General features: G+C 46.4%; 1 protein-coding gene across 1 annotated transcript; it reads right to left on the reverse strand.

Moving 5' to 3' along the window:
- Positions 1-17,173: 17,173 nt before the first annotated feature.
- DCSTAMP (dendrocyte expressed seven transmembrane protein) lies at positions 17,174-26,358 on the reverse strand. The gene is made up of 3 exons (XM_088442557.1): positions 25,309-26,358; positions 22,046-22,384; positions 17,174-17,233 (listed from the first exon to the last, which is right to left on the reverse strand). Exons 1-3 carry the CDS (start codon positions 26,356-26,358, stop codon positions 17,174-17,176), a joined length of 1,449 nt encoding a protein of 482 aa, XP_088298683.1.
- Between the last annotated feature and the right edge of the window lie 45,731 nt (positions 26,359-72,089).

Raw genomic sequence — 72,089 nt, forward strand, 5'->3', positions numbered from 1 at the left:
GGATGTATAGGCTTGAATGGCTTTTTGCTGCTCCTCCATCCTCTGAAGCATATAGAGGGTTGAGTTCCACCGCGTCACAACCTCTTGCTTCAGATGATGGCGGGGCAGGTTCAAGAGTGTTTGCTGGCGCTCCAGTCTTCGGCACACAGTCGCTGAATGGCGAAAGTGGGCAGAAATTTTTCGTGCCACCCAAAGCGTCTCCTGCACATCCCTGTCGCTTTTCAGAAAATTCTGCACCACCAAGTTTATTGTGTGAGCAAAACATGGGACGTGCTGGAATTTGCCCAGATGTAATGCCCGCACAATATTGGTGGCGTTGTCAGATATCACAAATCCCCAGGAGAGTCTAAGTGGGGTAAGCCACTGGGCGATGATTTCCCTCAGTTTCTCTAAGAGGTTGCCGGCGGTTTGCCTCTTACTGAAACCGGTGATACACAGCGTAGCCTGCCTTGTAACGAGCTGGCGTTTCTGAGATGCTGCTACTGGTGACGCTGCTGCTGTTGCTGCGTAAGGTGATACATCTACCCAGTGGGCTGTCACAGTCATATAGTCCTTAGTCTGCCCTGTTCCACTTGTCCACATGTCCGTGGTTAAGTGGACATTGGGTACAACGGCATTTTTGAGGACACTGAGGACACTTTTGTTGACGTTTCTGTACAGTTTCGGTATCGCCTGCCTAGTGAAGTGGAATCTAGATGGGATTTGGAACCGGGGACACACTACCTCCATCAATTGTCTAAATCCCACTGCACTAATGGCGGATACCGGATGCACATCTAACACCAACATAGCAGTCAAGGCCTCAGTTATACGTTTTGCTTCAGGATGACTGCTGTCGTACTTAAAGGACTGTTGGAGGGTCAATTGTTTAGTAAAAGTAGTGGTGTTCCTACTTCCTCTCTGGGATGATGAACGACTCCCAGCAGCAGCAGCAGCAGCAGCAGGAGGCGTAGCAATGCAGGATCCTCCGGAGGAATCCCGGATAGGAGAGTCAGTCATGCCAGTGACATGGCCTGCAGGACTACTTCCGATCCTGAGTAAGGAGGAAATTGATGAGGAGGGAGTTGACGGTGTGGTTTGCAGGTGCTTGGATACATCAGGACAACGGGATTTAGGTGCCCCTGGACTGCTTACGGTCTTAGCCAAAGTTTCTGAACTTGACAGTAACTTATTATGAATGCGCTGTAGGTGCCGTATAAGGGAGGATGTTCCTAGGTGGTTAACGTCCCTACCCCTACTTATTCCACGTTTACATATGGTACATATGGCAAGACAGTTGTTGTCCGGATTTGGATAGAAATATTGCCAGACCAAAGAGGTGGAATGTTTGGTCTTCTGCCCAGGCATGACCGCGATGGGTTTTTTCATTCCACGGACAACAACTGTCTCCCCCGGAGCCTGATTTAAACAAACCACATCACCATCAGAATCCTCCTCGCCAACTTCCTCCTCAGTGCCAGCTACACCAGTATCCTCATCCTGTTGTACTTCAACAGTGACATCTCCAATTTGCATGTCAGCAAGTGGACTGTGGGTGCTCCTTTCAGCACTTGCAGGGGGCGTGCAAATGGTGGAAAGAGCCACCTCTTCCCGTCCAGTGCTGGGAAGGTCAGGCATCGCAACCACCACCACACTTGGACTCTCCTTGGGGATTTGTGATATCTTCTTAGAACGCACAGTTCTTTGCTGTGCTTTTGCCAGCTTAACTCGTTTGATTTTTTTAGCGGGAGGAGGGCTTCCATCGTCATGTGAAGCTGAATCACTAGTCATGAACATACTAGTCATACTAGTATGACACACACTAGTCATAGGGAAAGACCTTAGCCGTTCCTTGCCACTACGTGTCATGAATGGCATATTGGCAAGTTTACGTTTCTCTTCAGATGATTTAAATGTTTTTTTTAAGGTCATTTTCCTGAACTTTGTCATTTGGGATTATATGTGCCCTCTATTATGACATTGGGCATCGGCCTTGGCAGACGACGTTGATGGCATGTTATCGTCTATGTCATGACTAGTGGCAGCAGCTTCAGCACTAGGAGGAAGTGGTTCTTGATCTTTCTCTATTTTATTTTTATCGGAGAAAGTTTGGTCCTCCATTTATGTTATATCGATTTGATATATACGTGCGGCTAAGGCGCACACAAACACAGAAAATATTTTTTTATTTTTGCTGGAGAGTAGTGCACTTTGTGGGTTACACCACCCTTTAAGAAATGAGCCAGCCGGCCCTTTACTTATGGGACACAGGCGCACGCTTGGCGCTGCTCCTTTGTTGATGCACGTGCGGCTACTGCGCACACAATTCACAAACACAGAAAATATTTTTTTATTTAGTTTGGAGAGTACTTTGGGGGTTACAGCACCCTTTAACGGTCAAGCCAGCCGGCCCTTTACTTATGACACAGGCGCACGCTTGGCACTACTTTGTTGATGCACGTGCGGCTGCTGCGCACACAATTCACAAACACAGAAAATATTTTTTTATTTGGTTTGGAGTGTACTTTGGGGGTTACAGCACCCTTTAACGGTCAAGCCAGCCGGCCCTTTACTTATGACACAGGCGCACGCTTGGCACTACTTTGTTGATGCACGTGCGGCTGCTGTGCACACAATTCACAAACACAGAAAATATTTTTTTATTTGGTTTGGAGTGTACTTTGGGGGTTACAGCACCCTTTAACGGTCAAGCCAGCCGGCCCTTTACTTATGACACAGGCGCACGCTTGGCACTACTTTGTTGATGCACGTGCGGCTACTGCGCACACAATTCACAAACAGAAAATATTTTTTTATTTGGTTTGGAGTGTACTTTGGGGGTTACAGCACCCTTTAACGGTCAAGCCAGCCGGCCCTTTACTTATGACACAGGCGCACGCTTGGCACTACTTTGTTGATGCACGTGCGGCTACTGCGCACACAATTCACAAACATAGAAAATATTTTTTTTTTGGACTGGAGTGTACTTTGGGGGTTACAGCACCCTTTAACGGTCAAGCCAGCCAGCCCTTTACTTATGACACAGGCGCACGCTTGGCACTACTTTGTTGATGCACGTGCGGCTACTGCGCACACAATTCACAAACACAGAAAATATTTTTTTATTTGGTTTGGAGTGTACTTTGGGGGTTACAGCACCCTTTAACGGTCAAGCCAGCCGGCCCTTTACTTATGACACAGGCGCACGCTTGGCACTACTTTGTTGATGCACGTGCGGCTACTGCGCACACAATTCACAAACACAGAAAATATAATTTTTTTGGTTTGGAGTGTACTTTGGGGGTTACAGCACCCTTTAACGGTCAAGCCAGCCGGCCCTTTACTTATGACACAGGCGCATGCTTGGCACTACTTTGTTGATGCACGTGCGGCTACTGCGCACACAATTCACAAACACAGAAAATAATTTTTTTTTTGGTTTGGAGTGTACTTTGGGGGTTACAGCACCCTTTAACGGTCAAGCCAGCCGGCCCTTTACTTATGACACAGGCGCACGCTTGGCACTACTTTGTTGATGCACGTGCGGCTACTGCGCACACAATTCACAAACACAGAAAATATATATTTTTTTGGTTTGGAGTGTACTTTGGGGGTTACAGCACCCTTTAACGGTCAAGCCAGCCGGCCCTTTACTTATGACACAGGCGCACGCTTGGCACTACTTTGTTGATGCACGTGCGGCTGCTGCGCACACAATTCACAAACACAGAAAATATTTTTTTATTTGGTTTGGAGTGTACTTTGGGGGTTACAGCACCCTTTAACGGTCAAGCCAGCCGGCCCTTTACTTATGACACAGGCGCACGCTTGGCACTACTTTGTTGATGCACGTGCTGCTGCTGCGCACACAATTCACAAACACAGAAAATATTTTTTTATTTGGTTTGGAGTGTACTTTGGGGGTTACAGCACCCTTTAACGGTCAAGCCAGCCGGCCCTTTACTTATGACACAGGCGCACGCTTGGCACTACTTTGTTGATGCACGTGCGGCTACTGCGCACACAATTCACAAACAGAAAATATTTTTTTATTTGGTTTGGAGTGTACTTTGGGGGTTACAGCACCCTTTAACGGTCAAGCCAGCCGGCCCTTTACTTATGACACAGGCGCACGCTTGGCACTACTTTGTTGATGCACGTGCGGCTACTGCGCACACAATTCACAAACACAGAAAATATTTTTTTTTTGGACTGGAGTGTACTTTGGGGGTTACAGCACCCTTTAACGGTCAAGCCAGCCGGCCCTTTACTTATGACACAGGCGCACGCTTGGCACTACTTTGTTGATGCACGTGCGGCTACTGCGCACACAATTCACAAACACAGAAAATATTTTTTTATTTGGTTTGGAGTGTACTTTGGGGGTTACAGCACCCTTTAACGGTCAAGCCAGCCGGCCCTTTACTTATGACACAGGCGCACGCTTGGCACTACTTTGTTGATGCACGTGCGGCTACTGCGCACACAATTCACAAACACAGAAAATATATATTTTTTTGCTTTGGAGTGTACTTTGGGGGTTACAGCACCCTTTAACGGTCAAGCCAGCCGGCCCTTTACTTATGACACAGGCGCACGCTTGGCACTACTTTGTTGATGCACGTGCGGCTACTGCGCACACAATTCACAAACACAGAAAATAATTTTTTTTTTGGTTTGGAGTGTACTTTGGGGGTTACAGCACCCTTTAACGGTCAAGCCAGCCGGCCCTTTACTTATGACACAGGCGCACGCTTGGCACTACTTTGTTGATGCACGTGCGGCTACTGCGCACACAATTCACAAACACAGAAAATATATATTTTTTTGGTTTGGAGTGTACTTTGGGGGTTACAGCCCTTTAACGGTCAAGCCAGCCGGCCCTTTACTTATGACACAGGCGCACGCTTGGCACTACTTTGTTGATGCACGTGCGGCTACTGCGCACACAATTCACAAACACAGAAAATATTTTTTTTTTTGGTTTGGACTGGAGTGTACTTTGGGGGTTACAGCACCCTTTAATGGTCAAGCCAGCTGGCCCTTTACTTATGACACAGGCGCACGCTTGGCACTACTTTGTTGATGCACGTGCGGCTACTGCGCACACAATTCACAAACACAGAAAATATATATTTTTTTGGTTTGGAGTGTACTTTGGGGGTTACAGCACCCTTTAACGGTCAAGCCAGCCGGCCCTTTACTTATGACACAGGCGCACGCTTGGCACTACTTTGTTGATGCACGTGCGGCTACTGCGCACACAATTCACAAACACAGAAAATATCTATTTTTTTGGTTTGGAGTGTACTTTGGGGTTACAGCACCCTTTAACGGTCAAGCCAGCCAGCCCTTTACTTATGACACAGGCGCACGCTTGGCACTACTTTGTTGATGCACGTGCGGCTACTGCGCACACAATTCACAAACACAGAAAATATTTTTTTTTTGGACTGGAGTGTACTTTGGGGGTTACAGCACCCTTTAACGGTCAAGCCAGCCGGCCCTTTACTTATGACACAGGCGCACGCTTGGCACTACTTTGTTGATGCACGTGCGGCTACTGCGCACACAATTCACAAACACAGAAAATATATATTTTTTTGGTTTGGAGTGTACTTTGGGGGTTACAGCACCCTTTAACGGTCAAGCCAGCCGGCCCTTTACTTATGACACAGGCGCACGCTTGGCACTACTTTGTTGATGCACGTGCGGCTACTGCGCACACAATTCACAAACACAGAAAATATTTTTTTTTTTGGTTTGGACTGGAGTGTACTTTGGGGGTTACAGCACCCTTTAATGGTCAAGCCAGCTGGCCCTTTACTTATGACACAGGCGCACGCTTGGCACTACTTTGTTGATGCACGTGCGGCTACTGCGCACACAATTCACAAACACAGAAAATATATATTTTTTTGGTTTGGAGTGTACTTTGGGGGTTACAGCACCCTTTAATGGTCAAGCCAGCCGGCCCTTTACTTATGACACAGGCGCACGCTTGGCACTACTTTGTTGATGCACGTGCGGCTACTGCGCACACAATTCACAAACACAGAAAATATCTATTTTTTTGGTTTGGAGTGTACTTTGGGGTTACAGCACCCTTTAACGGTCAAGCCAGCCAGCCCTTTACTTATGACACAGGCGCACGCTTGGCACTACTTTGTTGATGCACGTGCGGCTACTGCGCACACAATTCACAAACACAGAAAATATTTTTTTTTTGGACTGGAGTGTACTTTGGGGGTTACAGCACCCTTTAACGGTCAAGCCAGCCGGCCCGTTACTTATGACACAGGCGCATGCTTGGCACTACTTTGTTGATGCACGTGCGGATACTGCGCACACAATTCACAAACACAGAAAATATTTTTTTATTTGGTTTGGAGTGTAGTTCGGGGGTTACAGCACCCTTTAACGGTCAAGCCAGCCGGCCCTTTACTTATGACACAGGCGCACGCTTGGCACTACTTTGTTGATGCACGTGCGGCTGCTGCGCACACAATTCACAAACACAGAAAATATTTTTTTATTTGGTTTGGAGTGTACTTTGGGGGTTACAGCACCCTTTAACGGTCAAGCCAGCCGGCCCTTTACTTATGACACAGGCGCACGCTTGGCACTACTTTGTTGATGCACGTGCGGCTGCTGCGCACACAATTCACAAACACAGAAAATATTTTTTTATTTGGTTTGGAGTGTACTTTGGGGGTTACAGCACCCTTTAACGGTCAAGCCAGCCGGCCCTTTACTTATGACACAGGCGCACGCTTGGCACTACTTTGTTGATGCACGTGCGGCTACTGCGCACACAATTCACAAACAGAAAATATTTTTTTATTTGGTTTGGAGTGTACTTTGGGGGTTACAGCACCCTTTAACGGTCAAGCCAGCCGGCCCTTTACTTATGACACAGGCGCACGCTTGGCACTACTTTGTTGATGCACGTGCGGCTACTGCGCACACAATTCACAAACACAGAAAATATTTTTTTTTTGGACTGGAGTGTACTTTGGGGGTTACAGCACCCTTTAACGGTCAAGCCAGCCGGCCCTTTACTTATGACACAGGCGCACGCTTGGCACTACTTTGTTGATGCACGTGCGGCTACTGCGCACACAATTCACAAACACAGAAAATATTTTTTTATTTGGTTTGGAGTGTACTTTGGGGGTTACAGCACCCTTTAACGGTCAAGCCAGCCGGCCCTTTACTTATGACACAGGCGCACGCTTGGCACTACTTTGTTGATGCACGTGCGGCTACTGCGCACACAATTCACAAACACAGAAAATATATATTTTTTTGGTTTGGAGTGTACTTTGGGGGTTACAGCACCCTTAACGGTCAAGCCAGCCGGCCCTTTACTTATGACACAGGCGCACGCTTGGCACTACTTTGTTGATGCACGTGCGGCTACTGCGCACACAATTCACAAACACAGAAAATAATTTTTTTTTTGGTTTGGAGTGTACTTTGGGGGTTACAGCACCCTTTAACGGTCAAGCCAGCCGGCCCTTTACTTATGACACAGGCGCACGCTTGGCACTACTTTGTTGATGCACGTGCGGCTACTGCGCACACAATTCACAAACACAGAAAATATATATTTTTTTGGTTTGGAGTGTACTTTGGGGGTTACAGCCCTTTAACGGTCAAGCCAGCCGGCCCTTTACTTATGACACAGGCGCACGCTTGGCACTACTTTGTTGATGCACGTGCGGCTACTGCGCACACAATTCACAAACACAGAAAATATTTTTTTTTTTGGTTTGGACTGGAGTGTACTTTGGGGGTTACAGCACCCTTTAATGGTCAAGCCAGCTGGCCCTTTACTTATGACACAGGCGCACGCTTGGCACTACTTTGTTGATGCACGTGCGGCTACTGCGCACACAATTCACAAACACAGAAAATATATATTTTTTTGGTTTGGAGTGTACTTTGGGGGTTACAGCACCCTTTAACGGTCAAGCCAGCCGGCCCTTTACTTATGACACAGGCGCACGCTTGGCACTACTTTGTTGATGCACGTGCGGCTACTGCGCACACAATTCACAAACACAGAAAATATCTATTTTTTTGGTTTGGAGTGTACTTTGGGGTTACAGCACCCTTTAACGGTCAAGCCAGCCAGCCCTTTACTTATGACACAGGCGCACGCTTGGCACTACTTTGTTGATGCACGTGCGGCTACTGCGCACACAATTCACAAACACAGAAAATATTTTTTTTTTGGACTGGAGTGTACTTTGGGGGTTACAGCACCCTTTAACGGTCAAGCCAGCCGGCCCTTTACTTATGACACAGGCGCACGCTTGGCACTACTTTGTTGATGCACGTGCGGCTACTGCGCACACAATTCACAAACACAGAAAATATATATTTTTTTGGTTTGGAGTGTACTTTGGGGGTTACAGCACCCTTTAACGGTCAAGCCAGCCGGCCCTTTACTTATGACACAGGCGCACGCTTGGCACTACTTTGTTGATGCACGTGCGGCTACTGCACACACAATTCACAAACACAGAAAATAATTTTTTTTTTGGTTTGGACTGGAGTGTACTTTGGGGGTTACAGCACCCTTTAACGGTCAAGCCAGCCGGCCCTTTACTTATGACACAGGCGCACGCTTGGCACTACTTTGTTGATGCACGTGCGGCTACTGCGCACACAATTCACAAACACAGAAAATATATTTTTTTTTGGTTTGGACTGGAGTGTACTTTGGGGGTTACAGCACCCTTTAACGGTCAAGCCAGCCGGCCCTTTACTTATGACACAGGCGCACGCTTGGCACTACTTTGTTGATGCACGTGCGGCTACTGCGCACACAATTCACAAACACAGAAAATATATTTTTTTTGGTTTGGAGTGTACTTTGGGGGTTACAGCACCCTTTAATGGTCAAGCCAGCCGGCCCTTTACTTATGACACAGGCGCACGCTTGGCACTACTTTGTTGATGCACGTGCGGCTACTGCGCACACAATTCACAAACACAGAAAATATATATTTTTTTGGTTTGGACTGGAGTGTACTTTGGGGGTTACAGCACCCTTTAACGGTCAAGCCAGCCGGCCCTTTACTTATGAGACAGGCGCACGCTTGGCACTACTTTGTTGATGCACGTGCGGCTACTGCGCACACAATTCACAAACACAGAAAATATTTTTTTTTTGGTTTGGAGTGTACTTTGGGGGTTACAGCACCCTTTAATGGTCAAGCCAGCCGGCCCTTTACTTATGACACAGGCGCACGCTTGGCACTACTTTGTTGATGCACGTGCGGCTACTGCGCACACAATTCACAAACACAGAAAATAATTTTTTTTTTGGTTTGGACTGGAGTGTACTTTGGGGGTTACAGCACCCTTTAACGGTCAAGCCAGCTGGCCCTTTACTTATGACACAGGCGCACGCTTGGCACTACTTTGTTGATGCACGTGCGGCTACTGCGCACACAATTCACAAACACACAAAAAATATAATTTTTTAGCACTTGGGGGGAGCACCCCTGATGGACAGAGCACCCCCTGGACAACACTACAGCACCCCTTTAGGACTGGGACACTGCACAGGACTTTGGAGTGGACACAGCCCCTATGGAGAACTGACTGCACAACACAGTCCAGCCAGCCCCTATGGACTTTGAAGTAGTGGACACAGCCCCTATTAACAACAGCAGCACAGCACAACACAGCCAGCCCCTATGGACTTTGAAGTAGTGGACAACAGCAGCACAGCGCAGCACAGCACAGCACAACACTACTCTGCACTACACTACACTACACAGCCCAGCCAGCCCTAACTCCCACCCTCCCTCTTCACTGTCCACAGCCGAGTGAGAAAATGGCGCCGACGCGGGTACCTAATATAGGATCCAAAACCTGCGAGACTCGGAAGGCGGGATGATGACGTTTTGCCTCAATTTCAGATCGGAGTCATGCGGGAAAAGTCGAGTCTGACTCGGATCGGCCTCGGATCGGGGGGGCTCGGGGGGGTTCGGATTTCAGAAATCCGAACCCGCTCACCCCTAATATATATATATATATATATATGTATATATAATATATATATATATTATACAGTGTATGTATATATATTATACAGTGTATGTGTGTGTATATATATATTATATATATATTATACAGTGTATGTGTATATATATATTATACAGTGTATGTGTGTGTATATATATATATATATATTATACAGTGTATGTGTATATATATATTATACAGTGTATGTGTGTGTATATATATATATATATATATATATATATATGTGTGTGTATGTAGCAGAAGAAAATATGAACGGCACTCCGGGACTGGTTAAAAATCACAGTATACCTTGAAAGAATAACATATAGTATATACATATAATACAGTGTATGGATATATATAATATGCAGCGTAAGTTTATATATTATACAGTGTGTGTATATATATATATATATTAATCCAGTCCAACTTTATGCTAGCCAATGCTCTGGTGCCCAGTCATATGACTAAAATACACAAGCACACAAAGAAGGCAGCATTCAGACACTATTATAAAAAAAAATGCACCCCAAAACGTCGCCTCACTTTGACCTTAATACATTGGATATTTTGATAGTCTCTGAGTGTTGTCTTCTTTATGTGAATATATATATTTAGCAGTGCTTAGTATATGTGAGCCTGTTGGCTGGGTTACTTTTTATTAAGATGTATACTAGAGCGTGATGTGCATACTGTACATACACCAGCCTCTATATCCCCCTTTGCTGCTGCTGCAGCTAGTGGCAGGAACACTTACATTGCTATTCTGACAGGTACCCCATTGTGCCCTGTACTCTCTCCCACTGGTCACTTAACCCCTGCAGCCTCACCCCCTTCTCCCCTGCACTCTCTTCCACTGTCCCTTTCTCCCCTGCAGTCTCTCCCACTGTCCCCGTTTTCTCATCTGTACCTGTGCCCCCTCCTCATCTGTGCCTATGCCCCGTACCAGCATGATTGTCCCTGCCCCTTTACTGCATGGCTGCGATCAGATTTGGCATGTATGGGCGGTTCACATTCACATTCAACAACACAAAATTGAACCTAAGGATGACAGGCAACACAATTTTCTGTTACTAAGGGGCATATTTATCACAATACGCATTTTTAATGCGGATGCGATAAATATTTTACACCAAAGGCTCAATGTGTAAATTAATATTTTCATTCAAATTTACTAAACTCCTCTTGTCTGGAGACAGGCTCTGATAAGAGCCTGCCTGGTGAAGAGCTGGAAGCTTTCTGGTTTGGTCTGTGCATATATCACCAGGGGCCAACGGAGAGGGATCCAGAGCACCCCTCTCCAGAAGAATTTGCTAAATTGTAGCCCATAGGCTACTATAGGGTAACGCCATCTGGACATGACGTTAACCTAACGGGGCCAAGCTCGGGAGTGTTTCACAATGTACTAGTAGAAAAGCTGGGGCCACTTGCTTGTGTTTGCCCCCCAGGCTGAAAGTTGCCAGCCAGCCCCTGGCTGCATTATATATAAGTCCCCCCCCCTCCTCCAAATAAATCATAGGAGTTACTGACACTATTTTAAATAACACTGATCCCCCCCACCCCCACCTTCGCCCAGCATAAGAGCAGGCGGATCGTGTGAGTTACAAAATGAAAATAACAATTCAGGCACTGGCAGGAGCAGGCAGCCGCTGGGTCCACAGCAAGCACTCACCTCAACATCTACTTGAACTCCTCTCTCCGTGCGCGTCCCGGCTCCGTGCTCTGTGTGCGTCCCGGCTCCTCTCTCCTGCCCTGCAGTTTCTGTTGTGCGTGTGATGACATGACACACGCGCGTAAGCGCGTACACGCGTGCGTCATGATGTCACACGCACAATAGAAACTGCAGGGCAGGAGTCACAGGCACCCTGCAGCTGCGCTGACACCCTAAGCACAGCGTCGGGACTCGGGAGAGAGGCGGAGCTGAGAACAGCGTCAGGTAGGAGGCGGGGCAGAGGACACAGTAATCAGTATGTATCTGTAGGAGAGGAAGGCAGGGCTGCTCGATCGGTCCCGCGGACAGCGGCAACCAGACCGGCCCATCTGGTCATCGGCCCTTCTGGCATTTGCCAGAATTGCCCGATGGCCAGTCCGGCCCTGCTTCCTTCTGTCTGTACAGTAATTAGTCTATCTTCCTTATTTCAGAAGAGGAAGCTGACTTTTAATCATTTCCACATACTGTAACAATAAACAGTATGTATGCTAGGCATCATGCTCACTGCTGGACACAGAGCCAGGACACATGTTCCCCAAACTGGCAGAAGTTGTGGTGGCAGCTGCTATCACCAAGGAGGCCTCAAAGGTCATCTAAGGAAGAACAGAGATGTTAAAAGCAATGACAGCTGACCCCACAGGGTCCAATGGCAGCACTGTGATAGTCTTCCAGTACATCTCCGAAACAAGCCACAAAGATTTCAGGCACTAGATAAAGCATACACATCATACATGCCTACCCTCCCGGTTTTCGCGGGAGGCTCCCGATTTTTCGGGTAACCCCCCGCACCCCCGGAAGGGTAGGCATTTCTCCCGCATTCTGCCCACTTCCTAGTGAAGTGGGCAGAATTAGGAGAATACCCGCGGCAATCGCGGGTCTCCGTGAAGGGGGCGGGGCTTAAGCTGTGATTCTGCATGAATCACAGCATTTGGCCCCGCCCCCTATGTAAATTGCGCCCAATCGCGGCAATTTTACAGCGAGGGGGCGGGGCTTAATGACGCGAATCATCCAGCCCCGCCCCGTCGTCCCCCTGCTGCTTCTCTTACTCGGGCTTCTCCTGGGAAGAGAATATTAAAGGTAGGCAACCCTGATACACATACACATAACCAAATACAAGAACCCAAAGCAACTTTTCATAGGGATATTGCTAATTGTCCCTTAGCGGGATGTATTAATGGCAGAAAGTCCACATTCATATTGTCACCATCGCAATGTCAGTATTGTATAGGGCAGGGGTCTCCAACGTTAATTGAGGTGTGAGCTACTTTAGAAAAATGAAACCTCCTGAAGAGCTATTAAAACTGTAGAAAAAAAAATCTGGCTAATAACCGAACAATTGAAGGTAATTTAATGAAAATGAAAAAAAAAAAAAAATGTTTAATAGAAAATAAATGCATTTAATTATTACAGTGATATTGTTGTAGTTTGTAAATAAAATATAAGCACAGGCACATTTCACTGTTAATTACTGGCTCCAAGGAGGTACGAGCAGTATAGGAGCAAACGATATAAGCTGCCGTGTGATTTTCTGGCAGGGCAGGGCGGGAGTCACTCGCTCTGCCGTAGCGTAGACTCCGTGGGTGGAACCACGTGGAAGCACGTTAGGTGATTGCTGTGGAGGCTACATCAATCACCTGACATGCTTCCCTGTGGCTCCACCCATGCCGTCGATGCCACGGGGGAGCAAGCGTCAGAGGTGACTTCCTCCTAGTTGATTCGGCAGTACTACAGCTAGGTGAGCTACCAAAATGAAGACCGCGAGCTACAGGTTGGAGACCACTGGTATAGGGGGACAAAACCCCATCCAATTGTGAGAGATCAGCGCAATGCAGATATTTACGCAGTTGAGCGATTATCAGCCAATCAGCTCCTAACTGCCATTTTTCAAACACAGCCTATGACATGGCAGTTAGGAGCTAATTGGCTGGTACCTTACCTCTGTTCACTTTATCTCCTAACACAGCTTAGTAAATAAACCCTTTAGACTCACTGCGCACACATCAAGGTACACAAAGCTACTTTAGCCAGAGACCTGATACTCATAAAGTTAAATATATCTGTATATATAAAATTAATATATATATATATATATATATATATATATATATACATACAGTATGTGTGTGGAATGTTAGATGATCACTAAACAATGCATTTTATTTTACTTCAGTGTTTCCTATATGAAAATGCAAACATTTGGGATAATTGGTCCTCTAAAATGGCTGTGATCATCTTCTCTTTATCCATTGTGCGATATTAAAGAAGAAAGCATTTGTGTTTGCAAATCCTACAATTGGGTGTTTTATTTTATCGACAAGCATAAATAAAACATTTATATATAGACATTAAAATAAGTTTGCTCAAGAATACAAACAAAGCAAACAAAATCCAAACTCACATGGTTCAACTCTACTGTGAAACCTACAAACTTATATAATCAGGGGCACATGCAGGATTTCTAGATGGGGATTCCCAATGCTTGGTCTTAGAGCGAGGGTTGCCAGCCCATGAAGAGGGCATAATTAGCGCTGAGCAAGCCATAGCAGGGCCGTAACGAGGGGTGTGCGAGCCCAGAGTGTGGCACAATCGCTGCCCCAGGACACTTACATTTAACGCTGTGAAAGACCCCCTACAGCCAGCAGGTAGCTCTTGGTGTGCACCATGCAGCCTGTACAGCCTAAGAACGCTTCTGGGCAGTGCTCTACTTCCTAGTGTTGGTGGCCCCACCAACCATGGCATGATATCATGTGTCACAATGAGTTTTACATAGAGGGGGCTTATTTAATTATTATATTCTGTACAAATAGAGTAATGAGTGTAAGGCATTAATGATTAACACTGTCAGGCTGCATCTATACCTATTCTCTATTCTTTCTATAAGCTATCTCTACACTATCATAGGTTGGACAAGTGCACACACTTAGGGCAGTAGAAAGCCGGCCCGGGCCCCATTACTATCAGGGTCGTGGCCTATTAGTGGGAGGCATGGCCCCATTACTATCGGGGGGGTGGCCTATTAGTGGGAGGCATGGCCCCATTACTATCGGGGGCGTGGCCTATTAGTGGGAGGCATGGCCCCATTACTATCGGGGCGTGGCCTATTAGTGGGAGGCATGGCCGCGCAGCCTTAGAAAATTGCACTCCACACTGTGAGCCCCTCAGCCCGACACTGATTGCTTTCCCCACAGGCAGAGGAGAGGAGTCTGCTGCCGGATGCTGCTGCTTCGGGGCAGCTGTCTACCTGGTCTCCCACTGCATCCCAGCACACAGCAGCATGTGCTGGGCTGCTGCACTGGCATCACTAGGGAGGTGCGGGCCGCACTGGGTGACACCATCCGAGGGGGTGACACCAAAATAGCAGAGCTGCTCTGCTATTTTGGTGTCACCCCGTGGGATGGTGTCACTGTGACATGGAGAGAGGCAGGGAGAGATGTGGGCTGCCCCAGCAGTGCAGGAGCACTGGGGAAGCCCACTGTGTGCCGAGAATTGGAGGAGGTAACGCCCCCAAGATCAGCACACATAAGGGGGAGTGGCTTCGTAAGATGAGGCCACGCCCCTTTTCACAAAGCCATATCCCCTTTCGGAAGCACGCGCCTATGGCGCGCAATACAACTACTCCTGCTGGACCGGGTGCCATGGAGGTAAGTGACGCCTCTGGGCTGCTGACAGGTAAGATGGAGGGAGGGCAGCATCGGATCCGGGACCCTCCAGCAAGCCCGGGTCCTGATAATTAGTACCCGCATATTCCCCTCCCCCTCGGCTTCCCTCCACACACTTCTTACTCTTGACCAGATGCTATTGATGTATAGCTGGATGCATGTGACAGGACATGTGCACAAGTGCTTTTTCCTGCGTACGGTTGTGGCACAAATGCATCCAAACCTATATGAATCCCAGTGTTCCCAGTACGGTATACAATCGGGAAGCCGGCTGCCGGATTCCCGACTGCTTTATCCCGGCGTGGGATAAATGACCGGCGTCTATATCTAGACGCCGGGAGACCGGCGCCCGGCATCCCAATCGAAGGAGCGGATAGCCGCGGGAAGGGAGGGTTAGGTTTAGGGCACCCACGGGGGGGACTTAGGCTTAGGCACCTCCCCGGGGGACTTAGGTTTAGGCAGCGGGGAAGAGGGGGTTAGGGTTAGGCACTTAGAGGGGGGATTAGGGTTATGCACAGGGGGGGAGGTTAGGGTTAGGGGGGTTCGGTTAGATTAGTTGATACTTACCTTACCACGATCGGGATTTCCAGCGCTGTCGGGCTTCCGCTGCCGAGCTCTGCTGTTTTGTCAGGCTGCCGGGATTTGAACTCCCGGCCATGCGGCAGCCGGGATATCATACCGATTTCCCCAGTACTAACTCTCTGCTGCTTATGACTGAACACGAGCGGATTACAGTCTTCCAGGAAGGAATATGTAGTTTGCGGTATTGTTTCCTGTTATTGCTCTGCTAGGCTCCATGGCATCCCAGTTTAGAAAATGTCTGTGGGCCTGATTCAGAGCTGAACGCTCTGACCAGAGCGCTCGCTCTGAATCAGTGCCCTCCTCCATGAAAATGGAGCGGCCTCCTGGCCGCTCGTATAGCTGTGGGTGACCACCCACAGCATATGCCAGTGGCCAAAAAGATGGTCGCGATGGTCTTGACCATCACGACCATCGGACTTGCGACGGAGACCCTGCGGTAGGGTCTCCCTGCCACAAGCCCTGGAGTGATTTTGGCTCTATCAGAGCCAAAATCACTCCTACTGACATCACTAGTGATGTCAGTGGGGCCGGCTTCAGACGGTAGGCGTTCCCATGGGAACGCCTCCGTCTGGCAGGCACGCCCCCGGCACGCCCACCAAAGGGGGCGTGCTGTCAATCAACATCGACAGCACGCCCCCTTTGGTGCGAGACCCGGAGCGATGGAAAACCCGTCGCTCCCCGGGTCTCGCGCATGTGCGCGACGGAGCTCCCTCCGTCGTGCGCATACGCAGTGGGGAACATCGACCCGCTTGCGAGTGTCCTGACGCTCACGAGTGGGTCTGAATGACCCCCTGTGTCAGTTGATTGGTAGCAGTCGGCCATTGCGGCCTCTAGTGTAACTTCTATCGGAATGTAGTCGGCATCTTGTCGGTCGAGATGCCGGCAGTTAGAATATTGGCATCGGAATCTTGACAGCAGTCGTAATCCCGGTGCCAGAATCCCAAACGCTGACATCCTGATGGTAAGTATTAGGGTTAGGGGTTAGGGTTAGGTATTAGGGGAAGGGTTAAGGTTAGGCTGCAGGAGGATTAGGGTTAGGCCGACATCCCGACCCCAAGGTCCCGTACCCAATCCCATCTATCACTGTAGTTTGCTTTTCATTGTCATTGGTGAGTGAGAGGAAATTAGTTAGTCAGGCTATACTGACAATGCATACATCATCTGCAGAGTCGTCACTGAATGATTACCACATGTCCTGTTAAACATCCATTTTCTTGACATAATGCTTCCTTGTGATAATTGGAAACCAGAAGTCTGCCTGTAAAAGAGAATACAATGATTTTAGTATAGAAATATAGGTGACACTAATAACTGCATAGGAAGTTCTCCTTGTGATTGTACACCTGACAGTACTATACTGTGCTGACCAATGGCTTTTGCAGAGTACAGCCCCGGAAAGCATTGTATAGGGCGAGGTTTCTGTGCCATAGATGATGGTATCTGATTGCCAACAGCTCACAAGCAATTGGATAATGTCTTCTATAGCACTGACTGTTGCCCCGCTACAAAGCTTTTACAGACTGATGAAACCAGCACTGAGCACTTACCATCAGGTAGGTCTGCTACAACATAGAAACAGAATTTGACGGCAGATAAGAACCATTTGGCCCATCTATTCTGCTCCATTTTTAAACATATTGTTACCTCAACCCTTATTGATCCTTACTTCTTCTGAAGGATGTCCTTATGTCTATCCCATGCATGTTTTCATTGCTCTACTGTCTTAGCCTCTACCCCCCCTGATGGGAGGCTATTCCACTTGTCCACTACCCTTTCTGTGAAGTAATTTTTCCTCAAATTTCCACTGAACCTACCATCCTCCAGTTTCAGAGCATGTCCTCTTGTTCTAATACTTCTCTTTCTTTGATGAATGTCTCCTTCCTTTACCTTGTTAAAACCCTTTATATATTTGAATGTTTCTATCATGACCCCCCTTTCCCTTCTCTGCTGCAAACTATACATATTAAGATCTTTTAGTCTTTCCTGGTACGTTTTGTGGTGTAGACCTTGCACCATTTTAGTTGCCCTTCTTTGTACAGTCTCTAATGTATTTATATCTTCTGGAGATATGGGCTCCTGAACTGAACACAGTATTCTAGATGAGGACGTACCAATGACCTATACATTGGTATTATCACTTCTTTCTTTCTGCTACTGCTTCCTCTCCCTATGCAACCAAGCATCTGACTTGCCTTCCTCATTGCTTTGTTACAATGTTTGCTTGCCTTTAAGTCACCTGAAATAGTGACTCCTAGATCCCTTTGCTTTTCAGTACTTTCCAGTATAGTGCTATTAATACTATATTTAGCCTTTGGATTTTTGAGACCCAAGTGCATGATCTTGCATTTTTTGGCATTAAACTGTAGCTGCCACGTTCTTGACCATTCCACTAGTCTACCTAGATCATCAATCATTTGTTTTACCCCTCCTGGTGTGTCTACCCTGTTGCATAGCTTTGTGTCATCTGCAAAAAGGCATAGTTTCCCTTCAATACCATTTGCAATGTCACCAATAAAGATATTAAAAAGCACTGGTCCAAGTACAGATCCCTGAGGTTCTCCACTGGTAACATTTCCCTCTTGAGACTGCTCTCCGTTTACTACAACTCTCTGGGCACGATTCAATTCAGCGCGATGTAAATAGCGCCGGGAGATAGCTCCCGGAGCTATTCAATTCATTGCGCTGTTAGGTCGGGGAAGGCTCATTATCGCGCCTTAAACAGGGTGTTTAGGCATGATAACGGGCATTCCCCGACCTAACTTCCCGGCGCGAGGCTGTTTTCCCGGCGCTAAGGGCAGAAAACAGCCTCGCGCCGGGACTTTTGTCGGATTTCTTCTCTCATCCCCGGAGGGATGAGAGAAGAAATCATTAGCCGGACTTGTCAGCGCGGTGTATTGAATAGCTCCGGGAGCTAACTCCCGGAGCTATTTACATCGCGCTGAATAGAATCGAGCCCTCTGTTTCCTATCCTGCAGCCATGATCTTATCCATTCAACTATCTCTGTATCCAATCCCATGCTTTCCAGTTTATTTAACAGTCTGCGATGTGGAACAGTGTCAAAAGCCTTACTAAAGTCTAGATAAGCTATATCTATGGCCCCCCCTTTACCTATTTCCTTAGTCACCCAGTCAAAAAAGTCAATAAGATTTGTTTGACATGATCTCCCCCCAGTAAATCCATGCTGCTTGGGGGTTTAAAGATTGTCCTTTAAACTTTACAAAGGTTATGGGGCCTTGATTATGACTAAGACCCTGACTTCTCTAGGTCTGTTCTTCACTTCGAGAGTTAGGATAGTTCTATGACCTACATAGCATATCTGTACAATAGAAAGACTGTGTAATAGAGGATATAAGGGCCTGCTTCAGAGGTGGACACTAATGGCACAGCAGATGGGATTTGTACAGAGACAACCACTGACTGTGGTGCTAATTCACCGCTGTGTGTATGAAGACGCACCATGGGTCACACCATTGGACATTGAGCCAGCCCTATGGCGGCGCAGAATGTTCCTCTAAACATGGCCCCAAATACGGAACAAGACGCAGTTGCTGACCAAGACACGCGCCAACCCCCTATGACTAACCAGGTACGCCCATTAAAATTGCCTCTGTCTGCACCCAAATTTGTTCTGCGTCCTGCGGCAGTAACCACTGGAACACAAGCGCAGACTTAAAACATTGGCCGCTTGCATCCGTCATCGCCGCTGCAACCATCCCTGAATCAGGCCTGTATTCAATTCTGCATCAGATCAGCAAAGGCTCTGTTTAAAGACAGTTAATACAAATAAGGTTGTTATTATTATTGTTGGTTTTTTTTTTTTTTTTGGGGGGGGGGGGGTAAGGGGTTTAATTAGGTTAGGGATAGGAGACCTCTCCATGTCCTGTTCTGCCATGCAAGGAACTAAACTAGTGGATTGTGCCTAGGTTTAATAGTGTTGTATACCCAGTATATTTATGAACAAGATATGTTGATGTAGGTTATGTGGATATTGTTATAAAGAAAAAGATAGAAAAATTTTTATGTCTGATTTTAGAAATAATCAATATATTAATCGTATGGATTATGCTGATGACTGTGGACATTTTTTTTGGGATATTGAAGTTGTGCAAATAAAGAGAATAATAAAAAAAACAAATAAGGTTGTGTGCAAGGAGGGTCTTTGTATGTGAAATTGCAGGTCTGTCCTGTATGGCTTAAGCTAGGAGCACACGCTATGCAATCATCGGGCCGATCAGCCGATTTTTGGCTGCTAGGCCTGATCATCTCAGAGTGTGAACGCAGCACTTGAGGCCGATTATCTTTCCAGAAGCAGTCGGATTGGATGATTGGATCTGACCTGGTTTGTCGCAACCGATTAGACGACATTGTGCGCATTTTTAATGCGTATGAATTCCTGATCATCTATCTGACATTTCTGCCCAGAGTTGATTTAGAAAGGTCACCTTCGTGACGAGCTTTAGGTCCGATAAATGTTCAGGAGAGAACGATAAATCACTATTGTGTACACTCGAACTCAGTGAAAATTAAGAGATTGATCGTAATGTGACTCCAATTGTTCAGGTGCACCTAGCGTCAGGGGTGTATCTACCCATTGGCCAGGATGGCACTCGCCAGGGGCGCTGGCCGAGGGAGGGGCGCCACCCAGTGGTGCAAACCACGGCCATGGGTAGAATCGCATAGGTAGTTCAGAGTCTTAACTACTTTTCTGAACTCAGAAGTAGGTCCTCCTATTACCGTGCACATGGGAGCTGCAGTGCAGTCTGACGCAGCTCAGGTCAGTGCCGGAGGCCTCAGAACTACATTTCCCAAAGGCCTCTGGGTGGCGCAGCTCGCTGTTGTATGATCCTGATGCCGGGCCGGCTCGCAGGGGGCTGTCTGAAGGGGTCTCCGTGGCTCCGCTCATCATTCGGGAATCAGGGGAGACTGGAGGCTGCAAGAGGAGGATGGCATTCTGGGGCCGCTGAAAAGGAAGGGAACAAAGCTTCCAGGTAACGACCCTGGGGCATGATATGAGGGATGATGGTGATTGATGGGATTTGGGGGTTAGTATATGAGGGGGGTTAATCTCATCACTGAGCTGTATTCTCTGTGTATGTATTACACCTCCCCTCCTCACTGACTGCTGCTCCCTCTTGGGGAGCTTTATTCATTCCCATGTATGTACTATACCCCCCACCTCCTCATTGATTGATACTCCTTCCTGTAGGGCTTTTTTCCTCCCCAATTAGATACTATAACCCCTCTCCCTCTTCCCCTCCCGTCCCCACTAACTGCTGTTTCCTCCTGGCAGTTTTATTCCTCCCCATCTATGTATTATACTCCTCCTTCTCACTGACTTCTGCTCCCTCCTGTTGAGATATATGTAGTTTAAATACCACTGGGTTGCCAGTACCGGAATCCTGACACCTGTCAGATTCCCAGCACCGGCATCCCAATGGTAAGTATTGGGGTTAGTGGGATGGGCACTAGAGGGAGGGTTAGGGTTAGGCTGCTTGGGGTGAGGTTTAGGATTAGGCTTGCAGGAGGGGGGGGGAGGGTTAAGATTAGGCTGCGGAGAGGCAGGGGTAGGGTTAGGATACTTACCGACAGGTGTCGTTTCCTAACCCTGTCGGGATGACAGCGTCAGGATTCTGAGTGCTGGCATTCCTTACCCAACCCTTGAGGGCCTTTATTCTTCTCTTTGTGTGGCATAATATGTATAAGGGGTACTACTGTGTGGCTATAGGGACTCTAGCATGTGGTGTACCATGTATTAGGAGTACTACTGTGTGGAGTTACGTGTATATGGTTTACTACTGTGTGGCCTAATGCGTCCCTTCCCCATGAGACCACGTACCTTTTTCAGTGCGCTCTTTCCCTAGTCACAATACGGGGGTGGGCGCCAGTCCCTTACTTTGCCAGGGGCGCTCGGATCGCTGGATACACCCCTGCCTAGCGTTACAAGACACTGGACAGCAATTGATCAACAACTAAATAAGAAAAAAGATGTACAGCACTTCTTCCCTTTTCTACAATTTATAAAGAGTGAGTGACCCGACTTCATGCTGAGTTAACAAGATAAAGACTTACCAGCAAAATAATCTTTTTCAGTCTTTGGCTTTTGGAGGTTGACGTCAGCAGCGCCCTGTCCCTCAGAATTTTCGTGTGAAGGCACGTGACTCGCTCCAGTTCTCTATCCGGATAGAAGGACGCTATCACCAGCAATTTGACTTGTATCAGGAAGGCAGAGATTAAACCAAGAAACAGCAGTACACAGATTAGAATGGCCAAGGGGATCCAGGTGGACGTCAGCCAGAGTTCCGGTTTAGGGGTGCATTGGGGTTCAAATAGATTAATCGTCACGTTGTCGTGGAAATTATATACAGTCTTTCCTGATTCACCCAAGTTAATTAGGTCCAACTTTGTGTGCTTTAAAATGGGAGACAAAAATGGCATGACATAAATAAGCAACATAGACAAAGATGAAGACAAGATGCGCCTGCTTCTTTTCCCGCAGTCGCCTCGGCGTCTTTATGAGAACGCCACCGCAAAGGCCTTCCCTGGTGTACAGCCATGCATCCCAATGTGTAAGGACTAAAACAAGCACTGTCAGCATCTGTAGTCACTGAAATACTGCTGGCGCACCCTTAGACGCAACATTGGTTGCGCCATCGCCTATGGCAAGTGCAGCTTCTCTGTCTGAGCAGTTCAGTGTCTTTCTATGCAGCCGCCTCTACTGACACGCCTGCGACACACCCAAGATGCAACATCTCCGCGTCTGTTTTTACAACAATTGTCAGACAAATTATCAGCGATAACTGTAGACAGACACAAACGCGTTACTTATAGGAGTGAGTCAGTGTTTGTATGCAGCGCACGATTAGGAATCATGCCGGAAGACTTCCTGGAGCCAACGCCTCATATTCCAGAGTCACTTGGGGGGCGATTCCATTGCCCGCGATGGCCGTTAAGTGCTTCCTGAACAGCAGCACTTCACAAACCCGCAAACGTTGTGCAAGAAAATTGGCAATGTTGGGGTACTGTATTCTATCGCGATGTTCACAGCCGAACTTCACAAAGTATTGAATATTAGGCCATGGTTCCATTTGTTTCTGATGTTAGAAATTATGGTGGTAGTATAAATATACTTAAAATGATATAATTCTCTCTGTAATTTTACATGCTGACTTACATGCTCAAACTTTCCAAAAGAAAATCTGATCGACATTAAAGTAATTTACAAATCTACAATTCTGAATTAAAAGTAAACTATGGCCACCGGATCAATTTGTGATGTGAAAGTCACTGTTTCTTAGGATTACAGCTTTGTACGGCGTCATTCACAGTACAGTAATCAGAGGGATAATCTTTGCTGTGAAGCTTTATAGCCTCAACATTTGCATTTGATGGACCTGCTAATTACCGATGTCAACTTTATAGATGTGGAGCCATTTTATTGAGACCTACAGAGTGACCAGGCAACTGCAGGGTTGTGCCTATTCACACCATACAATATACCACAATACTTTCATTGCTAGCCTGACCTATCCTTAATAGTGACAAAGAAACATGGGCCCTCATTCAGAGCCGTTCGCTATTTGCGTTCGTTCGTTCAAAAACAAGGGGTGGCTATGCAAATGATCCGTTCGCACATTGCAGTCTGTTCACACCTCTAAGTCTGAACGAGCGAGCGAAACATACGCTCGTTTATTTGATAAAAACGCCCCCTGGCCGCTCACACCATACGTCATGTCCGCTATTTATTAGATTAATCGAGTACATCGAACAGGATATGAACTGCTCGCTATTCTTGTGGTTGGTTTTTTCAACCGCTATTTTGCGAGCAGTTCTGAGTTAAAAAAAACCAAGTGACGTGGTCATTGACGCTGCTGTATTAATTATGCACACCCATAAAACGCCCGTTTTGACCTTTTGGCACGCCTGCGTTCGGATCTCCACTCCCCGTTTTCAAGCACCTTCCCCTGTTACCACCCACATACGCCTCATTCTGTCACTCAAAATAGCAGGCACTCGCTATATTGCGTACAAATGATTTTCGGCCGCACTGACTGGTTCGCGCATGCGTACTAAAAACCGTACGCATGCGCAGATGTGCGAACATCGCTCGGAACGAGCGTACTGCCGCTAGCGAGTGGCTCTGAATGAGGGCCATGGTCCGTCTGTATTTCTATGTATTGTAGCATTAGCATTTGTCACTGGTTTCAGCATTGCAGAATATGTTGTCAATTAATGACATTAGTAATAATAATCATTGTTATCATGATCCTAATGATCTGTTATAAAGGTCGTACGCTTGAGTTCTGCGTAAATGCCAATTTGCTGCAGAGATATTAATGTATTATTCAATCTCTTATTTATGCTACATGTAAAACAACAATGGTATTTAATTAAAAGAGGAAATACCATGTAAAATACAACAATTTCATCTAATGAAACTAGCAGAACGTTCAAGATAATTGTGCTTATCGATGTCACATTAACAAGTGAAACATAAGAAACATATTAAACAGTATTAGGGAAATTATATGTTGCTTAAATACAAACACACAGATATTTGGAACTTTTTTTTTAGCTCATTTTCATTTAAACTAAGAAAAAATGTGAGCAAAAATGAAACTATTGGTAGTTAAGCATTGTTAATTGTAATTGTTTGCTACAACAACATGTTTCGTGGTTACACCTGTGTATTCTCTCTTTGTTATTCACAAATAGCCCAATTCACCTGGTATCTCTGGGAAAATTGTGAACTCAATAATACCCCTTTAACACCACAGCTAAAACCCGGGTTATTGCAGGGTTAACCCATGTAGCTCCTTAGTGTAAAAGGGGAAAGGGTTGGATTGCCAGGTCGAGTGACCCGGCAATTTAACCCTGGTAACTTGCAGGGTTTAACATAGGAATAACCCGTGAAACCCTGCAGTGTAAACAGCGCAAATCGAATCACGGTGAACTGGATCGTGCCGCATGCCTGCCGATTGGCCGGCTTCAGTGGCGCTTGGAGATGATGTCATCTCCAAGCGTCCACTTCAACGCGGGAAAAGCCGGGTCTCTGCAGACCCGTCTCTGGTGTGAATGGGGCCAACTCGGGAACATCCTGGGTCGGCGCTGGGGAAACTCCGGGTCTGATCCGGATTGGAACCATTTCAACCTCCAGGTCAGACCCGGAATTTCGGTATAAAAGCAGTATATTATACAGAATCAGAAGTGCTTTAATGTTGTGCCAACAATTGAGAGGATGAAAGCTTCATACTATATCTACCCCACTTTAAAACACTTACATATTACTAACATGCAGATATTTTCAATACTGATATTTAATTTTGAATACTTACAGCAAAATACACATGTATTGGAACTAAGACTGGATGCAATTGTTGCAGATTGACGTTCACTGTATGAATCAGCCAGTAAAGCATAAAATCTAAAAATGAAATTAAACTCCAAATGAAAATATTAGTGAACACAGGGATCAAAAACAAAGTCATCTGTATCTTCTGTTTTCGTGAGGTTTTCAGACTTGGAATTCTGATGTACACATTTTGTTCTTTTTTATTGAGCGGGAGGACACCCAACGCACTTTGCTGTTTTACAGCTGCATCATATTCCATAAATCTCTTCGTAATATATGAATTCTCAAACTTTGCATTGTTTTGACTCAGGAATTTTTTCAAAAACATCCAGGTTCCAAACAAAATTATGGAAATTCCAACTAGGAGACAAGCAATACGACCAACAACTGTTACAATGTCTAGCAGTACAGATATTTCTGATGATACGGCTTGAATTTGTTGTTTGGTTTCATTAAGCAATATTTCTAGTTTGTCATCTGAGATACGGACATGGCACTGAAAATTGTCAGATACCGAAATAATGTCAGAAAAGGGGTTAAAAAATATATTTTTAGCTTTTTGGTATATGGAATGGAGAGTTTTTATGTAGAAAGCAAAAGGCATTTCTTTTAGCGAAACGCGCTTGACTTCCAGGTTGCAGATGATGCTGTCTGCCAGGATTCTAAAATTTCCTAATATATTTTTCACATTATTAAACACGACAATACTGGCCCCTGTAGCAATGAGTGCATTCCTGCCCTCTTTCATTCCACAAGACAGTAGGAACAGGAGACCCATACAACGCACCGATTTTAAAAATAAAGCAAGGATGGATATGCTAATGCCAAATCCGATGGAGATATTTATACTAACCATCCCAATACCTATCTTAGACAAGAAAAACACAAGAAGCAGACACGCAGTAATTGTCAGTCCGAGCAACAAGCATAGGCATGCAAAGCCAACTCTGTTCTTCCATCCACTTTCATTCCCGGTAACAAACAATTTCTTGCAAAGGGAAAACATCATGGCAATGCTGGCAATTGTGATCATCTTGTTGCCGCGATAAAGGATCGCCAAAAAAGTCTCCTTTTAAATTATAAACACCAGCACTTTTTTCTTGACATAAGTAAATTAAGGATAATAAAAAATTCTTATGAACATTCAATTGTAAAGGTCCAATGACTTTCCAGGTATTGAAAAACAAAGGAACCAAGGGAAAGAGAATGAATTCCTCTGCTCAAAGATGTTACAACCTTCCGACAATTTCTCTTTGAGTTCTTTGTACACAAAATCCTCCCGTGGGCAGGCAGAAGGGATCATGAAACCTGTCTTTAATACACAAGTCTACAGGAAAGGCGTGTAAGCAAAGCTGAGAACTGTGACCACTACCGAGCAATGAATCACTGGGAAATTTCCAAACATAGCATGGCATTCTGTGTGTTAAAAGGAAGTGTCTGACACTTAAAATATCATAAATACAAATGTGATGGAGGTTAGTTCTGCAGCAAGGGCCTGTGTTTCTTAGGTTCGCCTGAATGAAAGGGGGTCACTAATTGGGAACCACAGTTGATGGTCTTCTGTGCGTCAGATCTGTCTAGAGACGCAATCTTTGCCCACTCCTTAATTCTCCAGTGATGTGTGATGCTGCACCTCATTCAATAAGGAAAGTAATCCCTTGTAATAAGGCCAGTACCATTATGTATAAGCTGTAACAGAGGGAGTTATAGTACAGGCAGAGGATATGGAAGCAGGCGAGCTTCAATGGGTTCAAACAATCTGTAGGTTTAGCTACAAATACTTCACCACATACAGTAATTCACTCCTTTAATTATTTAATAAAAAAGGTGGTATAATTGAGAATGGCTGCCACCCTTATTTATGTCTTATAGGGGCATATTTATCAACATATATTTGCATCATATCCCCTGAAATAATACGTTTTCGGAGGGTACCCGGAAATATTAAGCATCCCCAGGATGTATTTAGGGGGGGATGCAGCAGTCACCGTAGGTTTCTATAGGGGCTGCATAATTGGCTAATTTAACAAGCCATAGGAGCCTTGCACAATGTTCCGCTGTGTACACAAAACTAGACATTTGCTAATGGGTGGTCCCAGTTTCAATCCCTTGCCACAACTTATGTTACATTGGAAGTTTGCCACTCTGTTAGGCAGCAAAGATTTCTAGCTGTATCCTTATTACCAGGTCATCCTTTTTGACTCCTGATTGAGGTGAATGGCCGAGACCCCCAGCAGTTTTAGGATTATAGAGTTAAATTAAATTGAGATGTTTGTTTTTAAGTTACAGGGACTGTAAGAGACACTGAGGTGGCGTTACAGGGAGGGTGAGGGCAGGGACACTAATTTACAAGGAGGATGATGACAGGAACACTGAGGGGGAGTTACAGGGAGGGTGAGGGCGGACACTGAGGGGGAGTTACAGGGAGGATGAGGGCAGGAACACTGAGGGGGAGTTACAGGGAGGGTGAGGGAAGGGACACCGAGGGGGAAATACAAGGAGGGTGAGGGCAGGAACACTGAGGGAGAGTTACAGGGAGGGTGAGGGCAGGAACACTGAGGGGGAGTTACAGGGAGGGTGAGGGAAGGGACACCGAGGGGGAAATACAAGGAGGGTGAGGGCAGGAACACTGAGGGAGAGTTACAGGGAGGGTGAGGGCAGGAACACTGAGGGAGAGTTACAGGGAGGGTGAGGGCAGGAACACTAAGGGGGAGTTACAGGGAGGGTGAGGGAAGGGACACCGAGAGGGAAATACAAGGAGGGTGAGGGCAGGAACACTGAGGGAGAGTTACATGGAGGGTGAGGGCAGGAACACTGAGTGAGAGTTAAGGCCCCCATACACGGGGCAATTTGTATCAGATCCGATCTCGCATACGATTCCCTTGAAAATTAGATATGATGTATCTTAAATGAATGTAAATCATTTATGATCAATCGTATGCAGCAAATACACACACGATGCATCTGTTGGAATGTCAAAAGGGGAGGGCTTATCTAGGTGGTATAAAAGGCAGCATCCATTTTAGATCTGTGCACACTCTGCTCAGTGACTAGTGAGGCTTGGTTTTATACCCTGCTGAATGCTGTACTTTGCTAATGTGTTTTGCTTTGTTTTAAGGCTTGTCTTTTGCAAAGTGTGTTACTTCTCTACTTTCTGATGGTTTCCGATCGCCATAAGCTTCTGCTAGCCTATGGCTATCTGATGCTGAAAGGTGTAGGGCCTGAGGAGAGGAGGAGGATGCGGTCTTGCTGGACCAAGGAGTGGCTGATGAGGAGGGAGAGTCGCTCCCATATGCCCCTGCTGATGGAGATTAGGGAGAACAACCCGGACGATTATCGCAACAACCTGGACGATTATCGCAACTACCTGCAGATGGATGAAGCCACATTCCAGGAGTTGCTGCGTCTGGTGGCCCCCTATATCCAGAGGAAGGACACCAACATGAGGATGAGGAGAGGCTGATTGCAACGCTGAGGTACCTGGCTACAGGGAGGTCAATTGAAGACCTGAAGTTTGGGACCCTCATTTCCCCCCAGGCATTGGGGAGCATCATCCCGGAGACCATTGTGAATGTTCTGAAGTTCCACTGCTTCAAAGTAAGTAAAACATTACACATTTGTTTCTTGTGAAATAAATTATTTATTTATTTTTTAAAACACAATGGGGTTTAGTAAAACGACCAACATAGCTGTATATACTGTATATTTATAATGTTTGTGGGTACATAATTCCAAACCAAAATGGCTGTATATATATTTATAATGTTTGTGGGTACATAAATTCCAAAAACAACATGGCTGATTTATTTTGTGTACCAAACCACAAAAAGTCCAATAAAAAACATATAAAAAGTCGTAGGTCCAGAAGTAAAAAACTGGGTGATAGTTAAAATGGTAAAACCTTCAGCAACTTTGTGCATCAAAATGCACTGAAAACAAACTGCTATCTCCTCCAGTTTTATGTCTCCCAATAGTTAATCAGCTGCATAGTATACGGCGTATCAGATGCTGGATTGAACAGGCCACGAGGCACATGGCACAAGTCCAGATTGAGGTCCCGGCATGCAACAATCTGTCCTTGTGCCATCAGCTTTGGGACACTGTCCAACCCGCGTCATCAACGCCGTATACCACGCAGCACCTATTGGGAGACATAAAACTGGCTGATCGTTGAACATAATGTGAAATTAAAAATTTGCAAATGGAAGTGGGTCCTCATCCTCTGCCAACATGGCACTACTGTATGCATCACTTCAGAGAATTTGGAGGGATTGGCTGATTGTGGAGTAGGATAACTGGAATAGGGTGGTGTGGCCTGGTAGGATGTGGATGGGTCATAGTTAAATGGCTGTAGCATTGTCTGGGGGACAGGGTCATCCGTGAGCCTAGTACTGGTTGCCAGCTTTTTCATTCGCCCCCGGATAACAGTATCATTCATCAGGCGTTGGGCATGTATCTGCTGGCTTTCCACCATTTCCCGGAGCATGCTGGCTATGTGCATGCCCAGGTGGTCAAACATTATTATTATTACATTTTATTTATAGGGCGCCACAAGTGGTCCGCAGTGCCATACATACAGTAAAGGGTACACAGAACATGACATTACAATACAGTAACCAAAATATAAACAGAACACATGTAACAATTAGCAACACAATTCTCCATACACAGTACAGCTCTGAAGGTCAAGGCTGTCATAGAAGTGCTAGAGAAGAAGGCTGTGAGAAAGTGGGGAGGAGGACCCTGCTCCTAGGAGCTTACAATCTAGGCATGACAAACATGTCAGGTGGTTTGTTCAAAGCCTGTCTGACCTCATTCAAAAGTTCATCCGGTTGTTCTTGTGTTCGGCGCTGGTATCTCCGGCGTTTAGGCGCAGGTTGTCGTGTTTCAGGCTGGCTTTGTGAGGCAATTTGCGGGCTGGCCGCTAAATCCAGGTTTGGTGTTGAAGACTGTTGGAGGAGAGAGATAATTGTATAATGTTAATAACATGTTTTTCAAAGGTTTAATTTCCAACTTTTTTAATTCTAGTTCCGAACAACGGTAGAGCAGTGGCAGACCATTGCTGAGGAGTTTGACCGGAGATGGAACTTCCCAAACTGCGGTGGAGCAATAGACGGAAAACATGTCCGGATTACCCCACCTGCCCACAGCGGGTCCTTTTATCATAATTATAAAGGATTTAACAGCATAGTGCTCATGGCGGTGGTTAACACCAATTATTAATTTATTTTTGTGGATGTGGGCAAAAATTGCCATGCTTTGGATGGGGGTTCCTTTAAGCAAACACTCTTCTATGAGAGACTTAGCTCCAACCTTGTGCCTGAATTTGCCATCTGTAACGGAAATGAAGCATGGCCTAAAATATGTTTTTGTGGCTGATGAGGCTTTTGCTCTACGTGAGCATTTGCTGAAGCCGTATGCGCAACAAGGCCTTACAAAAGAGAAGTGCATTTTTAATTACAGACTATCCAGGGCTCGCCGAATAGAGGAGAACACATTCGGCATTCTATGTAACCGGTTTCGAGTTTTCCATATCTCTATTAATTTCCTTATAGACAAAATAGATTCAGTTGTTTTGGCCTGCTGTATCCTCCATAGTTTCCTACGGAAAAAGAGTTCTACCCAGAGGACATCAGACACAGCAGTGCTGGACGACCCGGACCAACTGGAGGAAACACTCCCAATGCTCTCTGTGGCCCCACCTTCACTTGCTTCAACAACAGGAATTACGAGGGCTAAAGAGGTAAGGGAGCATTATCTGGCCTACTTCAACGGATTGAAAAATGTAATTATACTTACAACTTCAAATGAGGACTCTAGTTCCGCGTCTGGGTTCTCCACTCCAGGGTCCTCTGTAGTCACCACCATTAGGGCCTGTGAAGGTCGCTCCGGCTCCTGCTCATGCAGGAATTTCAGCAGGTCAAAGTACCACAATGTTCTATAATAGGTGTCAGCTGCCCCAGCTCCAGATGCCCGGGATTCTTCCTGCTTCCTTTTCTCCTTCACATATACAGTGCAGAGATTTTGTATTTTGTTTTTGACCCACACCACTGTGACATCATCATCAGGATGAAAGGTCTTGCTGAATGCAGTTAGCTCTTGGATTGCCGCATTGCGCTTGATTTTGTTGCGGTAGTGTTGACGTTTGACTCACCACAAACACTCGTGGCCATGGAACATTTCGATGAACCCCGTCACAAACTGTCTCTCTCTTGCACTTGTCATTCCTGTTGGGGAAAAATATTGAAAAAGTTAAATTGTTGTAGGTTTTAAAGTTGAACATTTGTAAATAATTATTTTTTTACCGTTATTACCAGTTGACATAAGAAATGCTGTTTGTTTATTTTTTTGTGTAATATTTTGCTAAAATGGTGCATTTATCTTTGGGGGGCCAGGGTTATGCATTGGTGGTGCAGGGGTTAATACACTTTGGGGGGCCAGGAGTATGCATTGGCGGTGCAGGGGTTACTACACTTTTGGGGCGCCAGGTGTATGCATTGGGGGCGCATGGGTTAATACACTTTGGGGGGCCAGAGGTATGCATTGGTGTTGCAGTGGTTAATATACTTTGGGGGGTCAGGGCTATGCATTGGTGGTGCAGGGGTTAATGCACTTTGGGGGGTCAGGGGTATGCAGTTGTGGCGCAGGGGTTCATACACTTTGGGGGGCCAGGGGTATGCAGTTGTGGCGCAGGGGTTAATACACTTTGGGGGGCCAGGGGTATGCATTGGTGGGTCAGGGATTAATACACTTTGGGGGGCCAGGGGTATGCATTGGTGATGCAAGGGTTAATACACTTTGGGGGGCCAAGGTATGCATTGGTGGGTCAGGTGTTAATACACTTTGGGGGGCCAGGGGTATGCATTGGTGGGTCAGGGGTTAATACACTTTGGGGGGCCAGGGTATGCATTGGTGGGTCAGGGGTTAATACACTTTGGGGGGCCAGGGGTATGCATTGGTGGCACAGGGGTTAAATACACATTGGGGGGCCAGGGGTATGCATTGGTGGGTCAGGGCTTAATACACATTGGTGGGGCAGGGGTATGTATTGGTGGCACAGGGGTTAATACACATTGGGGGGCCAGGGGTATGCATTGGTGGTTCGGGTGTACTCACTTTAGTAAAGGCACACTCCGCTATAAACAATGCTGCTGCTTCTCTCTTGTCCCGTCGCCTGCCACAAAATGGAGGAGGGGAGTGTCCAGCGACTTCGTACATCGTAGATCGCATCGTACTGCATCGTGACAGTATAGCAGGGGGACAACCAGTTTGGGGTCCCCCTATCATAATGTCAACCAACCCTAGACTAGGCAGCCCGAAACTGGAATCCCTAGGGAAGTTGAGCCCCCCCCCCCCCCCCCAAAAAATATAATTTTATTCTTAGCAGTTATTTATATAGCGCTGGCATTTTCCTTTGTGCTTTACAATTGGGAACAAACCAGAAATCAAATGAGACTGGTTAATAACAGGCAGACAAAAAGGTAAGAGGACCCTGCTCAGCAACTTACAACCTACGGATTTAGATTAGATGTTAAAACATACTTGCCAACCATCCCAGAACAGCCTGCAGTGCCACCCGGAATAGTGGTCAAGAGCCTAAAATTAGCATTGTGCAGTGGGTTAGGGGCCACGACGACGAGTTCACGCCATCATGCCCACATGTGCACTGCCATGCCCCCCCATTGCGCCAACCTCCAGTTTGAGGCAGCAGAAAGTTGGCAAATATTCATTGAAAGTACAGTATGTATATTCCTATCTTGCTGTAACGTGTAGTGGTACACAGTACGGGGAATGATTGGGTGTGATGTGGCTACATTTTGTATGAACTAATGGAAGCTAAGGCCACCATTTTTCAACGATGCATAACCCTTTCGCTAAAGGGGTTATGCCAGGTTTCTGGATTTAACAAACAGCGGTAATCTTATAGATGGCGAGAGCGATGCGCTCCTCATTGCCAGCAATGGAGTCCCGGCATTGCCTTTCCAGCTTCAGCGAAGCCTTCCAGGCACTGCCGGGTCGACGTGTCATGCACATGCGCAGATGGGCCGCTGCGTATGCGCATAACACCGGAGCCCCGTCGTTGGCGGCGTTAGGCTGCCAGCGGCCCACCAGAGGACCTCTCCGAGGAGGAAGACTTCGCGGGACCTCGCCGGAGTGGTAGGTATTGGTAAATAATACCAGTAAATTTTTCGGTTGTATCGCAGTGATACTAAATGAAAAATTTCACTGGTGTTTAATATCGTTGATAAATGGGGGCCTAAGTATTTGTAATAATTGTTGGCCGTGATCCAGCCGTTCCTGTGGCTTTCTTTATTCATTTACACAAATATTCAATGCACAGAACACGGAAGTGCTCATTATATAATTTCCCTTCAACCTCTTGCTGCGCCTACGCCATTGTCTGCTGTTATGTTTTCATGTGTTCACCTGTGTAGTTTGTTTCCATGGCAAAACAGATCCGATGCTCGCACACATGTCATGGTGGTTGTCAAGTCCCTGCACCAAGCATCCTGCAATGTTATTACCTTATGTAATTGTTGTCTGTTTTGCATATACTGTATTTCTGCAATGTAGTCGTAAATAAACTGTAATAGGGACACATTACATATTCTTCCTTGCTTTTTTTTCGTTTGCATATTCTCAACTAGACTTCTTGCTCCGCAGTAAAGAGAAGAGAGATCATAACTAAGGAGTAATTTTTTTAATTTATACTATTATTTGTCTAATAAGTGTAACTTTTCCTTCTGAGCAAGTGTATGACCCCGCTGCCTGGTGACACGGGCGGATGAGAAGCCCCAGGGGGGAGGGGTTACACAGTGATAGTACCAGGAAGTGGAGGTTGGGGACTGGAGAGAATGGCAGAAATGAATGGTATAGTGTAGGGCAGTACGTGGCTGTGTGGGCAGTGGGCACACGATGAAGATAATTCGCCACATCTGATTGGCTGATTATGGATTGACCACTCGAGCTAACTGCACTCAATCAGTGTTGACTGATTAAATTAAGTTGCCGCATCCAGCTTACTGAAATTTTCAGTTGGAATGCGAGTCTGATTCATAGACTGGAGGCAGTACCGATGTTTATGCAGTTGCGCTATTATCGGTGATGTGCGCATGCATCTGAGTTGCACAGCGCACGCGTCATGTTTCATTAGTGAAAACAGGATTTGGCTGCAGTGTGATTGACGGTCAGGGAGTGTTTGAGGGAGGTAACGGGGTGAGTGGTGACGAAAACGCAGGCGTGACGCGGCCATTTTGTGGTCATGTTGCAGACTGCGATCCCATGCACAGTAAAAATGTGTCTGGCATCTCAGTTCCCGAGCCTATTCTGAGTAACCCCATACCACATACCACCTGCGATCAGTAAGGGGTCCTTTGCTGATTTGGCCTTTGTAGGCGGACATCACTGCTCCCTCCCAGCCTCCTCTCTCACAGACACAACACTAACACAGTGCTGCCGCACAGCCCTGGGAACACATGCAGGCAAAAGCGCGTCCCTCTACTGACTATTTATCTGACCAGTGCTGATGGAGGAGGGTTACCTGCGTGCTGCCGGGAGTTGTAGTTTGGCTATAGCTATAGGACTACAGAGACCATCATGCAATGCGATCATGAAAGGCTCGCAGGACCCGACTCGCACCTAATAGATTTGAGACCAATGAATGCACCCTGCTATTCCCTGTACTATACACATATACACAACTGCAAATATTCTGTAAGAACAGTGGGCGAAGTGTGCCGGTATGCGGCGGTATGACATACCGGCACTTCAATTTGCACTGACCCAGCCAGAAGTTGCTGTGTCTGTACACTACAGTGAGCTTCTGCACAGCGGGGGAGTGACTGCATGTGTGACTCTTCAGCCACACACTCCAGAGCCCTGCTTACCAGTGCCACTTGCCTGTAAAATGCTGTTTCCCACCGGAAGTTCTGCTGCTCACAGGGCCCGGAGGCTGGATGGCCCTTGCCTGCTGTTGCTACTGGATGGATTTCCGGCGCTCCCCTCCTCATAGACACAGACACACTCCCTCTGTGCTTCCCCTCCTCCTCAATTGGCTGCTGCTTTTGTCTCCTGCGGGGTTGCAGGTTACCGATGGGCACTGCGGTCCCTGCTCCCCGTACCCCTAATCATCTCCACTCCCTCAGTGCCTCCCCAACCCTCCTCCTCAATTGATTGCTGCTGCTCCTCCTGTCTCCAGCGTGGTTGCAGATTACAATGGTCAGAAATGCGGTCCCTGGTCTCAGCTCCCCTCCCCTTTTCCTTATTTGACAGCTGCTGCTCCTGGCTTCCACGGGGTGTAGGTTGCCGCTTGATGGAACTCAGGGCCTGATTCAGAGCCGGACGCTATTTGCGCTCGCTCGTTCAGAAAAAAGGGGTGGCTATTCAAATGAACCGTTCGCTCTTTGCGGTCTGTTCACGCCTCTAGGTCTGAACGAGCGAACAAAACATGCGGTCGTTTTTTGAAAAAATACGCCCCCTGGCCGCTCGCATCCTACGTCATGTCCGCTATTTATTAGATTAATCGAGTACATCGACCAGCGTATGAACTGCTCGCTATTCTTGTGGTTGGTTTTTCCTACCGCAATCTTGCGAGCAGTTCTGACTATAATATAACCAAGTGACGTGGTCAATGACGCTGCTGTATTAATTATGCACACCCTTAAAACGCCCGTTTTGACCTTTAAGCACGCCTGCGTTCGGATCTCTACTCCCCGTTTTCAAGCACCTTCCCCTGTTACCACCCACATACGCCTCCTCCTGTCACGCAAAATAGCAGGCATTCGCTATTTAGCGAACAAACGATTTTCGGCCGTACTGACTGGTTTGCGCATGCGTATTACGATCCGTACGCATGCGCAGTTGTGCAAACATCGCTCGGAACAAACAAGCGGCCGCTTACGAGCGGCTCTGAATCAGGCCCTCAGGTTCCTGCTCACAACCCCATCTCCACAACCTCTGTGCCTAACCTCCCCTGCTCCTCATTTGACTGCTGCTGCTTCATGCTCCCTTGGGGTTGCGGGTTGTTGGTCGGAACTCCACTCCCTGCTACTCTTCTCATCTCCACTCCTTCTGTGACTATACACTGCCTCTGGATCCCTCTCTACATCTGCCAACCAAAGACACCATCCTAGGAGACAACCTGCCTACCTGTAGCATGTCTCCGCAACTCTGTTGAGTGATTAGTGAGTAATACCTTCTAGGGTGTGTGTTTTCCTGTGGGGCCTATGTCTTTGTATTTATTACTGTGTGTGTGTGTATTTATTACTGTGGGGGCCTGTGTGTGTTTGTGTGTATTTATTACTGTGGGGGCCTGTGTGTGTGTGTGTGTGTGTGTGTGTATTTATTACTGAGGGGGTCTGTGTGTGTGTGTATATTTATTACTGTGGGGGCCTGTGTGTGTGTGTGTGTGTATTTATTACTGTGGGGGTCTGTGTGTGTGTGTGTGTGTGTGTGTGTGTGTATATTTATTACTATGGGGGCCTGTGTGTGTGTGTGTGTCTGTCTGTATTTATTACTGTGGGGGCCTGTGTGTGCGTGTGTGTGTGTGTGTGTGTGTATATTTATTACTGTGGGGGCCTGTGTATGTGTGTGTGTGTGTGTGTGTCTGTGTATTTATTACTGCGTGATCCCCCCTATCCAGTACCTCTTATACAGTGCCCTCTGTAGTGGTCCTCCCTATGTAGTTCCCCCAGTAGTAAGCCCTCCCCAGTAGTAGTGCCCAGTAGAGGTCTCCCCTCCCGATGCAGAGCCCCCAGTAGTAAGCCCCCCCCCAGTAGTAGTCCCCAGTAGAGGTCTCCCCTCCTGATGCAGTGCCCCCAGTAACAGTTCCCCGCCAGTAGTGCCCCCAGTAGCAGTCCCCCCCCAGTAGTGCCCCCAGTAGCAGTTCACCCCCCCCAGTAGTACCCCCAGTAGTGGTGCCCCCCCTGCAGTGTCGACAAAAAAAAAACAAAAAACCTGAAACCTGAATCCCCACTCCGGCTCCCGCATTCGTCCACGCATCATAACGTCTCTCCCATTACCCACTGCAGGAGCCGGAAGGCGGAGCTCATGAATGAGCTCCAGCCTGGCTCTTGCAGTGGACGCTGCAGCAGTCAATGAGAGTCTGTCTGACTCTCATTGGCTGCTGATTAACACATACATTGCTGCCGCACTGGCGGCGATGTGTGTGTAAATACACAGCCTTAGCCGCCATATTTACGACCTTAATTTTTCCATACCCCCACTACAAATTCCCACTTCGACCACTGTGTAAGAACAAAACAAGAAAAAATTCAATGTTGAAAAAAACATATACATAACAAATACTGCAAACTTTGCACCATCTGGCCGCCCTATGTACAGTACAGACATGACCACTCACATATAGTGACTGCAACATCAGACTCTGGGCCTGATTCAGACCCTCTTGCAAGCACTATGCGCTCCCGGGCGGGTCGATGTTAGGCCTCTGCGCATGCACAAGCCGGAGCCGGCTCGGACGTGCACATGCGCGAGACCCAGCTAGCGACGGGCGCTCCGTCGCTCTGGGTCTCACACCAAAAGGGGGCGGCTGTCGATTTTGATCGACAGCTCGCACCGTTTTGGAGGCGTTGCATGGGGGTGGCTTCACAAACGGAGGCGTTCCCATGCGAACGCCTGCCGTTTGTGGGCGGCCCCACTGACATTACCAGTGATGTCAGTGGGAGAGCTTCCAGCTCTATTAGAGCCAGAAACTCTCTGGGGCTTGCGGCCATGAGACCCTACCACAAGGGTGTCGTCACAAGCCTCAATGGTCGCTCCAAATAAAAAAAAAACGCCCTGATTCAGAGCGTCCGGCAAGCGGGTCGATGGTGGCCCAGAGCGCATGCGCACGACGGAGCGGGCTCCGTCGCGTGCATGCGCGAGACCCCGGATAGCAACGGGCAAACCGACGCTCCGAGTCTAGTACCAAAGGAGGCGTGCTATCGATGTTGAGTGACAGCACACCCCCTTTGGTGGGCGGGCCGGGGGCATGGCTGCCCAGATGGAGGCGTTCCCATGGGAACGCCTACCATATGGGGCTGGCCCCACTGACATCACAAGTGATGTCAGTGGGAGTGCTTTCGGCTCTGTTTGAGCCGAAAGCAATCCAGGGCTTGCGGCAACGAGACCCTACCACATGGGTCTCGTCGCAAGCCCGATGGTCGTGATGGTCTTGACCATCGCGACCATCTTCCTGGCCGCCCGCTATAGCTGTGGGTGGTCACCCACAGCTATACGAGCGGCCAGGAGGCCGCTCTAAAAATCAAGAAGGACGGCCCTGATTCAGAGTGAGCGTTCTGTCAGAGCATCCGGCTTTGAATCAGGGCCTCTAGGCCTTATTCAGACCCGCTCACGAGCGCTGAGCGCTCGCAAGCGGGTCGATGTTGGCCAAGTGCGCATGCGCACGACGAAGCCGGCTCCGTCGTGCACATGCGCGAGACCCGGATAGCGACATGCAAGCCGTCTCTCCGGGTCTCGTACCAAAGGGGGCGTGCTGTCGATGTTGAGTGACAGCACGCCCCCTTTGGTGGGCGGGCCGGGGGCATGGCTGCCCAGACGGAGGCGTTAACATGGGAACGCCTACCGTCTGGGGCCGGCCCCACTGACATCACAAGTGAGGTCCGTGGGAGTGCTTTCGGCTCTGTTTGAGCCGAAAGCAATCCAGAGCTTGCGGCAATGAGACCCTACCACAAGGGTCTCGTCGCTAGCCCGATGGTCACGATGGTCTTGACCATCGCGACCATCTTTTTGGCCGCTCGCTATAGCTGTGGGTGGTAACCCACAGCTATGCGAACGGCCAGGAGGCCGCTCTAAATTTCAGCAGGACGGCCCTGATTCAGAGCGAGCGTTCTGTCAGAGCGTCCGGCTCTGAATCAGGGCCTCTGTCCCTCCAATCCAACAATTCATGCAACAACTAATAATGTATTAAGTTTAGCACAATAGATGCAGTACACATTGCATTCCTGCCACACATGAGAATTATTATTATACACCACTACACAGTAAGACATGCTCAGACTTCACCTTATAATGAAGAAAAACCACCAGGAAATAATGTTCTTATAAAAATAAAAATTAAAAAAAACACAGATTTCAGTAGGATATAAATAGCTGCACATTTTGTTTGGTTTTATTTAGTTTTATATATATATTATTTTATTATTATTATTTTTTTATTTATTTTTTAATTTAAACTTTACTGTGTTCTGCGGCAGGTAAGTGTAAGCCGCTATTCGCCACCTGAGAGTGGTGGATAGTAACACCATCAAATTCTGAAAATACATAATTTTCGGAATTTGATGAATAGCCTAATTTCCATATCCCCATACTAATGTACTACTGTATGGAGAGTGTGGAAATTAATGCAGGTGATATCTCCTGTGTTAAGTGTGTTAATTAATTTAAAAAAAAACGGTAATTAAGGAAAATGTCCTTAAAACCGTTATTTTAGTGCTGATGAATAGGCCTCTGTATTAGTGTATACATCTGGTTTGAATCTTCATAAATAATTGTCCTTTTTTTATTGCTTGCACAATATATAGTAATTACTTATTATTATCCTTTATTTATGTAGCAGAGACATATTGTGCAGCGATGTACCGAGAATTAGCATTTGCATCAGTGGAGCTTACAGTCTAATTTCCTCACCACAGATACATACAAACACCCGGAGTAGTTTTATTATAGGAAGTTATTTGACCTGTCAGTTTGTTTTTAGACTGTGGGAGGAAACCAGAGCATCCGGAGGAAAACCCACGTCGACCTAAGGGGAACATGCAGATGGTGGCATGCAGCAGTGCTAACCACTGTGCTATTTAGCAGATTTAAAAATAAAATATTTTTTTTTCGATTGGTGTTCAATTTGCACTTTATAGATTCTAGATGAAAGCATTGGGACTTGTATTTGATGTATATAAGGATCTCCCCTCCCACACCTTCCCACATTAGAGCAGGGCGTGAGGCTGATGATCCCATCCAGTGGCGCTGCGGGCCGTGGGCAGTCTGTGTCTGACACAGCTGCACCGCGCGTGTAGCGCTGACCGGACGGAGTTCGGTCAGCGCTACACAGTTACAAACACAGAGCCGCCGGCTCCAGCAGCTGTGTGTTTGTTTTGAGTGGCAGCCAATGATAGTCTGTCAGACTCACTGACTGCCGCTGCGCCCACTGCAGGAGCCGCTCCATCTTCCGGCTCCTGCAGTGGGTAATGGGAGAGACGTCATGATGTCATATGACGTCTCTCCCATAATGCAGAGCGGCCCGGCCCAGGAGGACAGACGGAGGAGCGGATGGTGGCGGGAGCGGGGATTCAGGTAAGTGTTTTTTTTTATTTATTACGTGTGTGTGTACTGTGGGGGGGGGGACTACTGCTGGGGACACTACAAGGGGGAAAACACTACTGGGGGCTCTACAAGGGGCAGAGCACTACTGGGGACACTACAAGGGGGATTACTACTACTGGGGGCACAACAAGGGGGGCTACTACTGGAGGCATTACAAGGGGTGGATTACTACTGGGGGCATTACAAGGGGGGGACTACTACTGGGGGCACTACAAGGGGGAGAGCACTACTGGGGGCACTACAAGGGGGAGAGCACTACTGGGGGTACAACAAGGGGGGGCTGCTACTGGGGGAACTACAAGGGGGGGATTACTACTGGGGGCACTACAAGGGGGAGAGCACTACTGGGGGCACTACAAGGGGGAGACTACTACTGGGGGCACTACAAGGGGAAGCTACTACTGAAGCATTACAAAGGGGGGACTACTACTGGGGGCACTACAAGGGGGAGAGCACTACTGGGGGCACTACAAGGGGGGGACTACTACTGGGTGCACTACAAGGGGGGGACTACTACTGGGGGCACTGCATAGGGGGTACCACTACAGGGGGCATTATATAAGGGGCTTACTACTGGGGGCACAAGGGGCACTGCACAGGGGGGACCACTACTGGGGACACTATATAAGAAGCTTACTACTGGGGGCACAAGGGGCACTGCACAGGGGGGACCACTACTGGGGGCACTGCATAGGAGGATCACTACTGGTGGCCTGTATAAGGGGGTCCTCTCCTGGGGCACTGGGTATGGGCACCACTACAGGGGGCTGCCCCATATCTTTATTTTTACTTTACATTAATTCCATATGGACCCGCCTCCTCCCTGGAACACTTGAGGGGGGAGAGGCGCCTAAGCACCCACGTGCTCCGGGCACCCTGGCTACACGCTACTCCTCTGCCAGGGCCACCTGCATGCATTTGCCTCCCAGGCTAAAAGTTGCCAGCCAGCCCCTGATCCCATCCATGTTCCTTTTGAGTTATCATATTCTCTGTAATCGACATATTCACCAGTACATATTACCTTATATACATGTAATAAAATCAGCCACACTACACAGAGTATACAAACACACACCTACTTCCACTATGGGGATCCCTACTGTAGAACCATTTTTTTCTCGACCCATTGAGGATCAACTGTTCTACCATTTTTTTTAAATAATAATTTTAATTGAAATAATAATAAAGATTGTATTTTAATTACCCTTTTTAGTATATATATTTTTCCGCCTGGCTGCGGATGCCTGCTTGCTACATTATGGTAATGTGAAAATCCGACAGTGTACACTAAAACTCCGTGCAAATGCATGTGGAGGTCTATCCTGCCCACTGGTCTTACGTCTGCAGCTGCGGCTGACATCATTACGATTGGGACTTACACCAGCATCATGCTGAGGGCGAAAGATTTGTCTGAAACAGATGTCCTGGGGCCAATGTAAAAGGATGAGAGTATAGAATATGTGTGAATTTGAATTTAGCAATAACCTCTCACATTGGTCGAGTTTTATCTTCAAAATGGGAAAACATCTGGATGAGACTTTAAATAATGAGAGTTTTCTGAGTATGAAAAACATGTGTGTCTGCTCTGTTACTTTGTTCTTGGACTCTATTACATTGGCCGAGTTTAAAAAGTGCGAGAAAACTCTCACATATTCTAAACTCTCACCCTATTACATTTGGCCACCTATCTCCATCCGCACGTTGCAAATGAGCGCTGAAGTTGGCCAAGGCGGTCTCTCTCTCTCATCTGCCGCTCTGTTTCATGTCCGACCATCTAAACAACGCAGAGAGGGAATGGGGGCAGCCCTGCAGCTTGGGAACGCAGAGCATTGCCCCCAGCGTGACGAAAAAAATCAATGAATTGCAATTTATAATTGAGTGAGAAATAAAAAAGGAGACAGAGATAGGAAGTGACCAGACGTAGAAGTTACTTTAAGGCTTTGTTGATGTTATTGCTTTGGAAAGTTGTTGTTACTGGGGGGCCCAGGTGTTATAGGAGGCCCCAGGTGTTATTAGGGGCCCCAGGTGTTACAGGAGGATCCAGGTGTTACAGAAGGCCCCAGGTGTTACAGAAGGCCCCAGGTGTTACAGGAGGCCCCAGGTGTTACAGGAGGTACCAGGTGCTATTAGGGGCCCCAGGTGTTACAGGAGGATCCAGGTGTTACAGGAGGATCCAGGTGTTACAGGAGGCCCCAGGTGTTACAGGAGGATCCAGGTGTTACAGGAGGCCCCAGGTGTTACAGGAGGCCCCAGGTGTTATGCGAGGATCCAGGTATTACAGGAGGCCCCAGGTGTTACAGAAGGCCCCAGGTGTTACAGGAGGATCCAGGTGTTACAGAAGGCCCCAGGTGTTACAGGAGGCCCCAGGTGTTACAGGAGGTACCAGGTGTTATTAGGGGCCCCAGGTGTTACAGGAGGATCCAGGTGTTACAGGAGGATCCAGGTGTTACAGGAGGCCCCAGGTGTTACAGGAGGATCCAGGTGTTACAGGAGGCCCCAGGTGTTACAGGAGGCCCCAGGTGTTATGCGAGGATCCAGGTATTACAGGAGGCCCCAGGTGTTACAGAAGGCCCCAGGTGTTACAGGAGGCCCCAGGTGTTTCCATGCTCTTCATTCAAATCCAAAACAGTCTGTCTCCCATAGAGCAAAAAGCAGCTTTGCCTTCATCTGCTCATATGTCTTATATGGAGGTAGGTACAGGAGATTATACCTGCAGGGATAAGATGTGTTACAGAGGTTGGGATTAATCACCAGCTTCATATACACAGGTACAGTTGGTCATAGGAAGGGGCCTATTCAGATTTGCACTCCAGACGGCCACAAGTACACTCAAACTACATGCATGGTACTCAATACATACTGTATATGTGCCCATATGCCGTGTTATACACATCTATGTGATCGAACCGCAATTATCTGTGTGCCCTATTCTCACAGTCACCACCATTATCCGGGCATATTTTCACCAACCCTATACCTGGTGCAAGAGATCTGGGGGAGAACAGATGGATCTCTGGGCCTGATACAGAACCAGACGCAAACGTCCGTTCGCTCATACACATTCGATTTTTTTAAACCACGCATGCGTCCGGCTATCACTGCGCATGTGCGGCCGTATCTTTGCGGTCATTTTTCTCTCGCTTGTATACACAGCGAGCAGGAAGTGACCTGTGTAATTTGATTGACAGAATGGTCCGTTTATGTTATACACATCTATGTGATCGAACCGCAATTATCTGTGTGCCCTATTCTCACAGTCACCACCATTATCCGGGCATATTTTCACCAACCCTATACCTGGTGCAAGAGATCTGGGAGAGAACAGATGGATCTCTGGGCCTGATACAGAACCAGACGCAAACGTCCGTTCGCTCATACACATTCGATTTTTTTAAACCACGCATGCGTCCGGCTATCACTGCGCATGTGCGGCCGTATCTTTGCGGTCATTTTTCTCTCGCTTGTATACACAGCGAGCAGGAAGTGACCTGTGTAATTTGATTGACAGAATGGTCCGTTTATGGGTGGTGACGGGGGTGGAGATGTGAAAACGCAGGCGTGTCAAGGCGTTTTTTGGGCGTACATTTATTTTCTGCTGCGAGCAGAAAATTTGAGCGGAAGTACTGATAAGTCACTGTGTGATCCGGTTTCCATTCTGACTGCTCGTTCAGCTTATGGTAGGGTAATGGATCTCGCAAAGACGATAGTGTCTTCGTAGCTACCTAAGCGAATCGATGTTTTTTTTGTTTTTTTTTTGCAAAGGCACAAATCCAATCACCTAATAATTGGATAGCTTGTTATGATGTTATTTGACATGTGCCTGTTATATTTTCTAATTTCCGATCACATGTTGTTTTGTTTTTTCAAATTTTTGTTAAAGCACAAATCCAATCACCTAATAAATGGATAACTTGTTATGATGTTATTTGAAATGTGCCTGTTATATTTTCTAATTTCCGATCGCATGTTGTTTTGTTTTTTCTAATTTTTGTTTCAGCACAAAACCAAACACCTAATAAATGTTTTGGTTTTTTTTTTGGAGAATTTGGTTTAAGCACAAATCCAATCACCTAATAATTGCTTAGCTTGTGTTAATTTTAACTTACCTGTTAACTTACGGTCACATTTTTTTTTTATTTAAGAATAATTGTTTTATGTTACCTTTGTAATGTTTTTAAGTATGTTTGATAGAGTAACTTTTACCCAGTTGTCAATGAACATTAATACAAATTATAATTTTTTTTAATTTTATTTTGAAGCAAATAAATTTATTAAACCATGTTTTTTACTAGTTTTTTTAAGACAATTTGCAAAATTAAATTTAAAGCCAAAAAGCAAATAAGAGACAATCGCCAAAATATTTTTTTTTTTAAAAAAACAATTCAAATGAAAGGAGATGGAGGTTTTTGGGGTGCACAAATATGGGGCAAACACAGAGATGGATATTGGGAAATTTAGCCAGTGAGTCAACGCCTTCTTGGGCGCTTGGCCAGTTGTTGTAGGGCACAAGATTTTGTGCGCGTGCTCCTGCGGCTGGCCTGGCCAGAGGCAGATGTTGATTCCTTTGGCCTAGGCATAGGGCACATTTGGAGGGATGGCTGATGTTGCGCCAGAGGTGGAGGGCCGTGATGGTCCGACAGGAAGGGAGGGTGACTCCAACATGTGCAGGAGGATGAGCTGCTCCAGGGCAGTTGCAATTCTCACATTGGCTGCAGCAGTTTCCTCCAGGTCGTCCGCCACCCGCAGCAGATTGGCGTCCATCCTCAACAGAATCTCGGTGTTCTTGTCCGTTTTCTCATTGAGATCTGTGAGGAGGGCCACTGCCTGCAAGGGGGTATGCCCTGGACTGGCCACCACAGGGTCCTCAGGTGGATCTACTGGTTCCTCCCCTGCGGCGCCAGCAGATCTACTGCGGCCAAAAATCGCCTCTGTAGCAGACTCTTCCTCTTCTGTGCCTGTAAGAAAACGACAAGAGTTTTAAATTTAGAAAATTTTCATCTTATGTTTTAACTTAAAATAAAAATATTAGACAACATTTTCCTGCGGCAACATGTGGAGCCGCAAAGTCTGGCATGTCTGTGTCCATGTTGGACACGCCAAACACCTCCTCTTCCTGTACACACCCTTGTGTCAGCTCCTCCAAATCGGTCAGCTCAAGTGACACAGGGGTTGGCCCACCACCTGTCCCCCCTGCTTGCCTAACCCTATCTGCCAGTTTTTGCTTCAGCCTGTATTTGAAGTCACTCCATCTGTTTATTTAAAAAGGTGCCTTAATTTGATTTTTTTTTTCAAAAATTACATTTGAAATAGGTTATTGCATTTAAGTACCGCCTTTTGACTTCTTTTGTAGAGCGGACAAAATCACCCACTCCATTGACACCACTGGCTATGTCCTCCCAAAGTTTCCATCTCTGTGTTGCACCCATATTTCTGGGTGCCTGCGACAGATTGTCAATGCACATTTGAACCAAAACCTCCATCTCCTTTCTTGTGAATTGTGGCTGCCTCTTTCTTTTGGCCCTGGTCTGGATACTGGGCCCTGCAGCCTCCTCATTCTTAGCCTCAACACCTTTCAAAATAATTAATTTTTTTTTTTATAGTTTACAATCACGGGATAAACATTTCTGTGTACTTACTTTGAGGGCCTTGATTTTGGCTTTGCTGCTCTTCCGTGGTCATCTTTCCACAAATGATTTCAGCAGACCAATTTTGGGCTGTCATGACGTATTTATAGATACGTGTGCATTATGCAGCCGCATCATGCTTTGTGCATGGCTATTTTGCGTCATTGATTTGAGCGGGAAAGTGTAGCCTATTTAAGGGTTATTGGTTTTAGCCTTTCGGTTTGGGTTGCGGTTGTTTGGTGAGGTTTTTGTCGTGGTTGGAGTGAGTTTGTTGGTTGGAGTTTCTTGGTTGGATTTTTTCGGTTCAAAACTATTCAGTTCTCTTGAAAAGGTAGGTTTTTTTTTGTGGAAACATTTGTAATACATGTTTTAACCTTGCTTACATTTAGTGGTTGGATTTGCAAGGAGACGAGTTTTGGTCCCCTTTTCATTTTGGTGTTTCATCTGGGTGTGGTAAGTAGTTTTTTGGGGGTTTTAAATATTTTCCTTTGTTTGTTTAAATTATAACATATTTAGGTCAGGTTCAGCCTGTGCAGATTGGTATACCTAAAAACATGTTGGTATAGCAAATAATGTTTAATATGTGTTGTATTTTAAAAAAACACGGGTTTTTTCTGCGTAATGAAGTTGCGTATATTTTGCGATCTCATGTCTTTAGGTCAAGCATACTATAATGCGATATTAGGAATTGTGGCGTCGTTTTTGCGAGCTCATGTCTTTAGGTCAAGCGTACTATAATGCAATATTAGGAATTGTGGCGTCGTTTTTGCGAGCTCATGCCTTTAGGTCAAGCGTACTATAATGCGATATTAGGAATTGTGGCGTAGTTTTTGCGATCTCATGTCTTTAGGTCAAGCGTACTATAATGCGATATTAGGAATTGTGGCATATTTTTTGCGATCTCATGTCTTTAGGTCAAGCGTACTATAATGCGATATTAGGAATTGTGGCGTAGTTTTTGCGATCTCATGTCTTTAGGTCAAGCGTACTATAATGCGATATTAGGAATTGTGGCTTATTTTTTGCGATCTCATGTCTTTAGGTCAAGCGTACTATAATGCGATATTAGGAATTGTGGCATAGTTTTTGCGAGCTCATGTCTCTAGGTCAAGCGTACATTAGATTGTTTTCAGGTCAAGATAACTTAACCTCATCTGTGTGGTGCATGCAGTGGTGTTCTTGTGGGCTTAGCCTGCCTTGTTAATCCCTACATTTTTTTTTATTTTTTTATTTCAAATAAAAAACATGTAGGATTTCGTCAAGATGTCCCTACCCTGTAAGATTCTGCCTTTTTAGTGATAAGATAAGTATATTTTTCATTTCTAAAATATCTAAGCTAACTAAAATTTGCCTAACATTTCAGATTGATGTTGGTCATATCATAGTGGCTATGGTCCCAGACCCCGACCAACCTGGACATCCTCCTAGGTGTAAGCCTCGTAGGCATGCAAGGCCCCAGATATTTCGAACACGTGTCACCCTTTTTGGAATGCCTGATGATGTGGTGTTAAGGCGTTACAGTCTTCCAACAAAAATTATCCTAGACACTCTTTCATTAATAGAGAGTGATCTTGAAAGGCAAAATACCAATCCAACAGCAATACCATCACTAACGCAGTTTATGTCGGTGTTACATTTTTGTGCCTCAGGATCCTTCCAGACCACAGTCAGAGTAGTGGCAGGAATATCATAGTCCTCCTTTTCCAGGATCCTGAGGGCCGTGATGGATGCCATGTTTAAGCACCTCCATCATTTTATTCATATGCCATTGGATATGGGGTCCCTTGCTGTGGTTAAGCAAAAATTTTTCCAAATTGCTGGCTTCCCACACATCATAGGAGTTGTGGATGGCACTCACATACCACTTCAGCCTCCAGCAGTGCTGGAGGCTATATTTAGGAACCGTAAACATTTTCATTCTATGAATGTAATGGTGGTATGTGATGCCTCCCTCCAGATCCTATCCCTGAATGCTAAGTTCCCCGGCAGTGCACATGATTCGTTTGTTATCTGGCAATTAGGGCTTTGGCAAAAATTAAACAACCTACAAGCTGGTGATGCGTGGCTATCTGGGTAAGTTGTACCCATAATGTTTTGATGTTACACTGTTTATTTGGGATTTCTTTTGATTTTTTTTTTATTTTAACACAGGAGACAGTGGTTATCCTTGCACGCCCTGGCTGCTCACTCCTTATTTGGTCCCTACACCAGGGCCACAAAGTCAATATAATTCCGCACTTACTGCCACCAAGCAGGTGGTAGAGCGCTGTATTGGCCATTTAAAAGGCCGATTTAGATGCCTCCACTGCTCTGGTGGTGACCTAATGTATTTGCCGGCTATGGTTTCTAAAATTGTGGTCCTGTGTGGGATATTTCATAACATCGCCATAAGGAGTGGGGTCCCAATGCAGCTAGAGGATGCCTTGCCGGAGGATGGCACCCCTCAGGTTGGTCGTAGGAGAGTGTCTGGGGGGGCCATACGCTATGATGTTGTTTTGCATTATTTCAGGTAATTTTTTAAAAACTTATTTTTACAAAAAAATATTGAAGAAGGAAAATTATGTGTGTTCACTTTCCAATGTTTGATTTTTTTTAATTTAATTTCTTATTTTGTTTTTCAAACACAAAACAACAACCTGCATACTACCTGAAAAATACTGACTGTGACAATAATGTCCCAAATTTGGACTTTACACCTGGACAAATGTGACTTTGGCCTGATTTTGGACAAGATGTTGGCATGCTACATCTACAACCAGTTCTTGATTTATTTATTTTTTTGAGTGTGTGTTTGATTCAGTTGTGTGCATTAAAATTAAATTTTTAAAAGCTTGTTTGAAAATAATCATTTTTCCCACAAACTAGCAGGGTAAAAAATTAAATTGGCCATTACCTTTGTAGTTTGGGTCCTAGTGTAAACTGTTGAAAAACAAGGTATTTTTATTTTTTAATAAAACATTTTTACGCATGCTTTCTAATTTGTCAAAACATATTTGTATGTGGTATTACACATTTTTAAAAATTTTACAATTCAACAATGCATTAACTACATAAGGGTATTAGGGAGTACCAGTATTGAGTTAATGACAAATACAACCATGTTTGTTTTAATTCCCTTAAAAAAAAACAGAATGTATGTAAATATATTGTTTTTAAAAATCAAAATTTGAAATTTTAAAATATAACCATCTTTATCATAAAAACATTGTTTGGAGTTTCCAAAGATTTAGACCAAAAAAAACCTAAACCCATTCAACACATACAAACATATTGTTTGCCCTTGGTTGATAATGTGTGAGGCAAAGACTGAGATTTTTTCCAAAAAAAATATTTATTTTTTAAACCAACAAAAACAAATAAAAATTAAGGCTGGTGCATCAAGCAAATTAAATGGTCCAACGAAATAACCATCTGTAATTTTTGGAAAAGGACAGTATGATTAACAAAGAAAACATTTTAACATATCAAGCAAATTATTTTAACCATTTCTCAGTTTTTTCCAAAATCTGCAAAATGCCAGTTTTTAACCAAAAAAAAACTGAAAACATTTGTAGGGTAAAATTTTAAAAGCCATTACCTCATGATAAGAGTGGGTAGACCAATCTCTTTGGCATCTGAACTAAGCCTAACACAATTAGCCTCTTTTTTTTTTAATTTCCCAAGCCACACAAGTCGTGTATTGGCCTGTGTCATATGCATGTCAAAGCTGGATAATCAGCTGAGACAGAATCTGTTTACAATCAGAATCTGCGCGACGCCATCTCACGAATGGTGACAAGACTCCATCTTAGAAATAGATCACACAACGCCATTTTGTCAAAACCACAGAGTAACACTCTTCCCCAGACACATACAGACAGTGTTTAACATACATAAAAAATGACTTATTAGTATTAGAACACTTTTTAGTAACCCTTCCAGAAATCATGCCCTGATGTACACAAAGCCCATTCTAGGGACAACCTTGATACCATAACAAACACAGTATACTAGGAAAACAACTAACAATACACCAGAATACTGTGAGTGTTTTACATACAAATTGGGAATTGTAATATAACCCAGACATTGATCTACACAATTGAATATGTTTGAATCCTAAACAGGTTTTAGTCTCACTACCAGACAGAATGGCCCCAGCTTCACAGCTGGGGGTCTCCACCTTGTTTGAGAAGTGAAGCTCACTGCCCATAACACATTTGCATTGCAGTTTGGAAATGTTAGTAAGGAATGAGATATTATATATATATGTGTTAAATTCATCATAAACAGAATCTCATGCATAAACACCGCACATTACTCACAGTTGCGCTGCTAACATGACGCACAGTAGCGAATGCACCATATCCTGCATGCGAACGCTGTTTATTAGCTGCATGCGTGCACATCTGCCCCAAATCAGATAAACCTAACTAGCGTCTTTTCCCAAACCCCTAATACTTACATAATGCACACTCACATAAAAGGTTCCATAGCCTTAAAGTATAAGATCCAAGTTTTATTAATTTATTACAAATGCTGTTAAATAAAGACTGTTTTGGTATCTAAGGTTTAATACGTGATAAGTAAGCCGTGTTTGATATTATACTGATCCGCACTTTCTCATCAACTTCCCGGTATTCAACTTATGGACCGTAGAGATATAAAGCACCAAAATGTATTTTGTGAAACCAACAGCCTACATTTGCAGGCAGAGGAAATAGAGGAGGCAACAAGATGTTAGAGGCTGTTCTGTGTCCATTTGAACCAACCTGTTAAATGCTCTGTAACAAATGCAACCGCACTGGGAACCAATGGGATCAGCAACAAACTCCTCTATTGAGTTGTCTGTTTCTGTGAGGGTATAAATGTGTGTTGTGACCCCAGTCTGGAGTCTTCTTGCTGATTGCTGATTGACGGAGGTTTCTTGCTGATGCCGGTATCTGGTCCAGAGCGCGTGCGTATGACTGTATCTTGGGTCTGTATAATTCTTTGCGCTAAATTGTACTTAGATCACAGCATGTAACTGACTGTACTTTACTTGAATAATACTTTGTGCTTTGGAACACATGTTCAAGGTCTAAAGTCTTTAATTTACTGTATGACTGCGTACACAAATAGCGTCAATTTTAGAGGTTTATAGGCAGGGTTTAGAAGGTATAGGTAGGTGAGTATAGAGGTTGAAATCCAGTTATATATATATATATAATCATCTAGTAACATTGTAAACACTGTGCATATATCACAGTAGGTGTCACTAGGGCAAGATACACATATTCATATCATATACACACTATAAATATATATTCATAGTGTGTATATGATATTAATATGTGTATCTTGCCCTAGTGACACCTACTGTGATATATGGACAGTTTTTATAGTTTCTTGCAGCTTAGTGCAGACTGGAGAATACCCTGCCTGTCTGACTTCTGTGCTTAGTACTTCCTGGCCGGAGATCCTCCTTGCCTGTCCCTCTGCTCTGCAGCCTTGCTGGGTGCTGCCGCTGATTGATGCTGCTGGTGGGCGGCGGGCCTGGAAGAGTGGCCCCAGGCCATGCTGGGGCGAGCTGAGGCAGGAGGTAGCCGGAGCAGCTGGGACCCGGTCATGTCGGTGACGCAGCGGAAGCAGACCAGGTGACGTCGATGCCTCTTCTATTATGCACAGGCACACACAGTCACCCTCCGAGAGAGCACTGGGACTCTCTATGTGTAGGTGGGAGCGCTTTAATCGGGCAGATTTCTTGGGGCAAAGGGGCCCGTCCACGGGCCCCTTTGGTCCCAACGGGCCCTAGACGAGCCCCTAGGTTGACTTGTGGGAAATAAGATGCATTTGTACATGTGCGGATCTAGAAGACTTCTATACCACCTGTCTCCTGCAGTACATGCCCCTGCGTCACAGTGATGTAGGAACCATTACTAGTATATATACATACCGTATGGAGCTGGGACAGACACACAGCCGTCTACATATAACCACATGTAAGATTACATGGGCTGCATGCTTACAGAAACATTAGTGTTACATGAAAACAAAGCATCACCTGTCACAGAAGGAAAAGGGATGGACAATGGACCTGTGCTAAACAGTGATGACTGATCCATGGCACAGGAGACACATGTATTACAGGCCATGGCATACATATCAAATGGTGAGATAATAAATGCAGTTGTGTGATATGCCCAGAAACATAATATCATTATTACATATAACCTATCAGTAGGGTCACTTACCTGCCAGAACCAGATGACCTGTTTGCTGTTCCGTCTGTAGCGCTGATAGACCGTGTTCCTCTGCCAGTCCAACACGTCTATGTCTTGCACACCGCACAGCATCACCTGCAAACCCAAATCCCATTCTCTTATCCTGTACTCCTAGGGCACTTCTGTAACTACCACCAGCCAAAGCCTATTTTTCCACCTATGATAAACACAATGTAGCACCTCCAGCTCACACATGACTCCCAGCGTGTTCCATGTCCTGAGTGTAAGGATGTGCTGGGTACGTCACCTCTGTGCCAGCTAATATACTGTCACTTACACCCAGGGCGCCATCAGGGGGGACTGGAGTCCCAGGCCCGACCCTTGTTGAATGGGGTGGGGGGGGCCACCCGCTACTACTGCCACTGCAGAGACTACAGCCAGAACTACCCCCTTGAAGAGATTAAAGGGGGCCTGGCCGCGGTTACTACCGCCTGCCAACCCGGTCCCCATTAGGAAATGGATGGAGCTGGGAGAGGCAGCCAGGGAAGCCAGGACCCACTCAAGCCACTCCTTCACCATCTTACAGGACTTACAGGGGGAGTGAGGTTGTGATAAAAAAAAGGCTGGGCAAAGACTGGATTCAATAACCGGGGAGGGGAGGTGAGGTGGTAAAAAAAAAAAAGGCTGGGCAGAGACTGGATTTAATAAACGGGGAGGGGGAGTGAGGTGGTAAAAAAAAAAAAAAGTTTGATCAGAGACTGCGGATCATCCAAAGGTCTAAAGATAAGGGCACCAGAGGAAGGATCGGCCACTTTATTGTTAAGTTAGTGGAAGAGGGCGAAGTTTAGGTAAAAATCTCTCCAACTTCAGACTTTCTCACCTAGGGCTCTATTTACTGCAATCCGTATTTGTAATGCAGATTGTAGTGTGATATTACCGACTGAAATCTTATTGTGAATTCAGGCAATATCACAGGGATTTACTACAAATCACTTGCAGGGACAGAGCTTACGGTAAAGCTCTGTCCCTGCAAATGCCCTCCGCACATTTATCTCGGTATTTTCGCAAAAAATACCGTGACCAGTGCTGACGCATGCGCCGACCAACTGTCGCTAAGCCCCATCCCCGGCGATAAGCCCCGCCCCCCCACACGATTGCGACGCCCCCTCCCTTAGTTACACTTACCTGCAGTCATTGGTGCTCCGGTGATGTCCTCCGTGGCTACGGTCAGCTGACATCCCATACTGCACTGGGACCTGGTCAGGTGACGACCGGGCACCAGTGCAGGCTGGGAGACCAGCTGACTGGAGGGCAGACATCACCGGAGCCCCGATCACCGGTCCCTGGACTCAGGTAAGTTTTTTTTTTTTTAACTTTTTCTTTCTTTTAGCAGAGATCAGCTTGCGGTCTGTTTAGACCACACAGCTGATCACTGGGGCCGGCTCTGGGCTCTGCTCTGCCCGTTAGAGCAGAGCAGGAGTCCGGTAACTGGGGGAGACCCTGGATAAAGCCACCTCCGGGTGGCGTTATTATCACAGGGCTTTCCCTGGTATTTTTTCACAATTTATTTTTAGTATCTTTGGCCAGATCACATTTCCCATTACATTTATGGGAAATGCGATCTGCTCACTAAAAATAAGTGATAATTAGGGCTTGGAGTATAATTTTAAGAATTCTACTCCAATTTCCCTTTAGTAACTGTAGGTGATACTAAAATAATGTGAAAAGGGTGTGAAAACACCCTTTTTCACTTTATTTTACTAAAAATAATGTTAATAAATAGAGCCCATAATATTACTAGGGAGAGATGTATTAAGCTCTGAAAAGTGATAAAATGGAGAGTGATAAACTGGCAGCCACTCAGCTTCTAACTGTCATGTTACAGGCTATTTGAAAAACGATAGTTAGGAGCTGATTGGCTGGTGGTTTATCACTCTCCATTTTATCAGTTTCCAGAGCTTAGTACATCTGTCCCACAAACATCTGCTGGATTCTGCCTTAGACTTGACAGTGGGTTATATATATATATCATATCCAGGGGCGTTTCTACAGAGGAGGGGGCCCGGGTGCACTCTCTGTCTGTGCCCCCTCCTCTCTCTGCAGCGGCGGACACACTCAGAGCAGCAGCACTTGTAAACTCTAGAGTGTGCCCGGAGTCTATAGCGCATGCGCAGGTCGCACTAGCCACGTTGGCCATTTTTCAGGTGTTGTCTCTGGTGAGACAGCCCGGCGTGGGACTTCGGAGTGGTAATTAAAACATATGGGTGCAGGGTGTGACGTGTGAGCCCATGTGCAGCGCGCACCCTGCACCCATTAGAAATACGCCCCTGATCATATCATCCTATACTATAGCTGCAGTAACCAGACACCAGAGTCTCTGATCATCATCCATAGACTTCATTACAAGTAGGAGTATAAACAACGGCTTTATCTGATCACTATGGGGACCATTTATGAATGATGGCATTTGCAATGCAATCTGGGCGCAATATTAGCACCCATGATCGCTTTGCAGAATGCAATCATAGCGCCGGGATGTAACATGTTTCACCCGCAGGGACAGGGGCTCCGTAAGGATCCAGTACCTGTGATGGGCTGGGAGTATAGTGGTCTCATCAGCAGTCTCTTCACTCCTGTGCTGGAGATCCTCTGCATTCCGGGGAAGGGTTCCTATGGGACCCTCTCCCGTATAGTTTTACTATGTGCCCAGGCTACAACAGGCTCACACCATCTTCAGATGGCATCAGCTGCGGAAACCAAGTAACTTGGTAAATCTGACAGCATTGCATCCCCCAAAGAAACCTATGTGCTGGCGGAAATGGAGGGACAGCAACGATCCTTCCATAATACATTCCGGGGATACTAAACATTTGCAGGTATCCTCTCAAATGGGTGTGTTTGGGGAATACACCGCAAATATTAAATGATAAATGAGCCCCTATACACTTTATGCCCCAACAATACAAAACTATACGTATATAAGTGTATATCATACCTCCAGCTCCTCCTCCTGGAAGCACTGCAGCCACTGCAGGGGGACGACACTGCTAAACCCCTCCAGGAACGCCCTCATCTGATGGTCTCCTCTAGATAACATCCACTCAGACATCAGACTAGAGATACAGAGACAGGGTGAGGGGTCACAGCGGGTTCCCTTCCCAGGCCATGTACGGCTAATAGCAGGACTGTATCAGTGCTGTATAACTGTTATCTATTGGTGACACTGATGGAGGAACGTCACTTCATTGTTAGTTGGTGTTAAAAATATTTTTATGATGGAGCAAAACTAATAATTGTATTTCTTTTTTACTATAATTATATTAGTGTCTTAATGAAAAGAAACATTAACTTTGCCCCAATATAATAATAAAATAATATTGCCCACGTAAGAGAGAGAACAATGTTATTTGCCTCTTTAGTCAATACATAATGATTGCCCCAACTATAAGTGCATTGTGACTCTTCTGATTGGCTAGATGGACGTGGCAGTTTTATGTTAGGTTTGTGGTGGTTTTTCTGGTGACATTTTGCACATTTATAATCCGACAGACATCGGCAGACGTTTTTTAAAACACCATCAAAACCTCTAAATAGTAAATTCAGTGGTTTTGCCTCCAAAAGCTGGTGATGTCTATCAGTTTCATAATGAGGGGGAATTAGGCATTTACTAATTGTTTGCCCTTATTTACAGTTGCTTACCTAACGTATTCCTCCTTATTGGCCTCAGTAACCCGGATGTTTGCCCCATCCGGCCTCAGCTCGTGGGATGTGACTTCTCCTAGCGTGTCCATGGTTACAGAGAAGAACAGCTCCAAGTCACAGTCCTCCATGTTGTTGTCTCTGCAAACAAGAAGCGTAGACACCATTGGACACACTGTATAGCCGGATATCACAGCATTACAGGAGAATTCAAGGATAGAGATACAAAAGAGTTACATTTTGTATCCGGACATTCTGGTCATATTTAGACATGAGCAGGATGCTGTAACCCAGATGCTATAAATGATTGATGATTCTGCAGTGTCATGTGACTACTATAACAACCACTGTCACATGACAGACAATGAAGTGAGCAGAGAGGCTTTGCAACTCCACTTTGAGCTCAATCTGCTCTGATGTTTCCCCCTACATTTCCCCTCTACCATCAGATGATAAGCTGAGTACTATGATTATGTGTGAGTGGGTGTGACGGGCAGCCATACGTATTTGCCCTCCAAAGACAATTTGAAAAGGAAGAAATGATATAGACAGCTTAGAAAAATGATGCATGGTTAAAAAGATACTTGACTTTCTTATTTACCCAAATCCATGTGCTATAAATGTCTCCTTGTGTGATACTGAGCACTTTTGGGTGGTGTTAATAAGGTTTAGGAACCAAATAGGAGCAGAGTTATGGCTCTGAGCTGTATGCATAGAATAGCATGGTCTGCCCACATGCTAATCCTAATGTCCTACTAAACAAACTTCATCGCCTTACAGCCTTAGTGCACTGGACACAAATCTTTAGTTATTCACCTTATCCATGTGAGAGACCTGTAGATCTGAGGGTCAATGGCCTCCAGGTCTGCCAGAATGGTATAGAGAAGCCCTTGGCGATGTGTCTACCATGGAACAAGGCCTGGAGGGGAAAGCGAGGAAATCACTGCTTATGTGCTACGCACACATTCCATACTGGTAACCACACTACATTACATATCATCATATCTCTACATACATAATATCACACAGATAATAACCAGTCACTCCGTGTCACATACACGGCTCTATCATTCCGTGTCCATTGGTTAGTGGACTATATTTCCCAACCCCAGAACATAAGGTAAGGCTCTAATAATGTATTATCCAATAATGTTACTGCTTAATGAGGAAATGAGGACTGACCATGGCAATGAAGCAGCCCATAAAGGCGAAAACAGGCAGGTGTCCAGGGATGATGCTGGAAGCCGGGTGTACATGAAGAGCGTTGCTCTCACCGGCATATTCCCAGAACCCATAGTTGGGATTCAGAAACTCCTGGGAAAGTGAGAGAATCCAGTCTCTGAAAGAAAAAACAATGATTTAATATGTATTAATCCATGATAGTTACCAATGTTTTATACCAACAAGAAAACAAGCAGAGAAGCAGCCGGTGCAGTCATCACTGTCATCAGAGTCACTCATCACTCAGATCCTGTGAGATTTAGCTGCCGCCAGCCCTGGGCTCTGACTTATTGGTTGGTGAGTCCTGCTGACGTCTCTGTGTCCTGTCACATGGTCAGGCCAACTTATACCCAGCAGAGACACCAGTGACATAATTACCTGCTCAGGCCTCCATGGTCCAGCCCTCCTTCCCCTCTGATCACCACATGGAGCTGTCTCCTTAGATCATATGGTCTCATCAACATGATCTATATGGGGTAAGAGGAAGAACATGAAGCATCTCACATTTCACTGTCCCACACATTGGGGCCTATTCCGTCTGCACACTTCCTTCCACTGTGAGCTATGCCTGGGACTACTCCTCCAGTAACAAGGACCCCTGTGAGGTGGGGGGAGGGGGGGGAGTTCAGTATCAGGAGGCAGTGCATGCACAGACACATTCTTCCTGTATTTTTTCCAAAAGATAAAGGGAGAAGTGTGGGGAGGGGATTCGCAGGGACAGAGCTTCATCGCAAGCTCTGTTCCTGCATGCGGATGTTACATCCATGTGATATTTCCTAAATTCCCAAACCGAATTTAGGGCCCCATTTACAAACGCAGGGAAATACCAGTGGGAATTTTCGTTTAGTATCACTGTGATACAAACGAAAATTCCACTGGTATTTAGTAATACTTACCCCTCCGGCGAGGTTCCGCGAAGTCCAGCGGAATGCTCGTCCTCGACGAGATCCTCTGCTGGGCTGCTGGCAGCCTAACGCTGCCAGCGACGGGGCTCCAGGGTCATACGCATGCGCGACGGTCCGTCTGCGCATGTGCATGACAGGGAGACCCGGCAGTGCCTGGAAGGCTTCGTTGAAGCCGGAAAGGCACCGCCGGGTCTCCATTGCCGGCAATGGGGCCCGCATCGCTCTCGCCATCCTTTAGATGGCGAGAGCGATGCTGTACAAACAGCGGTAATCTAAGATTACCGCTGTTTACTAAATACTGCAAGATGGTATAACCCCTTTAGCGAGCGCTAAAGGGGTTATATTTCGTTTGTAAATGGGGCCCTTAGTAGGATATATCATACTACAACCGCTACAACTGTAATTTAAATGCAGATTGTAGTAAATAGGGCCCAAAGTCACTATATAAATTTCTGCAATGAGCCCAGTGATTGTATTACAGTGTCCAACCCCTTCTACATCCCCCCTGTAGCTGGGATCGGATCACTCTGCTATCCTTGTTACTAGTGGACTAGGCCCAGGCATAGCTCACAGCGGATGGAGACATTACACCAGATAATGGAGGGAGGGTCCTGGCACTAGAGCCCCCTACCATTGCTACCCAACTTATCAGAGAAGAAGAGGTTACCTGATGGAAGGAGTCCTCGAATATTGTCCGTCTTGACACATTAATGTTGGTGGTGTTAGGCAATGCATTAGACTGCAGAGATATGTATAATCAGATTAGTATCTCAGCCCTAGTGTGAGAGTGACAGACAGCAGAATACCTACATACACCCTGTCTAATGCACCTCTCCCATCACAGTCTGCTCTCCTCCCTGCAGCGTAATAACATGCTGATGTATAATATCAATGTAACAACACCTTTATTTATACTGATTACCTGGCACAAGTAACGCCAATGGTCTTGTCTCCATTGAAAGCTGCCAGGTGTCCTAAGGTCACAGATGACATGGAAAAGTAATTAGTGGTTTTATAAATCATTCCATTATATTTACTATGCAGAATATATGGCGGATGTGCAGCAAGTCAGTAGTGTGCGCCTCAGCCAGATGGGTCATACATGTCCTGCTGTAGAAAAGTACAGCTCAGAGTCAGGTAGCAAAACATTTTTGGATGTCCCCTACTAAACGCCTGCATGTCAGCTAATATACACTTCCAGCATGAGCACAGCACCTGGTGTAAGTTACGTACTGTTCCCATTGTAAAGCACAATGGAATATGCTTGCACTATATAAGTAACTGTTACTAATAATACTGATCACATTTTGTGTCCTACTATGAATAAGACCCTCTGTGTGCGGCATTATGTGACATGTGAGGGGTTTATAAAGAAATTACAATATCTCTGGTCTAGAGATGGAACATTGAGTGAGGCGATGTGATAGGACAATCCTACCATATAACATGGGGGAGGAAGACATCTGAGGACATTCTTACATTGGACTACGAGGATCTTCCCACTGTGTGGTCTTTCTGGAATGGTTCATGTAGTAGCACCTTCCATCTGGGGAGTCTTTCTTCTCTCTACAAAACAGAAATATATTATATTGCCACATGCCCGTATCTCAGAGATACCCATATATACCACTGTAATACTCTCTTACCCCATCCTGGTGCCAATGCCCCCAGCAGATCTGCTTCTGATGAATCCTAGAATGGAACAAGATAAACACAGCAAGAGATGGGCAGATGGGAATCAGGTCAGGCTGACAAATCTCTTCTTGTCACAAGAGATGCGTCTGATATCAGCCGGATCTCGGCGTATGCTCTTCTCTGATTGGCCTGCTACACACACACAGTAGTAACACCTACTACTCTGTAGGCTGAGATGCTCATGCCTCTGAATAACCTGTAATTGCTCACAATTGCGTATGCAGGCGCAGTCACATGTGCAGAGTGGACCTCCCTGCAGCTCTGAATAATGCCCAGGGTCTCCAGTGTGCAGGAATATTGTGATATATGTGATGACGGTGATGTCACCCAATGATATATAACTTTGTGTATATAATACGGAACACTGGGATATACGTGATGATGGTGATGTCACCCGATGATATATAAATTTGTGTATATAATACGGAACACTGGGATATTCGTAACAGACTCTCATTGGCTGCTGCATCCACAGAGGGAGCCGGGCTGGAGCTCACTCATGAGCTCTGCCTTCCGGCTCCCGCAGTGAGTGACGGGAGAGACGTCATGATATCTCTCCCATAGTGCAGAGTGAGAGCGGACCGGGAGGACGGAGGAGCAGACAGCAGAATGTGTTCTTTTTGTGTGTTTTTTCTATAGGTGGACTACTACTGGGGGCACTGCACATAGAGTGGACTACTGGGGGCAGTGCACATAGCGGGGATGACTACTAGGGGGTACTGCACATTGTGGGGACTACTACTGGGGGCACTGCACATAGGGGGGACTACTGGGGCAGGGCACATAGGGAAGACTACTACTGGGGGCACTGCACATAGCGGGGATGACTACTAGGGGGTACTGCACATTGTGGGGACTACTACTGGGGGCACTGCACATAGTGGGGACTACTGGGGCAGGGCACATAGAGAGGACTACTACTGGGGGCACTGCACATAGCATGGACTACTACTGGGGGCACTGCACATAGGGGGGACTACTACTGGGGGCACTGCACATAGTGGGAACTACTACTGGGGCCACTGCACATAGGGAGGACTAATACTGGGGGCACTGCACATAGCGTGAACTACTACTGGGGGCACTTCACATAGGGGGAACTACTACTGGGGGCACTGCACATAGGGGGGACTTCTACTGGGGGCAATGCACATAGGGTGAACTACTACTGGGGGCACTGCACATCGGGGGGACTACTACTGGAGGCACTGCACATAGCGGAGACTACTACTGGGGGCACTGCACATGGGGGGCACTACTACTGGGGGCACTGCACATAGGGGGAACTACTACTGGGGGCACTGCACATAGGGGGGACTACTACTGGGGGCACTGCATAGCGGGGGACTACTACTGAGGCACTATATAAGGGGCACTATTGGGGACACTGCATAGGGGTACCACTACGTGGGGCCTGCATAGGGGGGCCCAAAGCATATTCTTGCACCTGGGACCACCACTGTTTAGTTCAGCCACTGGCTGTACTGGTGGAGTTTGGGATACTCTGCCCTATACAATGGTAGATAAGGAGGAGGTGTCAGGTTTCTCCCCAGTAGGTGGCTATTTGGCATCTGGCAGTGTAATACCCGGCAGAGCCGGGCTTAAGCTCCGCCCCCCAAAATTAAGCACTACCTCCCAGCGCTGCCGCGATTAAGCCCCGCCTCCCGGTGACATCATCTGTCAATCACCGGGAGGACAGGAGGAAGGAGACCAGTGACTCACGTTGTTAGTTTAAGAGGGGGAGCGGGGCATATTTTGCATTGAGGGTAGTGTCCTAATATCTGGATTGCATCAGGACATTTTACATGCTCCTGTGATTTCTATATTGATATGCTTACTATGTTTCTGTTGTGCATTGCTGTTATGTGTTTGCAATATGTCATGCATGCTTTTCTATTGTATGCCCGTGTAAGTCAGATGTGAACGGGTATGAATGTGCGTATGTGTGCGTGCCAGTTTAGCTAGGCATAGTGGAAATGCCTAGTTTTAGAGGGTGAGTAATGTAATACCCGGCAGAGCCTGGCTTAAGCTCCACCCCCGAAATTAAGCCCCGCCTCGCAGTGCTGCCACAATTAAGTCCGCCTCCCGGTGACATCAGCTGTCAATCATCGGGAGGACAGGAGGAAGCAGGCTGCAAAGGGGGCGTGGCCTTGCAGGACCAAAAGGGGCGTGGCCTCGCGGCAGGCGCAAAGCTCCTTAGGGAGAAGGAGTGCGGCCATCTTAGGCTGGGGCCGCGGGACGGGAGGAGGGAGGTCCCGCGGTTCAGGGGAGGGAGCATGGCTGCTGCCATGAGCCACATCTTGTCTGTACAGGGGAATGCCCCTGTAATGCAGTAAGGGGCCCCCTGCGAGAAGCCCCTAGGCTATAAAGGGTCTTGAAGCCCATGGTAACAGAGTTCAAGAGGGGGAGGCGCCCTGACAGTGTTGCAGAGGAGCTGCAGATCGAGGATAGCCTATGTAAAGAGGGTCCCCTTAAAGTAGCCCCAAATGAGAAGGGGAAGCCCTGCACAAGGAGGGATCCCTGGGACAAGTTAGTTTCCCTGTGTTACTAAAGAGAGAACCCCTGTGGAAAACAAAAGGGGAAGTGCTGTGTGGCCGTGGAATGCCTGCAGTGAGGCAGGAGTGTACAGTGGAGAGAGCTCCTGTACAGTGTGACACCTGCAGCAGACCAGTGAAGAATCTCCTGTGAAGAGACAGCCCATGTGTGAGATGGTGAGTGTCTGAGATGTGTAATGCTGAATCCCCGGTTGATAGCCCCTGGAGAAGTGCCCCATAGTGAAGGAGGGCTCAGTGCAAGAAGGCAGTGTGGCTAGAGGGGAGTCCTATAGAAGAATCCTGTGTAACCATGTGCTGAAGTAGAGAAGCCCAGCAGTGAAAGGGTTAATGGTCTGCATGAAGTTGCCAGCATGTCAGATGAAAGGTCCCTGAATAGTGGGACTTGTACTAGAGGCAGAGTCCCGGGATATACAGGATGTTAGTATGCCTGAAGAAGGTGTATGCAGGGTGATGGAAGGAGAGAAGGTCCCTGTGTAATGGGATGTGCCGCACGTTAGCAGTCTCTCGTGAGGATAGAGATGAGTGCGATGAACTTTGAATCTGAAGTCCCCTGTATGCTGTATGAAGTTTTGTTGGGCTGACATGCGTAGAACTACTGAGTGCAGCAACACCGGGTATGTGCTACTATTTCACTGCTGTCATATGTGTAAGACTGCGCTGGAGGTGTTCGCTTGGAGTGGAACGTAACTAATCTTCTGTAACCATTAAGGTTATAATACAGCATTTACCATCTGCTGCAAGTATTGTGCTAGAGGAAGTTGGTGAAGTAGAGCTTGTAACCGTTACGCTTACTGTGCTGGAGGATATGGAAGAGTGTAAATAAAGTTTTCCAGTTCTTACATCATGAGATGGTCTGGCGCCCAACATTTCTTTATTGCACTGCACCTGTTGTCCACATGTGTTCCCTCCATCAGGTACTTTGTGCTAAGCACCCGAGTATTCAGGGGCCCTGCTGGTCATGGTGCCATACCCATGCCATAGCCGGGGCAAAGAAGAGTCACCGTGAAGAGGTGAGAGACAGTATTCAAGTACTCCATGTAAGTGTACCACAGTACCAGTAGGGTTTCACACATGCAGCCCCTGCTATGCCTCTGCCTAATTGACAAGTAGAGACAATTACTGGGTGTTGCGGTGTTGGGAATGTCTGGGGTTCCCAGAAACATGGGCGTTCTCCAGGAGTGGCAAGGCCAGGATCTGCGTCCACGGAGACAGTTTACTGGCCTCGCAAGTCGGCCAGCCTGCATAAGCTCTGCCTTACTCAGCTGGCCAGCGCTGACCATCTCGGTCGCAGCACTGGGATCGCAAATGCAGCAGGGGGTGTCAGGCACCTCTTGCTGCATTTGCATGTTTGCGAGGACGGAATTGCAAAGCTCCTTGCTATTCTCTGCTGAATCAGGCCCTTAGTGCGGCTATGCTTGTGGTAGTCCTCCAGCTTGGAGTAAGTGTGTGCTGGGTGCTTTATACATCTATAACATTAGGCTCACAGCTATAAACAGAGCCACGTTGGGCAGCTGCCACCACAAAAATCACCAGAGGAAGAGCAGAGATGGCAGCAGCAGCAATGACAGCTGAGCTCATTGGGCCCAGCAGTAGGACTGAGATGGTACCAGCAGATGCCCTAAACCACCCTGGTCTGGGTGTGATGACTCCTCAGCACTAACCTGTCATTTCCCACTGATTCCCCACATGTGTCACTGTGTAATATCAGTGGGAAGATGATGATGTGGGGTATAGGGCAGAGAGCTGATGTGCTGCACGGCCATCACCAACTGCCGCCCGCGTGCCACATTCACATGTGCACAGCATTCTCCACGGTCACCGTGGTCAGGTGCTCGCTGCATGAGCCGGGTATAAAGCCCCAGCGCATGGCAATATCACTGGCATTTCTTCAGTTGGCAGTTGCTGGCAATAGAGAAAGGCCTCAAAAGAGACAACTGGTTTGTACACCAGTGTATACTACAAGCAAGTTACCGCTGACTGGAGCCGAGCGCACTATCCCCTCTGTGCTGTGTTATTACTTGTGCATCTACCTCTTACCTCAGTTTACCAATCATCACCACCTGCCATGAGCCGGAGGGAGTTGGCCCAGCTCAGAGGAAATGAGGGTAAGTACAATGTTAGCTCAGTAAATTAAATCGAAGAGCAGTTTCTCAGTTTTTAGCAGCTGTATTAGGAAGTGGGAGGAATGATGATAGAGGTGTTAGGTCAGAGTACTGTGTTACTGGGGGCATGTCCCATGCTGTTACCCTGCCTCCCAACTTTTTCATCACTTGAAGAGGGACACCTCACGCGCCTCCAGCACACGTGCCCAGAAAGGGGGCGGGGCTTCTCTAGAATGGGCGTGACTTCCCAGAAACAGGGCGGAGCCTCACGGAAACCGAAAAAGTAGGTGTGGCCACTTGGCAAGGGTTGTGGCCTTATGTGAAATTCCCGCAAGCCACTCCCCCTATTTTTGTTATGCTGGGGCATGCCCACCATTACATGAGCTGATGGATATGCCCCCAGTTCCTCTCTCAGTGAATAAGCACAGCAAACAATTGAATTAGTTTTTCTTACCTATATGATTTCTCTGCAACGGGGAATCCTCTGAAGAAATTGATCCTCCCTGGACAGGCCGTGTCTTGAGTCGGTATTCACTATTCATGCAGGAGATCACATGGATGGTCTGGAAGCCGCCTGTATGTGTCGCAATAAAGCCAAAGTCATCATCATGCAACAGAGGTTCAACCAGATAATACATAGTAACAAAAGTTTTATATTAATAAAATATATTTGCTCATTTGGTACCACTTGTATCAGTAATATGATTTCATTAGAATTGTTGCTTTACAGAAGATTACTGTCCCCCCATCTTTTCTTCTAATAGTACCAGGGGTCCTACTGTCCTATCTGTGTGTCTCCAGTACCATTGGCTTGGTGTGCCTCCAGGCCATCCCCACTATGTGCTTCTACAGTGCTTTCCCCTGCGCCTCTCCACCGCCACCCCCTGCGTCTCTCCGGTGCCATCCTCCAGCCCTAGCACATAATAGCCCCCTCCCCAGATAGATCATCATATCCCCTTAGCACTAAATAACCCCCCTCTCCCCCAGACAGAAATCCATCTCCCCCCATCAGCTAGTGCAGCTCTGCATGCTGCAGGACATTTTTTTTACAGACTAACAGACCGGATGCAGCAAGTGGTGACCGAGCTGAATTAAGACCCCACAGGGCCAAAGGTAAGATACAGATTTGGGGTCCCCTATTAATGTGATGAGAGGAAATACATAGGGCAGTGATGACACTGCATACATGGAAGCTAGGTTCCCGGCACCAGTATGCCGACAATACTAAAATGCGACTTTAACTATTTTAACTGTGTCAGTCACTACTAAACACTGCTGCAAGCCTGCACCACCAGGAATGATACATATGAAAAGGAGGAGAAAATAATTAAACTATTGAAATAATAAACATAACCGGCATCTTGCATTCCTAATGGGAGCTGCGCTGCTGCATACCTGCACAGACTGAAGGGGAAATTCTGGGCGGAGGCAGAGCTGGATTAAAGCCCTAGAGGGCAACATTTGGGAAATGAGGATCAAGTGCTCATGTGCAAGCCTTGCACATGCTAATGAAAATGGGGCATGGCCACATAGCACGTCCCCAATTAATTTCATGCTGCGGGCATGCACATCACTTACCTAGATGCTGGGCTGCCCTCCCTAACTTTCCTCCTGCCCACGGGTGTGACAGTACCCAATAATAAGGACTGTTGCACCTCAGTCGTGATGGATGGGGGATATGCACACATACACTGCATATGTACTGTTTCACACATATACAGTCTCACACATATACACTTACATACATAGTCATACTGTTGTACACATACACATCTATATAGTCACACACGTACATACTGTCACACACATATGCAGTCACACATATACTCATACAAATATACAGACACACACAGTCACACTTATACACATCTATATAGTCACACACATACTCATACATACTGTCACACACATACATACTGTCACACACATACTCATACATACTGTCACACACATACATACTGTCACACACATACTCATACATACTGTCACACACATACATACTGTCACACACATACTCATACATACTGTCACAAACATAATCATACATACTGTCACACACATACATATGCAGTTACACACATACATATACATACTGTCACACACATACATATGCAGTCACACATACACACATACGTACTGTCACACACATACATATGCAGTCACACATACACATACATACTGTCACACACATACATATGCAGTCACACACAAACATACATACTGTCACACACATACATATGCAGTCACACATACACATACATACTGTCACACACATACATATACATACTGTCACACACATACATATGCAGTCACACATACACACATACGTACTGTCACACACATACATATGCAGTCACACATACACATACATACTGTCACACACATACATATGCAGTCACACACAAACATACATACTGTCACACACATATGCAGTCACAAACATATATACATATATACACAGTCACACTTATAAACATACATATAGTGACAGTACTGTCACACACATATGCAATCATACACATACATACTGTGTCACACAGATATACTTATACATATATACAGACACATACATACAGTCATACACTTGTCACAAATGTACATAGACTACATACATACTGTCATAACATAGTCACACATACTGTACATAGGCTACACACACTTGTCACAAATACACTTAGACAATGGTTGTTGCTATTTCCAAGTTGGAGAAAGGACCTCTGTGACGTAGACACCACGTGACCGCTGCAGGAGGCTGGACCGCTCCTGCGTTACCATCCACTAGGACATAGAGGGGGAACATATATTTGTGGCGAGCGCAGCGAGCCACCGTGCCCGAAGCGTGGCGAGCACAGCGAGCCCGCGAGAGGACACTTTTGGCCCCCCGTTACCATCCCCGCCGCTCCCCCTTTCAGGCCGAGTCACGTGGGTGTGACGTCACAGGGCCATCAGCCCTGTACAGTCTAGACCTAACCCTTAGACAATAGTGTCCCACTTACCTTACACTCTGCAGCTGCTGCTCCTCCTCCTCTCAGTTCTCCCATCCATGCTGAGTCCTGGCCCTGACTTCAGAGTGTGCCGTGTAGCCCCGCCCCCTACTCTGACTCCGCCTCCAACATACTTTTCCTCCACTTTAGTTTCAGATCGCAGCTGCCATCAAAGACTGGGGGGCGCTTCTGAGAGAGGTGGGGGTGAGGGGGTTGCACAGGGGCACTTGAGCAGCTCACCCCCCGGGTCTTGCTGCACCAGCTGGCCTTACACAATGCGCGAGGAGGGGTTGTGGGCGGGGCTATGTACCGGACCTGTGCTGCTGAACTTACCTTTCCTGTCAGTCCTGGGGCCTCTCCACTTCTTAAAATATCAGCGGCCCGGGCCTCAGCACCGCTAGTTGTGAAAGGCACCCGGCGGGCTGCCTGTCAAGAAGGAGACTATTAAACTTTGGTCGGGTGACGAATTATATGAGGCGGGGCCACAGGTGACAAGCGGCCCCACAAACCAATTGGCCCACCGGGAATCTTCCCGCTGTAGGTAACGGCCAATCCGCCCCTGGTTAGGTGAGTTCACAGTAAATCTACATTCAGCTAGTAATGGTCATCGAAGGTTATAGCATTGATGGTTGATGGTTTTAAACCATCATTGGAAAACATTGATGGTTTCCCCATTGATGGCTGAGTGCTGCACAGGTGCAGACCTCAGTAATCGGATCGACGCCAGCAACAGTTACCTAACATCGGGCACCACTATCGATGATCTGGTACAGTATGTATATTTATAGGAGATCTGCAGATTCCCTGTGTTCTCCTTTCCCATGTTATACCCTGATGAGCTCCCACAGCCTATAGTGCTTTTGGCTGTGATTCTATCTGCATTTCTCTTCTTTATAGATCTTTTCTATGTTTAATAAACACAAATATCATACTGACAGGGGCTCTCTGTTACCATTCCAGGTGGCAGCCTTTTCTATAGATAACTATATCAAAATATTTCCAGTTGTGCTTGGAGGAAGAGCATTTGAGGCCTCCATCTATATAATTATGGGGAGATGTACCAAGCCTTGGAGAGAGAAAAAAAGTGGATAAGTTGGCGAAAGCAACCAATCAGCTACTGTCATTTCACAGGCTGCGCTAGATTAATGACAGTTAGATGCTGATTGTTTACTTTATCTCTCTCCTTGGGAGCGATTCAATTCAGCGTACTGTTAAGTCTGACTAAAGACACTTAAGTCAGAGAATGCTGGTTAGCGCGACTAAGGGGGGTATCCAATTAGCCCCGGACATTGTTCGGCGATTATCCCCGTTTTTGCCATAATGTTTTTTTTCACCCTATCCTATTATTTCTGTCGATATAATAATAGGATATTTCTCCCCAAAACACATAGGACCTGTGATAAGGTCATGGATTACTTGCGGGACACATCAGCTAATTGGATAGCCCTGCCACGATCAATTAGCAGCGCTACTGTAGCGCTGCTAATTGGATACCCCCCTAAAGCTGGTTGTATAGTCGCACTAACCATCATTCTCCAACTAAAGTGCTGGCTGCTGAGCTGGAAAACAGCCTTTGCGGTCAGAACTTTAGTCACATTTCTGCTCGCAACCTCAGGAGGATGTGAGAATAAATCCTTTAGTCAGGCTTAAAGTGCGGTCAATTGAATAGCTCCGGGAACTCCTTCCTGGAGTTATTCAACATCACATTGAATTGATTCGCCCCTATGGTTTGATACATATCCCCTTTATACTTTTGCAGCTCTTGAGTTATATGTATCCTAAAATAATCTATAAATTGTGTTATTTTTGTAACTCATTTTGTATGTCAAATATTAGTTTTTATATGTTACCTATGGCTATCTATTATATCTGCAATATATAAAATATCTTTACAGCTGGAGCAAACCAGACCACTGTGACATGGCTGAGGTCAGGGCGCCTGAGGCCATCAGCAGGAAGGTTACCATCAGGAAGGCCATCAGCTGGAAGGACACCATCAGGAAGGACACCATCAGGAGCACCATCCCCAGGAGTATCATCGTCAGGAAGTGCAGGAGATGGACCAAGTGGAAGCCAGTATGCAGCACTCACAGAGAGAGTAGAGCTCATTGCACTGAACACCGCACTGAGAGTCATTCTTCCTCATCTGCCAACCTACAGAAGATGCACTGTTGGGGAAGGAGAAGCAGGAGACTCCTGTACCATCTGTCTCTCACAGTTTAAAATTGGAGAGGACATTGCCGTGTCATCCTGCCATCACGTCTTCCATTTACCATGCTTCACACGATGGCTTCAGATTAACAACATTTGCCCCCTGTGCCACGCATGGTGCTTCGACTTCCACAGCTTCACCCAGCATCACCTGTAAGAGACAAACCAGCAATAGAGACAGCTCCTGTTCCATAGGCCAAGATACCGGCCACTCGCTTGATGGCTCTCACTGTTCTGAGATGCCTTATGTGTAATATCGATTTCTGCGCTAGGCATGGCGCGCTCGCTCGGTTGGCTTAGACTAGGTTTTGTGAACTTCTGCGAAATGCAGATTTGATTGGTGAGTTGTGCCCATTTTATGTCCGGCGGGTCACCAGGCTGGCATGGAGGGCTTAGCTTATTGGTCACTTACTCCCTTAATTTATTGGGCCTATAGAGCAGCTTGGACAGAGTAGTAACTGTTAAATAACGGCAGTGGAATGAAGGTAAGAGTGGCTATTAACTGATTCTCTCTTTTGTTTGGAGAGTGTATATGAAGGGCAGTGAACGTTGGTTGTAGGGAAGGCATTGGCTGGCATCTCAGATTATCTATATTAGACAGGTGAGATGGATTTTACAAAAGGTTTTCTATGGTCAAAGGCGGTGAAAGGTTGGGCAAGATTTACTCCCTCGCCTCCTGATTCTAGGCGCCCCATTGATCTGCGCTTGCTCCCTCGTCTGCTTGATATTGTGTCTTTGGTTTGCACGTCTCCCTATGAATCGCTGGTTTCTCACTTGTCCTTTGCCATGGCTGTTCATTGTGCCTTTCAACTGGGAGAACTTGTGGCTTTTGTGAGGAATGCAGCTCCTCCCTCCCTTGTATTGGCAGAGTGTGACTAACGTGCTGAGTGCGGTAAGTGGCATTCATATGGAGGTGAGTCCACACAGCAGATTGGCCTACCCAGGGAGTCGGTTTATGAACCAAGTAGAAACAGGTAGCATATGATACAGGGTTAAAAAGTAGGTACAGACTGCAGCAGGGTTGGACTGGGCCGCCGGGGAATCGGGGAGATCCCCGGTGGGCCCCGCTGTTTCAGAGCCACACCCTCTAGCACGGGAGGGTGGGACCTAGCCCTCATTTTTTTTTACTTTGCCCTCGTATTTCGTTTTTTAGAAAAACCAAAGTTATGTGTCAGTCTGACTGACATTGTTATGTTTATGGTCCAACGTATTTTTTGTTTTACCGTCTTGTCTTGTCTGTTACACTTGCCCATCCTACTTGGGGATTAGCTACTCGCCATTGCTGGCAATGGGAGTCTTGAGGGATTTTACATTTTTGCCTGAACTGATGGATTAATTTGGCTAATTCGGCTAATTTCAATGAATTCATTAATTAGGTTCTAGTATGTCCCTCAGCAGGTTTTTATTTTACCTCTTGCCGAGGTCACTTGTTTTTTCCCAATTCCCCCCCACCCATTCTTTCCTTATGTGTCTTTTTGTTTGTCTCAGCCACTTTAATTAGTAAAGTTGGCGACCTAATAGCGCAATTTTTCTTTTTTGGCAGATCCCCACTAATTAATATACTTTTATACATTTACTAATGTTTTTTCTATTGCCTTTCCTTCTCTTTTAGGATTGATTTTTAATTTATGGAGCGTTATGCAAGTTTGTAATTGTTTGCTTATTATCTGTTTAGGGTGGTTGCATTATTGGGGTAGGTTTTTTGTATGGTGGCGGTGCGGTGGTTCTATGGTCAGAACCTTCCTGTGGCAGGAAAGATCGGCAGGTCACAAATCCGGGTGCAATTGTTTAGTTGAGGTGAGTTCCCTCCATTGACTGGTAGTTGGCTGTACCAACCTAACAGGGGGCAGTATCATCACCCAGATGGGTGGGTAGTCAAGGTAGAAGGTGAGTGGTTACCTTTAGTTGCTTATAGGGGTTTTATAGTTATGTTCATGCACTCTGGGCGGTATACGCCTGCTATGCCTGTTGTTGGTTGAGTGTGGGCATTGCAGATTGACTGATTTCTGTCCGTCCTTTCTTTGCCACCATACATCCTTAAATAATTAATCAATTAAATAAATAAATAATATTGCTTCAATAAATCACCATTTTAGTTTCTCTGCCAAATCTACGTCTCAGTGTCTTTATTTCTCTTAGCCTAAGGTAAAGTGGTTTGCACACATGACACACATCATCCGATCGAAGGTTTAAAGGCTGTTGACTGACCTGGTGGCGGTGGCTGCAGTGTGTGGGCAGAGGGCA

This window comes from Taudactylus pleione, unplaced genomic scaffold (genome assembly GCF_031769625.1).
Source record: "Taudactylus pleione unplaced genomic scaffold, aTauple2 ptg000314l, whole genome shotgun sequence".
NCBI lineage: Eukaryota > Metazoa > Chordata > Amphibia > Anura > Myobatrachidae > Taudactylus > Taudactylus pleione.

Coding starts and splice junctions, on each gene's coding strand:
- DCSTAMP (XM_088442557.1), bottom strand. CDS start 26,358: ATGATCACAATTGCCAGCATTGCCATGATGTTTTCCCTTTGCAAGAAA. Junction 22,385..25,308: donor CAATACATGTGTATTTTGCT/GTAAGTATTCAA, acceptor CCCATTTTAAAG/CACACAAAGTTGGACCTAAT. Junction 17,234..22,045: donor TGAAAAAGATTATTTTGCTG/GTAAGTCTTTAT, acceptor TCTCTTTTACAG/GCAGACTTCTGGTTTCCAAT.